The sequence below is a fragment of the Sminthopsis crassicaudata genome, chromosome 2 (genome assembly GCF_048593235.1).
Source record: "Sminthopsis crassicaudata isolate SCR6 chromosome 2, ASM4859323v1, whole genome shotgun sequence".
NCBI classification, from domain to species: domain Eukaryota; kingdom Metazoa; phylum Chordata; class Mammalia; order Dasyuromorphia; family Dasyuridae; genus Sminthopsis; species Sminthopsis crassicaudata.
This window is the reverse complement of record NC_133618.1, coordinates 189,766,991-189,839,079: the sequence shown is the minus strand read 5'-3', so window position 1 is coordinate 189,839,079 and position 72,089 is coordinate 189,766,991. Positions and strand designations below refer to the sequence as shown.

Here is a 72,089-nt window from a genome sequence, read left to right as displayed (position 1 = left end):
CTAAAGTCAAAACTCACCTGAAAGATCACATTTTGAAGGATTAAAATGGACTACAGATCATGCAGTTTAGCATATAACAACCTATTCAAAGATAATGATAAACAGGTGATCTTAATTTACTAAAGTGTCTCTGGAAAGATCAATACCTTCTTATCTGAAAAGAGGAAAAGGATCTTTGATATTTTCAGCATCCATAAAAAAGCAGACTAAAACTTTACAGAAATATTTGTGGAACAAGTAGGCATCACACCAAAAAGCAACTGTGACATCTTATAAAATTTTTATACCACTGAATCTGTCAAATGTGGCTTATCTTCAGATGGTACCTATAAAACATGGAGGCACAAGAATCAAAAGCCATCTTCCATATGATAATGTTGATCAAACAAAAAAATAAGTTGAGGTAGGCAGATTTGCTTTGTAGAATTACAGGGATTTTGTTATAATGACTTAGAATTTTGTCATTGCCAAAAGAAATTATAGAAAAGTGATATGTAAGTAATGTAGGCCTATGGAGCAATGCAGATTATAAATGAAGTAATAGAAATTGCAACACATCACTGCAGATTGCAAAAACTTATTTCAACCAGATGCCTAGAGAGGTCTGACTAGAGATTCTATTATATGCAGAAAATCATTATCTCTTTTAAACTAATAAATAGATGATAAATGTCTATACTTTGAATGTAAATCCCAAAATAAAATCGAATATTATGCTGTACTGGACATTCCATTCTACTGGAACCTGAGCATCATTAAAGACAAAACTATTGTTCACAATCACCAAATCATAACATTGATTCATAAAAATGTAAGAAAATATTTAAATAGAAATTGTCATGCCAAATACATATAATCTCCAAACTAGTTTGCTTGAAAAGATATAGTAATCCAGTTCTGGGGGGGAAAAAATCATTATTTTTGTCGAAACAGGACATCTTTTCCATTCTGTTTGCCATTAGAGTTGTCCTGAAAATATTTTCAATGAGGTATAGAAGATAAGTGCACATTCCAATTATAAAAAGCAATTGTTTTGTCTTTTTCTTTAAATTTATTTTATTTGAAAAAAACAGAATAAGAACAAAAAAAATACAAAACAAAAGAAAGCAAAACAAATGAAAACAGTGTCATATGCCCAGAAGAACATAAGGGAGTATTCAAAATATATAACAAATTATCAGATCAAGAAATATTAGTAGAAGAAATTAAATGAATGTAATTTTTTTCTTTACTTCCTTTTCTTTGGTTCTCTGCTGTGTACTTTATTTACTTTATTCCCTCTTTCCCCTTTCATCCCCTCCACTACTCCCAAGCAAATTACAGTTAAGACAATATATATTTATGTATACATGTATTCAAACTGTTATGCCTCAATTTCCTTTAATTGTTCTGCCTCAGTTTCCCTGAATTGTCCTGCCTCAGTTACCCTGAATCATTTTGCCTCAATGGCAACCCCCCCCTTCCTGACCATTAGAATTTATATAAATTAGGGTGGGGAGCCCTGACCTAACATTCCATAGAGCCATAAATTGCAGATGGGTTATTTAGAGGTAGGCAAGCATATCTCATATTTCAGACTCAGTGGCTCCTAACCTCTCCCTTTTATCAATTTATGGTCCTCACCCCCAACCTGTCAGAACCAAATTTATGGTCTATTCACCAGTGCTCTACTCCAACCCTCCTGCTTTTGTCTCTTCTGACAACTGGAGCCCTATAAAGAATCCCTAGAATTCTTCACTCATTGCTGGATACTTTGAGACTTGTTCAGTCCTGGGGGCAACATGGATCCTCTTTTGCAACCAGCACAATTTCTCCTTCTCAAATAAAATATTTAAAACTCTTTAATCTCTACCTCAGTTTCTCCAGCATTATATTTTGGAGGCCCCAGGAAGATATGAGAACAGGATTAGGGATTAGAGACCTACAGGTCTTCGCCTGGAGCCTTGGGGCAACTGAAGTCTGCACTCTTTGTTTGGAGAGTCTAGACACTCTGGATTGTTCTAGAGATACCAGTTTTTGGGACCAGTTTTTGGCCATGGCAAGGATCATTGTGGATATCTTCACTTGGCCATAGGACAGTCTATTATAAAATCCCTGCAAAGTAAGTTGTTTTGTTTGTTGTTTTTTTTTCCTGTTCTGTTCTGTTTTGCTAGCACCTTTAGGTTCCCAGATGATAGGTTGAAGAAACAACAATCTAAGAGATACTCAGTGGGACACCACTGGAGTGCCATCTGTTCTGAGTGTCTATTAAGACATGCCTGGTCTGAATATATCTTTGGACAATAAATCTGGGTGCCTCCAGGCACAAGTTTGTGTTCTGGGTATTTTTTATGTTCTATGTCGTATTTGTGTGATCATTGTCTTATGTTCTTGTGTTCTGTGTGATCAATCTGTCTGCTTTGTTGATTTAAAGAGTTCTATTAAGTTTTAAGAATAATAATTAAGAAATCTGGCAATTGGTCATTTCAGTGTTGCAAATATGTTTAGCATAAGATAAGAGAGAGAACAAAAGTTGAAGCTAATTGCTTTAGGAGGGAAAAAAAACTCAGGAAGGGGGGGAAAAAGCCTCTGAGAGCCAATTTAAAATATATGTGTGTGTGTGTGTGTGTGTGTGTGTGTGTGTGTGTGTATGCATGTATATTATCCATAACCAACTGGTAATTCAATTTGTCTGCAACATTTAATTAGAAATTTTAGGAAACTTACTTAAGTGGGGGGAAATCTATATCCTTTCAGCTTATTGGTCTATAATTTTTTAAAGTGGTATTGTGATTCTGAAATGCCTTGTGTGTGTTAGATGTATTTATTCTGAGTATAAAATCATAGAAAGTTGTGTGAATATTGAACCTTTACTACTGAAGGAAAAAAAACTTTTTTAAAAATTATATTTAATTTGATTCAGTTTAACAATAGCTTGTTAAAACAAAGTTTTGATAACTTGCCTGAAGAGGTCACATGCCTCTAATTAGATAAAGTATATTACCTTCTGAAACATATATTTGGTAATTTGTAAACATTTTAAGTTATGCTTTAAATTTGCCAGTTCTGCCGAACATGTGTATGTTTTATTGAGTTATTTAGCTATTCACTGTATTGTGAATTTTAAAAGTGAATAATAAAGTGTTTTATTTAAATATAAATATAATAAAATTACACAAGTGTTAAGTACAGTATATATTAAGTTTGAAAAATAAAATTCTTTTATATCACATGAACCTAAAAGGCTGCCTTATGAAGTAAAGGGAAAAGCAGAAGAGGACTCCAGTGCTTTGCCCATACATTATGAATGAAATAAACCATTTTGAAGAGAACTCTTGGAATACTTGAAAATGAGAGAATGTTACTAGTTGGGATGGGGTGGAAGAGGAAAGCAAGTTCAGTGAAAACTTCATAGAGGAGGTACAACATCAGATAAATCTTGAAGGAGAATACAAATCTGAAAAGCAGAGATATCATTACCCTTTACATTCTTGAAAATACTATAGAATTATGCTTTCCACCTTTGTGAACTGTTCCTTAATCAGAAATACCCTCCATTGCATTTCTGTTTCTCCAGAAGCACAGATTCTCTTATAATCTTGTTGCCTTGTACAATGATCTCCTAGTTCTGCTCATTTCATTCACCATCAGTTCATATAAGTCTCTCCAGGCCTCTCTGAAATCATACTGCTGATTATTTCTTATAAAACAATAATATTCCATAACATTCATATACCATAACTTATTCAGCCATTCTCCAACTGATGGGCATCCACTCAGTTTCCAGTTTCTTGAGGGGCTGAGTTCTTTTTTTTTTTTTTTTAATAGTTTTTATTTACCAGATATATGTATACATGTCCAAACAGTTGTTTTGCTGTACAGAAAGAATCAGACTTTGAAATAGTGTACAATTAGTCTGTGAAGGAAATCCAAAATGCAGGCGGACAAAATTAGAGAGATTGGGAATTCTATGTACTGTTTCATGGTCATTTCCTAGAGTTCTTTTGCTGGGTGTAGCTGGTTCAGTTCATTACTGCTTTATTGGAACTGATTTGATTCATCTCATTGTTGAAGAAAGCCATGTCCATCAGAACTGATCATCATATAGTATTGTTGTTGAAGTACACAACAATCTTCTGGTCCTGGTCATTTCACTCAGCATCAGTTCATGTAAGCCTCTGCAGGCCTTTCTGAAATCATCCTGTTGGTCATTTCTTACGGAACAATAATATTCCATAATATTCATATACCACAATTTATTCAGCCACTCTCCAATTGAGAGGGGCTGAGTTCTTAATGAGGAAATGGGAAGGAAAAAAAATGCTGGATCTCTCTATAGTAAGTGGTTATTAAGATAGGAGAGAAATAATCATGTTTCTTATACCACCACCCATTTTCCACTTCCCCTGTGTTATCTTCTTGCCCCATATACACTTACCATTATAAGGTAAACTACTTGAAGGTATAAAATATGTTATTTATTTGAATTCATATTCTCAGAATATTGTTCAGTATCTGGCACATGATAATTCTCTTTAGACTACAGGTTCATTGCCAGCAGAGATTGTTCTGTTCTTTGTACTTATATCCCTAGCACAGTGCCTGAGTATAAGTCTTGTCCTCTAATAGGATAATGTTAGAAATAAAAATCTAACCATATAAGTGTAAAAAGAAAACTATAATTGTCTTCAAGTGTTTGAAAAGCTGACAGTCAGAAGTGAAGTTATAGACTATTTATTCCTCTTTTAATATAGTAAACAGAACTAGGGGTAATGAGCAAAAGTCACAGAGTAGTAACTTTATTTTTTTTTAAACTTCTAACTTTTTTGTTAAAGATTTTTATTTTCAAAACACACGCATAGATAATTTTTCAATATTAATGTTTGCAAAACCTTATATTCTGATTCCCCCCCTTCCCTCACCCCCTCCCCTAAATGGCAAGTAATTCAATATACGTTAAATATGGTAAAAATATGTTGAATCCAATATACGCATACATATTTATATAATTATCTTGCTGCACAAGAAAAATCAAATCAAAAAGGAAAAAAATGAGAAAGAAAATAAAATGCAAGCAAACAACAACAAAAAGAGTGAAAATACCATGTTGTGATCCACACTCAGTTCCCACAGCCCTCTCTCTAGGTGTAGATGGCTCTCTTTATCACAAGGTCATTGGAACTGGCCTGATTCAACAGAGTAGTAAATTTAGGCTTAATGTCAGTATTATTTACAAGTGTAGCTATCTCAGCATGTACTGGGCTCTCCCAGAAGGAAATGAATTCCTTCTTACTTGAAGTTTTCAAGGAAAAGCTTGATGACTTCTTAGCAGGGATATCAAGAAGTTTCCTGTTTTGCTCTGGATTGATAAGATCACAAAATCATAGCTTAAGAATTGGAGAAGATTTTAGGGGCTATCTATTCCAAGTCCTTCATTTAACATGTGAAAAGACTGAGACTTGGAGGTTAAAGGCTGATCTTGGTAATATCTAAAGTCCCTTCTAAATCTTAATTTCAGTGAGTCTGAAATCTATTCAATTCAAGCATATTTATAAGGATTAGGCCACCCCACTGTGCTCAGGCTTTGTGATCAAAAGGGGTAATAGTTGATACCTAGATCTATAGAATGTCCAACTCTAATAGGAGTATTTTATATTTTCTAATAAGTGACAGATAGTGATTTGGGGTAACAATATGACCAAGGGCTCACATTTCAGTGCATCTTGCCTCTGCCTTTATGGCTATATTTTTTATAAGACCAACCCAATTTTTAGTGATCTTTAAAAACAAATTATTTTTATAATCAATAAATTTCTCTCCTAAGCTACTGAATAAATTATTGATTGTATTAATTAGCTATGAAATGCCACTATAATATAGCTCATCCATCATTTAACATCTTGTTTAATAACAAATTCTAAGTTACTGGTTTTGGAGGTCTCATAGTCCCTTAAGTTCAGTAAATTGAAAAAAAGGACAGATGAGAATGAAGTGTAGAAGTTTCGGGGCCAGCTAGATAGAGCACCAGCCTTGAATTCAGGAGGACCAGAGTTCAAATCTGGTCTCAGACACTTACCACTTCCTAGCTGTGTGACCATGGGCAAGTCACTTAACCCCAGCCTCAAAAAACAAACAAACAAACAAAAAAAGAAGTGTAGAGGTTTCATGTATGGCAGAGAAAAGGAAACAGAGGTTAAAGAGGGATATTGAAGACATAATAGATTACAGAAGTTTGCTTGTCAATGGATATCCTATATAAAGCCTAGGCCATTGGCTTTTCTCTCAATTATCTTGTAGATAGGTACTATACGAAACAAAATAATTATTGTTCTCTTTGGATATAAGGAGACCCATTTGTTCCTATTTGAACATCACAACAGGTTAAGGTAATGTGTAAAGTTCCAAATGAATATTTAGAGCATATTTATTGAAGATTAGCATCTGTGTAATAGCTTTAAAAGCTTTTTAAGAGAGAATTACAAACCTGTGACTATAAGTTCAACACTAATATTTTCTTTCATCTAGTTTCAATGTCACCTTCTCAAGTTTTAGACTCAAGATGAAACACACTGCAGTCTTTTTTTTTTTTTTTTTTTTAAGAAAACCTATGTGTGTCAGCTTATCATTTAGTCTGGTTCTCATAATATTTGTAAGGAGCCTTTGTCTGAGAACGAAGAATGTTGTCTATTCCAGTACCCATTTGGTAGCTGGAAAGATTGAATTTCACCTGCTTGGGATCCAGAGAACATTTCTTTTAAAAAAAAAAATCTAAAGCTACATTGTTTTTTTTTTGTTGTTGTTTTTTATAAGTCTAACATCCTTCGTGAAATAATACCTCATATCTTTTGACAACTCAATAAATTAATTTATATTACTTAAATTTCATCCAAATAATCCTTTTGATTCCTTATCCCTACCCTTATGCAATGACATGGTCTTTAAATCAATAAATGACAAAGGAGTATGAGTCAGTATTGTCATTTATGAATCAGCAAGACCTTTTTTTTTTTTTTTTCGTATTTACAAACTCAAAATTGTACAACAAGCATTTCTTTCAGAACTATTCCTGTTATCCTAGTCTCTTTTGTTAAAGTATAAGAAAAGAAAAGCAAATTTAAAAAAGGCCAAGGAAGAAAAATGAAGGAAGGAGAAAACAGAAGGTACTGAAGGATCAGAAATAGAAATTTAAATAAAATGCGCACTACTTTTTGAGATTTTTGATCGTATCATCTGTTTGGTGCTTGACTTCCTCTGTCTCAGTGGCTAGACATAATTAAATTTTATTTGTGTTTAGTCATTGATGTCAATGATAGCCACTCATATTATTCTTTATTATAAAGAAAATCTGGGTTCTGTGAAGTTCCATACTCACTCTAATAGTTTGCATATATTTCATAGGGGAAAAAAAAACAACAACAACTAATTAACCATCATGTTCTTAATGGCTCACAGAGTCAACAAATGTTTATCACAGTCCCCTTTTTGGGGCTCTGCTACCTTACTATCAGCCTGTGTGTATATTTGTGTATTTATCCAATCAGAAATTATCTTTAAACTTCCACCCATTGACATAGTTCACTTACTTCCTTGTACTTGCCCTGCTCAAATGCCCTTAATATAATAGAGTTGACCCCATATAAAATGTATATACATGGGTACTGTATCAAGTATTTTATTTATAATAAAATCTACATTTATCATGTCAGAAGATGACAACAAGGAAACAATGCAGAATATAAAATATCTGCCAGATCACTATTAGCCTTCTTTTTTCAATTTCAGAACCTTCCTAGATATCACAAGAGTTACTTCAACTCAAGACTTCCAGGAAATGCAGTTTGCATTTGTATACTTCCCAAATATCACTACTCATCTAGCAGATAAAAGCAATGTTCAACTTACTAGATAAAGAGGCAGACATTCTTAAAGGAGACTCATGACATAGGGAATGGATGTACAATCTTTGTGGGCTCAGGAGTAAATTGAAGAATAGTAATTTCCTCAGTCTTAGATATATGTCAAATCAAAGCTAGTATACCTTGGAATAGGGTAAATGAATTCCACAACTAAGCCTGGAAAGGAAATTTTTGCTCCAACCATAGCCAGTCCCAGTGTCTCTTCCTTTGACCATGGCCTTGAGCTTGGCATTGCTCAATTACAACTCATCAAAATATTTTTTCCTACTACTATCCCTTCTTTCTTTATATCCAGGTCAAAGACCACACTGCTATTTAGTTGAGGAAGGAGTAGCTATAGAGGAAATCATATTATATTATATTATATTATATTATATTATATTATATTATATTATATTATATGTTATTATATGTTATTATATGTTATTATATCCCTACTTTTTGAAAGGTACTGGAGATACAAAGATAAGTAAGATACATTCTCTGTTTTCATTAATATCTTTAATTTAGTTGGTAAGACATCATCACTACTCTATTTTGATAGATTCATGATTTCATTGATATGATTGTGCTTTTTCAAGGAAGCCATTTACATTTTCTCATCCTTCATGATTCCCATTTTTTTTCAAAACAGACCAGTGATTTCAGGATATGAGGAACTTCCATTATGGAAATTCCTTTCATTGATGCAAATCAGTGATTCATTTGTGTCTTAGAGAGTTGCTGTGAGCACTGAGAGGTTAATTGACTTTCCAACGGTCATATAGCTAGTATATGTCAGAAGGAGGACTCCATAACATGCTTCCTTTTTATTCTTGTCCTTATCTTCTTACAAATCATTCAGCAACCACTAAATATGCATTTAAAATATTAATATCTGGTAGAAGTATGAATAAAATTCTTTGAAAGTTCCCTAGAGGGAATGATGAATTCAACTAAGTCAATAAGAAAGAACTTCAGGGAGGAAATGATCCCAAAATTAGATCTGAAAATGAAATTTCTGAAATGGAGAAGTATCACTTAGAAATCCTGAGTTCCTTAAAGCTCAGTTGAGATGCTGAGTTTTAAATAAAGCATTTCCCTATAACCCTGCTCCTCTTTTCACTCTCAAACCTCCAGCTGCTAATGTTTCACAGTCAAAATTACCTTGTTCTTATTCTGTATAGATATGTGTATGTGTTTTCCCAAAATACAATCTAAGTTCTCTAAGAGCAGCAACTTGTGTCAGTTTTATTTTTATCTATCTAGCACCTAGAACAGTGTCTGGTATATAGTAGAATCTTGACTCTTGATAAATGCTCATTGACTGATTCTGTAAAATAATTCTGAAAACTGTTAAGTTCAGTAAAATGCTGGAAGTCCTTAAATGATAAGCTAAGGGATTTATGGATTCTTGAGATTCGGGAGATATGAGCAAACAAATATGAGTAAAATTCTGTTATATGGATGTTTTTCAACATAATAGATATGACCACCAACAATTATGTAGTTCCAAGAGGAAACCTTAATGATTTTTGAATGAAGAAGTGATACCATTATAGCTATACACTAACCAGAGGTACTATAAACAGACATTTACGCTCCCAATTGCTGTGATATCCACAAGTGTCTGATGAATTTAATTCGCATTAGTGATTTCCCAGTGATGTTGGAAAGTTCTTTCTTGAACCTTCAGAGTCAGCTTCACAGCTATGCATACAGTTTAACAGATTTATATCATAAGATTTTATTATCTTTGCTGTTATTCACCTTCTTTCCTTCCTACTTTACTTTCCTATCTTCTTTACTTCCCACCAGTCATCCATAAGATGGGTAAAGTTTAAATCAAATATCTGTTTATAACAATTTGATGTTGGAGTTACTTAAATATTCAACATGTCTTTACAAGTAGTGAATGACTCATAAATGACTTCTCAAATGTCAACTACCTCTGAAATCTGATCAGAGAGGAGTTTCTAATAATCTCTCTTTTTTAATGAACAGTTTAAACTTTTTGCGTGTTTCTTTGACAATATTATTGTTTTCTTGAGAGTTATAGATGTACAAGTAATCCCAAACAACTATCTGATACTTCCTTTATGAGTCATTGCATCTCAAGGGTGGAGGACGGTTTAGAGATTTAGAGAAAGCCAATACAATCCACACATTTTTCTGATAAAAGAAATTGGATCCTAGAGAGAAGAAATGATATATTTGTGAATCATTTAATCTTTACCTACCTTACTCTCCTCATTTGTAAAATAGATATAATAATAGCTCTTACCTCCCAATGTTATGAGCACAAAATATGTGTACAATACTTTTCAAACTTTAAATTACTATGTAAATACTAGTTATTATTAACAATTATAATAATAATATAAATCATATAGCCAGTTCTGTCATTTTGAATATTTTGCAATTCAGTAGACCTCTAATACCATCAGTGTATTTGTTGTTCCTCCAATGTGGATCATAACCTGTCATACCTCATTTTATGGAATTCCTGACCATGATTCCCCATAAAGATCTTCCCATCCATACACAAAAGGAATTTCCACTGCAACATACTCATGAGTGGGCCATCTAGTCTCTGCTTGAAGACTTGCAAGAAAGGAGAAACCATTATTCCTAGAAACCTACTAAACTTCTTGTTCTTGTTTTTGTATTCAAACACCTTCTCCTTCTTGTTCTTATCTTGTCCAATCTTTTTTCTTGTTCCTCCTTCTCCATCTTCTTGTTTATAACTTCTGGTACACAGATGGCAACACAATAGCCTGTCATATACCATTACATTGGTTCTTAGATTATCTTAAACTTGTATTGTTTCAAAACTATATGTTCAATTATGGTTTGGGTTATATGAACTCTAAGGTCCCATATAGCACTAAGTCTTGTGATCTTATGATTACAACCTTGAAATATGTTTCTATTTACTATAATCTTGATGTTAAGGAAAATTTGGTTCATTGAAATCTTTGTAAAATTTTCCAAATGAGATGCATCTAAAATATAAATATATTGTTTAATTGAATCTAACAACAATTTATTAAATATCTATTATATACAAAATACAGAACTAAGAATTGGAGACAGAATTTTAAAAGTGACCTAAATAAGATAATACTTTACTAGAAAGATATTGTTTGTAGAACCTACTTTGTAGTATTATATTCAATCACCATTGCTACTCAATTAGCATTTAAATAATGTTCAATTGCTATTATTATCACCTATTATCATATAAGACTATGTTTTATAAGTGCATTAAATATATGTGTATATATAGTACTTTTCTAACCATAAAGTAATATTCAAATATATATATGATTATTATTATAAAAATGCAATCATTTTAATTATAACATGATATTATAGTTATTCATTACTATAAGTGGAAAAAAACAAAATTAGTAATGTCATTTTTAATTTATAACAGAATTAAAGAAACAGTTCTATTCATTAAAATTATTATTCAAACTGAATAATTTTGCAAATTAAAAATGTTTAATTTACTTTTCATATTTAAGTTAGAGATTTCCCATTTATCTTCATGAGACAACAGATGTCAAGTTTATAAACAAAAATATGGATACTGTAATTAAATATCTGTTTATGGAGGGAAACAAAAAAACAAAGCTTACTCTAAGACAACATTTGTTATAATTAAAATGTAGTTGATACTTTTTAACTCTATTGATTCAAAGTAACAGCTACTAAAAAATGAATGCTAATAGCGAAATAAAACTAAAAATAATATTCATCCCTTAATAATAACATAACATTATTAACATAATTCTTTTTTGCTCCTGTTATTTGTAAAACCTTGTACTGGGCCCTATTCAGATACAAAGCAGGACTCTGCTTTAAGAAGTTTAAATTTTAGCTACAGGGATTATTGTACTGGATTTTGAGTAAGGAAGGCCTGAGTTCAAATTGTGTACTATATACCATCTGTATAACCTCTCTGAGTCTCAAGTTTCTCATCTGGATGATGGGATTTAACTAAGTTGATTTCCTCTGAGATTCTTTCCAGCTCAAGATCTATGATTCTATGATTGATAGATACTTGACAGAAACAGATTCTCTGTCCAACCTATTATACAGGGCAGTTTCAGCAAGGACCTAGAATAAATAACTCCTTCCAACTCATGTCATGGAATTAGAATCATTGAAAGTCAGATATGTTTGGTACTTTCAAAATGATTTGGTCAAAGACTTCATTGTATCTGAGTCTCATGCAGAGGAAAAGATCTAAGGGAAGTTGAGAATTAGAAGTTAATGGTTCCCCGGGAATACTCTTAGCACATGAATCTATTTCTCCAGGGATATATGGGATGTTCAGGGATGACTGGCACTTCTGATATGAGGCCATGCTGAGCCCTTTTCAGGCCTGCTCATCCACCTTTGGTGTCTCTAAGAACCTTAGCATGCACAGTGGCCACACACACTGGTAAAACCACCTTAGTAGATGTGCTAAACCAAGTTGAAGGTTAACTGAGGGATCTCAAACTTGTCAGGGAATCATAGGGATGTTTATGCCAAACATATGAACACTTCCCCCAATGAAATGGGTAAATGAAAATAATTTGTTCCAACTATCACAAAGCCATCAAAGAGGTTAAGGTCATCCACTGCATCCAAAGTCATTGCTAGTTGTCTTGACTTTTGTCTTGCCACTGAACTCTGATGACTCTGGAAAAGAAAATGAGGCTGACAACTTGGAGAAATTCTGTCTCATTTAAATTCAATTTATGTGTGAGTCAAAAGACATAACCCACATGATTTTACCATTTTTACATTACTCAGAGTGATATGGTAATGGACAACTAGCAAAACAGCATGTGCAGATATACTAGGAACTGTAGTCATAACCCTGAACATACATATCCCAGGATATAAGTTCATCTTCTCACTGGACCTGAAGTAGGAGCAGCTTTTACTTTTTCTAAGAATCTCGCTGTTCATCTCCTGGCATGAGGAAGAGACTAGGAAAAGTGCCTTAAAAAATATCTGCTTCACCTAACCCAACCATGCCCTGCTTACTGTGGCAGGTGGGGATTGTACCCTATAGTCAACACACACACACACATACAAGCTTTTGCAAAGATGATTCAAGTGGCTATTAGTACATGGAATATGTGCATACTTATGGACAATTACAAAATTCAGTGGACTTGAAAATGAACAACTCTTATTGTAAGAAAACTAAGCAAGTATTGCATCTGATTAGCAGTTCTGAGTAAAACAGTTGACAAATGAAGGCCAATTTACCAAAGTTGGAGCTGGATACATGTTTTTTTCCTTCTGAAGTAACCAAAATGATAGGGTGAGGCTGGTTTCACAATCAACTAATCTATTTAACAAATTTTATATGCCTCCCACAAGAAGTAAAATTAAGATTTAAGACAACGTGATTGCCACTTACCAGAAATTGCCCTGTCACCATTGTCAGTTCACATACTCCCACCATGAAAAAAACTGTGGTGAGATCAAAGAAAAAATTTAAGAGACCCTCATCATCAATGTGATGAAAGAAAACAAGCTTGTAATTCTGAATGATTTAATGCAAGAAAAAAGCAAACTGTCAGACATGGAAGGGAATGTTTGAGCGGTATGGAGTGAAAAACAGCAATAGCAATGGTTACTTACTTACAACTGGAGACTCATACATCTCATGAAACTTTTTGTCACTAACACTGTCTTCCATTTACCTAATTACAATAAAACTTCATGAATGCATCCTCACAACAAACACTGATATTTAATAGATTATGTTATTTTAAGAAAAAGACAGACAAAAGGTAAGAGGAGTAAGAGTAATGCATGAAGCAAAGTATTAGGCTAGTCAGGGACTTATATTCTCCATGCTAAACATTCACATTCCACAAAAATGGCAACACTAACAGAAGACTTTTTAGAGTGCTTCTCCAAATGTGAATAGTTTGTTGCTTATTTGGAGAGAAAGCTGAGCCAACACAATAATGGTGACAATGGAACAGAGAAAGAATGGGCAACTTTCAGATCTTTAGTATATAGCAACAGCAACACATTTATTCATCTGGATCAGAACACTAACAAAGAAGATTGATTTGATGAAAATGATAGGAAAATTCAGAAGCCTACATGTGAAAAATGAGAATTTCATGGGTTTACCAGCAGGATAACTTATCAGCCTCTAAAAAAGCAGCATTTTATGCCATCAAAAGTAAACATGCAAGTGAAGCCTAGAAAGATATGGGATTCTTGGCTCAGTAAGAACATATGTGAAATTTAGTTATACACTGGTAGTAACAATCCAATGTCCTTTTACGATGTCCTCAAGACAATATATGAGCAAAAGACCTATGGGACATTCCAACTATTCAGGGTTGATAGCACCACATTAATATCTCCTGAAGAGATGGCTGAATACTTGTATGGAATTCTCAATGTACCATCACCAACCAATGCTGAAACTGTTAACTGTCTATCTCAGGTTGAAGGCAATCCATCTCTAGTCAAACTTCCAACTGAAGAAAAGATTTTAAGTTCCAACAGGCTCCTCTTTTGTAGCAGACTGCTTGATATTGATTCCATTGTATTTGAGATTTACAAGGCAAGGAGTCCATACAAAAGCTCACTGAAATCTCTCAGGTTATATGGTGAGAAAAAGTTATCCCCAAAAGTTCAAAGATGCCTCCATTATGTATCTCTATAAAGGAAAAGGAAATAGGTTTTCCTGTGACATTCACAGAGGTGTCTCTTTTGATCATTGCAGCAATATTCTTGCCAGAATCCTCCTTCATAAGCACAATCTTCACCTGGAAGATGGTTATCTGTCTGAGAACCAGTGTGGCTTCAGAAAGAGCTGATATGGTGTCCCTGATAACTCCAGAAAAAAAAATGCCAGGAACAGAACATAAGCCTGTGTACAACATTCATTGGATTGACCAAAACTTTTGTTAATGTCAGTTGAAAGGGCTTTTGAAAGATCACAACAAAATTTAGTTGCCCAAAGAAGTTCATTAGAATTGAATACTATTCCACAACAGCATATTTGAATGGGTTCTGAATAATGGACAATGTTCTTACTCTTTCTTAGTCACTGGTGATATGAAATAGGGGTGTGTACTTGCCTCCATCTTTTTTAGCATAATGCTTCTACTGATCTCATCAAAAGCCTTCAATGAAAATAAAAAATGGCATTGAAGTAAACTACCATACTGACAGTAAATTATTTAACTTACTTAAAAATTATTTCACTTTAAGGCAATATTAAAGTAGAAGAAAAACTGGTTCATGGCTTTTTATTTTTTTATAAAGTTTTTTTTATTTTCAAAATATATGCATGGATAATTTGACAACATTGACCCTTAAATAGCTTTGTGTTTCAGATTTCCTCCTCCTCCCCACCTCCTCCCTTAGATGGCAAGTAATTCAATATATGTTAAACATATTAAAATATATGTTAAATCCAATATGTACAAACATATTTATACAATTCTCTTGCTGTACAAGAGAAATCAGATTTTTTTAAAAAAGTAAATGAATAAGAAAACAAGATGAAAGCAAACAACAACAAAAAAAGTGAGAATGTTATGTTGTGATCCATATTGAGTTCCTACAGTCCTACATCTGGGTGTAGATGGCTTTCTTCATCACATGATCATTAGAACTGGCATCAATCATCTCATTGTTGGAAAGAGTCACATTGATCAGAATTGATTGTAGTATAATATTGATGTTGTCTGGTACAATGATCTCCTGGCTCTGCTCATTTCACTTAGCATCAGTTCATGTAAGCATGACTTTTTATTCATACATGATTGTGCACTCGGTGCAGCTTCTAAGACTGATATGCAACATAGTATGGATCAATTCTCTATCGTTATGCTATTTTTGGTCTGATAATTAACATAAAGAAAACAAAAATTCTCTATCAGCAAGCATTGCACCGTTCATACATAAAACCATTAATTACAGCAAATGGAGAGATCTTGAATGCTGTAGATAAGTTCATTTATCTTGGCAGTATACTTTCTAGGGATGTACATATAGATGGTGAAATTAGCACACATATTGACAGTTAGTTCAGTGTTTGAAAGACTGTGAAGTGTGAAAGAGAAAAATTATTAGTGTACCTACTAAAGTGAAGGTTTACAGAACTGTTGTGCTGACTTCATTGCTGCATTCTTTTGAAACTTGTATAGTATATTATCACCATGCCAGGAAATCAAATCAGTTCCACTTAAAATGTGTTCAGAAGATTCTGCAGATTACCCAGAAAGTTAAGATATTGCACACTGAAGTTCTCTCTAGTGTTGAATTGCCAAGTATTCAACTGTACCACAGAAAGTGTAACTTTCATGGAATAACCACATTGTTCAAATGCCAAATACAAATTTGCCTACAAGACTATTTTAGGAAAAACTCACACAAAACAAGTGCTCAGATGGAAGTCAGAAGAAGCAACACAAAGACATTTTTGAAATCTGAGGAACTTTGGAATTGATTGTGAGACAAGGGGGACACAGGACTGCCCAGCATAGTATGCCCACATCAAAGAAGTTGCTATGCTCTATAAGCAAAGCAGAATTCCTATAGCTCAAAAGAAATGTGAGATGTGCAAATTTAGCGCCATCTCCATTCCAACAGCCATATGGACTATTTGTGCCTGATCTGTGATAGAGTCTTTCCAAGTTCATATTGGTCTTATCAGCTATAGTCAGATACCTTGACTCTGATGGAGTGATGCCATTTTTGTCCCCTTCAGGAATGAAAGACAACAACCTTGTATTCAATCTACAATCCAAACTATACTAGCCCATCCACTGTTCTGTACAAAGGATGCTTCATTCCCATTATTCATGCCTTTGTATTAGCTATAATCCATGCTTAGAATACACATCCACTCCTTTTTTGCTTCTTGAATTCCCTGTTTCCTTCAATGTTCCCTCAACTATCTGGAATTTATTTTGTAATGTAATCTGTTATGTGTTCTTAAATATGTGCATGCTTTCTCTGTTACTATATTCTTATTTAAGTGTGTGTTGTCTCTCCAACTACTACATGATCTCCTTTAGGAGAGGAATTGTTTTGGGTTTTTTTTTTCCTTTCGATTTGTAGTGACTAGCAGGATTTTTGGAATAAAATAAACATTTAATAAATGCTGGCTGATTGACTGATCTCTTTGCTCCCTGCTTCACAAGATTAGTGTGAACAAAGCACTTTATAAATCACTATATGAAAGTTCTAATATTATTTATTAAACATTAAGGTGACATTATTATTACTAATATTACATTATTATTATTATTGCATGCACCCATCCTATGTACAGCAAAGAGAATTGGGTATGCCTTAGCGACATACCCAATTGAAGAATATGTCCTTCCTATCATGAATGAGAATAAGGAAAGTTAACATGTTTATATTTTTGTAGTTTATAAATCATTTTCATAGCTACCATCTCATTCTAAACTGAGGTAAAGCAACAGGTAAAACCCTGTGCTTACTCTTTTACAAATATTATTTCACTTGATCCTCACAACAACTCAATATCCCTATTTTACAATGCATGAAGCCAAACAAACAGGTTAAGTGATTTGCCCCAAATTCCACAGCTTACTATGTGTCTAAGACTGTATTTGAACTCAGATCATTATGATTCCAAATCTAACTATCTATTTATTGAGCCACCTAGCTGTCAAATGAAAGGAGGAGAACATCATTTCCCAAACCCAGTTCTTTCTTGAGAAGAGTTGTCTATTTTAGAAGATATTACACTGGGGTTGCTTCATCTATACTTCAAGGACAACCCCACCTTCTCTCCAGTCTTGATATTGAATTATACACATTGCAGGAGGACCAAAAAAAAGGAAAATCTCCAAATTGACAGAGTGATGTCATTAATGAACCTTCTCTGACCCAGACTAATCAGAATCATCTTCTTACTCAGGGCTAATGAGAATCATTAGGTAGTAAATAAATAAACTCTCTTCTTGGGCAGACACCAATACATTGAGAATAAATACAACTTTGAATGTCCATACTGATAGAATGTACATTTCCTGAAAGCAGATATTATTTTAGTTTTGTCTATCTCTAGCACTTAGTACAGTGCCTACCACATAGATATACTTAGTAAATGTTTGATTTCCATTATAGAAAATGCAATTAAATTTTGTTGTGATATTTTGTTTGTTTTTAATCCTTTTTTTTTTAAAAGAGGACCAATACATCATGAGTGTTGTCTTGACTTGCAGGTGAATTGAATTTAAGTGATAAGGAATTGTACAAAATAGTTATACAATTAAATATCCTCAATCCAGCAGTGGGGAAGCAGTACTGAAAGCTCATTGGTATTATAACCCTATTCTTATCTCTTCTTTCAAGTCCTCACTGCATTCCAAAAAGTCAAAATTAATAAGATATAAAATAAGCCTTTACTTCAGGCTCCCCATGTTGTTTCAGAGCCTTTCTTTAAACAACTTTATTACATTTTACCTCATAATCTATATTCATATATGCCATTTAAAGGGTCATGATGCTAGAGTACCTCTTTGATGGAATCGACTTTTATCTTCTACTTCTCTGAAATAAAGGCCAAATTATCCCCCTCTCATTAACTACTTTGTGTCCCTAGAGAAAAATAAATTCTTCTCCCAAAAGCTTTATCTCCCAAAAAGAAATGAGCAGCATAATTTCCTACATTAGGATGTATTTCCTCTCCTCATTTATGAGCTCATCATCATTGCCATATACCAGCTCTTTTCTTTAGGTACTTTGATGGCTTTTGTTTCCATAGATATCAGTTTTAGCTGAAAAAAAGAAACAAAAACCTGAGTCAGTAGCCACACCAAGGAAACATACCCACCCACATACATACATGCATACTTGCACACACAAAAATATCTTGGATAAGAATACCTCCCAGAAATATGATAACTAGGTTTCACCTATAATGGAATTCCCTGGCATTTCCTCACAGCAGAAACCTGGCTGGAATGATAAGATCTGACAGCCTCTGTGTGATTTTGCACCATGTGGTGGTTGTTACTGCATAAAACCCAATGAAGCTGAAATAGTAGGACTGTAACTTACTTGCTTTCAGCAACTTTTGAATGGCTATAATTCCTGCATGGAGAAACCCTTGATTGCTAAAATGTTATTTAATCTTGATGTAGTTAAATTAAATAGAATTCTATTGGTACTTGAAAGATTAAATAGCTCCCTAATATCTGATCAGGTTCTTCTAAGAACAAGCCCCAAATGGGTAGCCTCTTTTTATCTTTTTGGTTGCTTTGTCTTGTAGCTTTATAGAAGCTATTGCCAGAACTTTTAGGAAAGGATTATATACAAATATGTTATGTGTGTGTATGTATATATGTATATATTATAAAACTTGACCCAAAGGCCACATTACTAAGAGTATACTTAGTGTGATTTCTAGGGGCTGTAGAGAAAAGGTAAATGAAGGAAAATACTCATAACAGGTTTTTTTCTAAGATAATATAAAATTAGAACCAACATGTGTGTTTAAAAATTGGGAATTAACTTAAAATTTATTATATGAATGCAATGGAATATTCTGAATATTCTTATACCATAAGAAATGGCAAATAGGAAAAACATGAAGAAATGTGGAGTAATTTATTTTTAATAATGTTACATGAAGAATACAAAAACAGACCTATATATATATATATATGTGTGTGTGTGTGTGTGTGTGTGTGTGTGTGTACATATATATATATGTATATATTAATTATGTAAAAAGAGAAGCCCATACCACAAATACCATGAAAAAGTTTACTGAAAAGAGTTTGTAAAGGGCAGATGCCAATAAAATAATTTTGTTATTTTATTAAATTTACCATGCAAATGTAGTTTTGAATTTGAGGTTTTCTGTGCGATTTCATTTTTTTCTATTTGTTTATTTCAATGTTTGTTTCTGTTGATAGTCACTAAGCTTATAATTACAATAGCTGTTCTCATAGAGAGAAGATTAATTTCAATAATTCAAGAAAAAAGTGAAATTAGACAAAAAACTGTTGCTACTACAATAATAACAACAAAATTATATTCTGTCTTTTAAGTTATTAGGAAAGATAATGTCATCAATATAGATAGTCCTTCCACTCATGTAAAACACAAATTATCCCTGCTGTTTCATCTTGTGTAATTGATGTTTTATAGGGTTATGGAGGGTAGAACAGTTGTGCTATGACAGTAAAGAAGTCAAGTCCTTCCTTTCTTCTGTATCCTCTCTATGAATAGAATCATTTTTTTTTTTCCTCAGTCACTCCAAGGACTCCTCATCTCTGATGTCACTTTCTCTATAGTTTATACCTCAGCTCCACCTCTCTTAGAGGATAGTTTTCTTTTCTGAGTAAACTGGGACAGAGAGGGGAAAGAGATCATGGAAAAATAAAATAATTTGCAAGCTACTTCTCATACCAGTCATAACTTTCCTCCCAACACAACTAAATAGTCAGCTGATATTTTATTTTTCCTTGCTACTCCAGAAAAGTTATTTTTAAAAAATGATAATTTTCATTCATTCATAGTGAGCCCCAAGAGGAGGAAAGTTCTGGTTAATATATTGTGCAGTTATGAAATTTTTTTCTCTGTCTTTCATGTTTCTCCCTTTTCTCTACTGCATTTAACTATTAAAACACATTGATCAGCAATGCAATAGTTAACTACATTAATTTTGGAAGAAAACAGTTTTAAAACAGAAACTAATTTTTAAGAAAGTATTATGGGAACTGATAAATCCCTTACCCCAGAAAGCAGAAGTAGGAGATAAAGGGATTTGAGTTATCACATGCCTTTATCTCAGAATTTCCTTCAGTTTCAGTAAATTCAGGATCTGCTCCATTCTCTGGTATATGAAGGTCTCTGTTCTCCCTTTCTCCATTCTGCTGATTATAAGTCCATCTTTCACAAGATTATTTCTGCCTCCCCTGCTTCTTTCACATTCCACTTTTGGTTCACAGCAGTGCTGCTTGTCATATGGAGGAGTTCTGATTACCTCTGTCTGTATCTGTATGTACTCTAATTCTTCCTGTCATCTGCTTTAAAAAGTACCCATTCTATTGAGCCTTATGCCTTTCTCCTCTCAAAGAGAGGAGAGTGAAGAGATTACCATCCCACAAGTAGAGCATCTTATTATACCTGTTCATTCCCTTACATTAATCTTCTATATATGGATTATAAAAGAAAAATTCCTAATCCCAAATGCATTTTCTAATAACAAGAAGTTGATTATAAGAATAATTTTCTATGTAGAAAGTTTGCAATAGGATTATCAGATCTTTTGCTCACAACTTTCTTGCATGTTTACAAATTTGGTATTAATGATATTTGTATTTTAAAATGTAAAATATAGTTATTGTTTTTTTATTAAGAATTTAAGGGTGTAAAATACCTATACTTAAACACCATGTGACTCTATACCCTATATTAAAATAGCCACTTAAAAGGTGAATTGACTTGTTTATAATTTTTGTGAAATAGTTTGACAAAAACTAATTGATGTTTTCCTTTTTAATTGATATCTTTCACTTTTGCATAACCTACATTTTCCAATATCTCTTCTTCCTTCCTTCCAACAACAACAACAACAATAACAACAAAAATTCCTTAAATTAAAAAAGAAAGAAAAAAAAACAACTCATCAACTAAATCTGACTTAATATTTAAGTGTTCCAAACTCATAGTTCTTCATTTCTGCAAAGAGAGTAAGGTATGTTAAGATCCTTTTTTTTTTTGGACATACAAGCATGTTCATTATAATTTCATAGCATTTAGTTTGCTTTTCATTGCTCTTTTGCTCTACATTGACATTGTTTCAGTCATTATGAATAATGTTTTCCTTGTTCTGCTTACATTATGGTTCATTTCCTAGAAATATTCTTTTCCATGCTTCTCTGTAATGTTTTGTGTTCATAATTTCTCACAGTGTAGTAATATTCATATACCTAACAGTTATTTAACATTTTTAATCAAAATATATCTACTTTTCATTTTTTATTTCTTTGCTACAACAAACTACTTTCATTTTCCTCCATAATTGAAGAGGAACAAAATGATCTTATAATGCAAGGATCAATGTACTACTTCTTCAGCTATTGCAAGGATCAATGTACTACTTCTCCAGCTATGACTGATCAAATGACTATAAGCCTGGAAAGCTCCATCACAACTCAGGCACAAATACTCCATATGAACGTTTGGGAAAGAGATGTCTTTGAATTTTCACATTTCTTGTTTCATTTGAGCTGCCAATCAAAATAAAATTTTGATATAAATGGGATCTTTCTATCCTTGACTTTCAAGGTTTATGTCCCTAGCACCGGGAACTTTAGGGCAAAGACTATAGGAAATTTATTTACTGTATTCTTATTCATAAACTTAGAATCTGTGCTGATTCAAAAAGGATGGCTCATAAAGGATGTCATCTAAACCTCTACATATGTGAGCATAATTCATGAACTGCTGAATATCCTAGCAACCATTATGGTAAAGGCTGGATATTGCTGAAGATGACTTCATTTTATCTTGTAAATTGCCTCCACTGCATTTTAATTTTTTAACCTAATTCTAGAAAAACAAATTCTACTATATTAAAAAGCAAAAATACAAAAAATAAATTTAATATATGCTGCCATTCACTCTTTTTAGCTTTTAAGAGCTTAAACTCCATTTGAAAAATATAACATTCTCACACACTGGTTAATATGAGGTAATGTGAGGAGAAAGATAGGACTAACAATTGAGGTAGTCAAGGTATAATAACTGAACTTATAGGAATAAAGGAAAGAATTCTAAGAGGTAGATGTGGAGTACATTCTGAAAATATAGTACTAATCTTAAGTTACTACTATTATGTTTATTGATTCTATAGTAAATTTGCAAAAAGTAAAAAGTAGAGAGATCAAGATGGAGAAGAATTGCTTAAATCATGTCATGTGAGGATCAGTTAAAGAACTAGAGAAGTTTATCCTAAAGAGAACCCAGGAGTGGAAATAATTAGATAAGTACTTGAAAATCTCCTTAAGAATGAAATTTGTTCTATTTGGTCCAAGAAAATGAGAAAAAAAAATGATGGAGGGTCTTGTTATAGACCAGAACTCTGAACTTGAAACAAAGGATTCTTACAAAGTACTAAGTCAGGGGAATTGATAGAGACAATGATTATTTAGCATGATATTTAACGGTTCTCTAGTTCAGTACATGTATTTAGTACTTACTAAAGTTCTAAAGGATTCACATCTTTAAGAGAGCATATATAAGCTAGGAGCCTCAACCAGGATTCAATTGGGGAGATTCAGAAGCCAGAGCTCAAGCTTTCAGAACCAAGACTACAGAAGGCCTCCAAGAAAGCTAACCAAGCCTCAGGAAAGAAGACAAACTTGGAAAGAGACAATAAAGAATTTAGACTTTAACTCCTGGCTGAACTTGGGGTGATTACTGAACTGAAACTAAGGATGCCTCCAGAAGCCCCCCAAGAAACCTGCTTCCAGAGAATATTACATTTTTTATTAATTTTATAATTATACATTTTTGACAGTACATATACATGAGCAATTTTTTTTTATTACATTATCCTTTGTATTCATTTTTCCAAATTTTCCCCTCCCTCCCTCCACCTCCTTCCCCAGATGACAGACAATCCCACACATATTAAATGTGCTACAGCATAACCTAGATACAATATATGTGTGTAAATCCAATTTTCTTATTACATGTTAAGAATTGGATTCTGAAGATATAAGTAACCTGGGTAGAAAGACAGTAGTGCTAACAGTTTACATTCACTTCCCAGTGTTCCTTCCCTGGGTGTAGCTGTTTCTGTCCATCATTGATCAACTGGAAGTTAGTTGGATCTTCTTTATGTTGAAGATATCCACTTCCATCAGAATACATCTTCATACAGCAATGAAGTGTACAGCGATCTCCTGGTTCTATTCATTTCACTCAGCATCAGTTCATGTAAGTCTCTCCAAGCCTCTCTGTATTCATCCTGCTGGTCATTTCTTACAGAGCAATAATATTCCATAACATTCATATACCATAATTTACCCAACCATTCTCCAATTGATGGACATCCATTCATCTTCCAGTTTCTAGCCACTACAAAAAAGAGCTGCTACAAACATTTTGGCACATACAGGTCCCTTTCTCATTGTTAGTATTTCCTTGGGATATACGCCCAGTAGTAGCACTGCTGGATCAAAGGGTATGCACAGTTTGATAACTTTTTGGGCATAGTTCCAAATTGCTCTCCAGAATGGCTGGATTCTTTCACAACTCCACCAACAATGCATCAGCGTCCCAGTTTTCCCACATCCCCTCCAACATTCATCATTATTTGTTCCTGTCATCTTAGCCAATCTGACAGGTGTGTAATGGTATCTCAGAGAGTTGTCTTAATTTGCATTTCTCTGATCAGTAGAGATGTGGAACACTCATATGAGTGGATATAGTTTCAATTTCATCATTTGAAAATTGTTTGTTTATATCATTTGACCATTTATCAATTGGAGAATGGTTTGATTTCTTATAAATTAGGGTCAGTTCTCTATAAATTTTGGAAAACCTTTATCAAAACCTTTAACTGTAAAAATATTTTCCCAATTTGTTACTTCCCTTCTAATCTTGTTTGCATTAGTTTTGTTTGTACAAAAGCTTTTTAATTTGATGTAATCAAAATCTTCTATTTTGTGATCAATAATGATCTCTAGTTCTCCTTTGGTCATAAATTCCTTCCTCCTCCACAGGTCTGAGAGGTAGACTATCCTCTGTTCCTCTAATCTATTTATGATCTCATTCTTTATGCCTAAATCATGGACCCATTTTGATCTTATCTTGGTATATGGTGTTAAGTGTGGGTCCATAACTAATTTCTGCCATACTAATTTCCAGTTCTCTCAACAGTTTTTTTCAAATAATGAATTCTTATCCCAAATGTTGGTATCTTTGGGTTTGTCAAACACTAGATTGCTATAGTTGTACCCTATTTTGTCCGTGTACCTAATCTGTTCCACTGATTGACTAGTCTGTTTCTTAGCCAATACCAAATGGTTTTGTAAACTGCTGCTTTATAATATAGATTTAAATCAGGTACAGCTAGACCACCTTCATCTGACTTTTTTTTTCATTAATTCCCTTGAAATTCTCGACCTTTTATTCTTCCATATGAATTTTGTTGTTATTTTTTTCTAGGTCATTAAAATAGTTTCTTGGGAGTCCGGTGTAGCACTAAATAAACAGATTAGTTTGGGGAGTATTGTCATCTTTATTATATTCGCTCCGCCTATCCACGAGCACTGAATGTCTTTCCAATTATTTAAATCTGACTTTATTTTTGTGGCAAGTGTTTGTAATTTTGCTCATATAATTCCTGACTTTTCTTTGGCAGATGGATTCCCAAATATTTTATACTCTTGACATTTGTTTTGAATGGAATTTCTCTTTGTAGCTCTTGCTGTTGTTGGTGATGTATAAAAATGCTGAGGATTTATGTAGATTTATTTTGTATCCAGCAACTTTGATAAAGTTGTGAATTATTTCTAATAACTTTTTATTAGAATCTCTGGGGTTCTCTAAGTATGTCATCATATCATCTGCAAAGAATGAGAATATTACATTTTAGAGAAGAATATTAAAGGGTCTGGCAAAGAGTAAGGCTTGGACTATTGGAGAACAATGCTAGCAATTAGAATTGGACCAAAATAGAACATCTTGCTTCAGGATGTAGTTGATCTCTCTCCCTGTAGAGATTTAATCAAAGACTTGATAAGTACTTACTATGTAGTACTTACTAAGTAGTGTATGTTGTAACAGAGTGATTTTGTTCAGAAATAAGTCAGACTAGATGACCATGAAGCTGTCATCTAATTCTGATATTCTCTGAGTTTGTAATAAAAATTTGGTGACTCAGTTTGTTCTACTTTTTCTTCCTTCCTCCCCACTATGTTACTCAATGACCATATCAAATTATCAAGAAAGGATATAATGACACTAGGAATACTTCTTCTTGATTTTTCTAATCAGGGCAAGGGCCAACTATTTCTATATGTTTTGAAAGCCAGGAGTTTATAAATAGAGGAGTGTATGTAAATAAAATAAATGAAACAGTGATCAAATTGAATAAGAAATGGTGCTTAATTTACTTTGTATTCTGATACTTGAGAAAAGAAATAAATTTAATGGAATGAAGATGAAGAGAGAAATAGAGTTTTGTGGAGACACAGCTAGATACTTCTGACAATCAACAAGGATTTTAGATATAATAGCATAAGTTCTTTATTATATCTAATCTAATTTCTAAAATATTTTGCTTTGTTGTAGCTGTATCATTAGTATTAATGTTTATTATCAATGGCTAGGGTAATCATTTTACTCCCAAAAGAAACAACAAGTAACAAAAGTTATAGAGACAAAGATCAGAAGAATAAAGTAATGAACAAAAATTAGAAGAATGAATAAATATGGAAAGTGTGGAGGCAGATGATAGTATCTATGTATATATATATGTATATATGTATATATATATATATATATATATATATATATATATATATATAAAGAAGGAGAAAATATTGGTTATAATTAGCTGAGTGATGAAAGATAAAAGATAGAGAGAAATGGAAAGCATACTATGTGCATGATTTCCCTCCCCTTAGTGAGAAGAAACAAAGTGGTAGAAAAGAAGCCTCAAACAGCTTGATGACCACAAGGTGGTGATGTTGACCCAGAACAGCTTAGTTTTATCTGAAGTAAAACCAAAGGATAAGGGGGAGGGAAGTAGAATAGAGAAAAGATAAAGGGCAAAGAGGAATAAGGCTAAGTAAAAGGAGTATGAAACCAGAATCATTAGGGGGAAAGACTATCCCCCACCCTTTGTATTTCCATTGCTTAGCACAGTTCCTGTGACATAGCAAGCATTTTTAATCAAAGCTTGTTGAAATGAATAAAATCCAACCAGTATTTTATATTTATCTTTATAAACATCCAAAAGTGCTGAGTTGTTTTTAATGTATTTTAATGCATTGAACTTTATACAATTTTACAAAGAATTTTGCATTATTTTCTATATTTTTATTGCTTAACTTACATTCATCACTATATATTTAAAGTATTCGAAGCAAAGGGAAACATTTCTCTTTCAGAAAAATTTAAGTATCATTTTGTTTCATTTCAAAATATTTATTGCCTTATTTGTAAAAATTTTATCTAAACCATTTTTGGAGAAATAGAAAAGAGAATTGGAGATGATGGAATTAACTTCTTAAAGATTCTCTGAGAAAATGTAGATTAGTTTTAGATTTTTTACTTAACAAAGTACTTTTATTTTCTGTGTCTTTTACTTTTATATTTCCTGTAATTTAATGATGTACAGAAAAGATTTACATTTTTTAATCAAGTGAAAGTATGATATCCATCCATAAAAATGATAGGATGATATAGCCGCAATTTAAAATAAAACTCATTAGAAAAATGTTATAGAGGAAGATACTAGAATATTAAGACTAGTATTACCTTAGAAAATACAAAGATTTGATAGTATAACATTATAAAGACTGAGAACCTGGAAGTAAGTTTAACGAAAACTCACTTTGTAAGAGACTCATCTAAGCAAAGTCATACCAAGAATATTTTAGGATGAAACTTAAACAGACAAAAATGAAAAACATCTATCAAGAAAGTATTTTCTCCAATAATTACATACATTTGAAATCCCAAATGACATTCATAAGTATGCTATATGAAGAAGTATAAATTATATTAAGTAAAACAAAGATGGGAATGGGAAAAACATATAGACTAGACCAACAAAGGAGATACTGCAGGGAACAATATATGGAGGCCAGTGAAGAACTATTCTTAGGGTATCATAAAGAGAGAACTCTTAAGGGTAAAATGGACCTTATTGTTACCAAAAAAGATGGCTAAGAAAATATTAATAATTACTGATTCATGTGCTTACTTCCATATATATATATATATACATATATATATACATATATATATATGTATATATATGTAGGTGATCTTAAACATCCTTTAAAGACATCCTTGATGAAAGCATAAGAAGGGAATAGTCAAGATTTTGTAAACAACATGCTACATCAGACTGTATCTTTGAAGTCATGCATTTGACTGAAAGAAATAAAGACTAGAAGATCTTGTTGCATTCATTTCTATTTGTTGACTACCTAAGTCCATTTGATTTGATAAAACAAAATGCTCTCTTAAAAGTTCTTTTCCAATGCATATGTCAGAATCACACAAGAATCACTGTCTTTGTTAAATATCCCTAAGATTATTAATATTGAGAGGCAAGTTTGATGAAAGTGTTAGTTATCTTAGACAAACACTGCAAAGGTGCAATGAGCTGGATGCAGAATTGAATAGATAAAAAAAAGGTAAGTTAAATTACCTTCAAAAATTGTGCCATTCTTTTAGTGACCTCAAGTTTCTCTCTGAAACAAATTTTATTTTTAAATCATGATATTATTCTCACAATGCTTTGTAGAATTCTACAGTCCCTGAAGAACTTCAACTGAAGGGCAGGATATTCAAAGAACATTGGAGAAGTTCAAAGTGTATGTCAGTAGATTACAAGCTCTATCAATTAAAAGTTATGCAAGAAAAATAGTGCAAAAAATTATTTTGGGGAAATGTAGGATCAGAAATAGATCCAGGCATGCAGCAAGCAAAAAGAATATTGATACTCTATATCGGCATATTCCAGTAGAATACACCAAGAAAGGCCTATGGAGTAAGACCCATTGGGTAAACTTCTAGGGAATATCTATGCACAAAAGCATGTATAAGAACCTCACAGAAGAAGGCACAAATAACTTGCTTGGAAAGAAGAAATTTTATATCAGTGAGATCACAATGTCATTTCAATATTAAATTATTTCTATCTTTCTCTTTTTCAACAGATTTTAAAGAATGAAAACAGTTTACCAGAATAATACATCATTGAACAAAAGTCAATAATTGTGTAAAAATTCAAAAGATGCCCTGACATATGCTTTATCTCTTCCACTTAGCAGGCTATCCACAATAAAGATATTAGAAAATGAAATCAATGAGAAATGTAAAATCTAGTCTGCAAGTCTTAGTTGTTTCATCAATTCTAAAGAACTTATTGCTTAAAATCATACAAAAACATTTCTAAATATAACTATATTCCATTGACTAAAATATAGCAATTCTATTAGTCAATCAAGTATTGTAATTTCATTTGAATTTGGATTGACAAATTTGACAAATAAGCTTTATATGTATTATCTGTGTACATGTTGTGACTGTCTGTAGTAGGGAAAAAGAATGAGTAAATTAGTGAAATGTGTTTCTGTTTACACTTGCTTTCCCAAAAATAATGAAGAAAAGAGGTTTTTGTTTTTTCTTTTTCTTTTTCTTTTTTTTTTTTTTTTTTTTTTAGCAATTATGGCTATCTTGTGATTGAATATATGTTTACATTTCTGAATGAGTTTAAATATCATCAACCTTAGGGATAAACATACAAGGAAAACAGCTTTCACAAATATTTAATTTCTTATCTAAGTGGGAAATGCAAATTATTAGCTTTGAGAAAGTTAGGTTCAAATTTGCCTCTAATAGTTTCTAGCTTTGTGATCTCAGATCATTTAATGTCTCTGACACCTCAATTTGTTTTTTTGTAAAATAAGGAAAATAATACCAGTAGTACATGCCTCACATGGTTTGATTTGGTTTAGCTTTGGGGATTTTTTTTTTTTTGGTATAAATGTAATAATGTTTTTAAGATATTCTGAAAACCTTTAAATGCTTATTGTTATTAATATCATCATTATTAAGATTATTGTAAAATGAATCAGTTTCATTGAGGAAATGGCAAAAAGTAAGGAATGTTCATGAGGTCCTCATTTTTCTTAATCTCTCTTCAGACTTTGACATTGTCAATCATCTCTTCTCTTTTATATTTTTTCCCCTAGGTTTTTGGGACATGACTAATTCCTGGTTCTCCTGCCTCCTATCTGATTGCTCTTTCATAGTCTCCTTGTCTGGATCTTTGTCTAAGTAAGAATCACAAAAACTAGGTGTTCTACAGAGTACTTCCTGGGCCTTCATCTTTTAAATTTCTATACTATTTCCATTTAATAAACTTATTAGCTCCCATAATTTCAGTTGTCATCTCTATGCTGATAACTTTCAAATATATGGCCCTTCTAGCTCTAATTTTATATCTCCTGAAAAATGACTTTTAAGGTTACATCTAGATCTTTTTCTCAATCTTCAGATTCATATAACTAAATACTCAGATATGTCAAACAGAATATCTAAGAGATATCTTAAACTTAACAGGTCCAAAATTTAATTGGTTACTTTTCCCCTAGACTTCCTTCTTAATTTTCCTATTACTGTTAAGCCACAACCATCATACCAGCTACCCAATCATGAAATCAATGTCATCCTCAACTTTTCACTGTCTCTCACCTTTTATATCCAATTTGTTGCCAAAGCTTGTTAATTTTACCTTCATGATATCACTTGCATATGCCTCTTTTTGGGATCAGACACCAGTGAATACTTCAAGTCATTGAGATCAATGTGATTACTTCCCGTCACAAGCCTTTTCCCACTCTAGTGTATCCTCCATTCAGCATTTAAAGGGATCTCCTAAAGCAGATGTCTGACCATATTTCTCCTGCTTCTTACTTCATAAACTTCAATAATTTCTTATCATTCAAGACTAAATTTAAAACTCTCTGGAATGAATTCAAAGTCTCTCATAATCTACCTTCTTCCACCTTGCCAGTCTTCTTAAACCTTGTACTTTATCCTTCATACACTATGATCCAATGACAATAATCTCTTTACTATTGTTCAAACATCTCTTAACTCTGGATATTTTCATGGACTGTGCTCCATGCCTGGAATACTCTTCCTCCTCATCTTCATTCCTTCGTTTCCCCAGCTTCCATCAAGCCCAGTTAAAATTATACTTTCTATGAAATTATTTTCTAAATCTTCTTTTGGTTCCTCTATTGATTCCTTCCAGTGCTATACACAATGCTTGGCATATAATTAGAGCTTAATTATCATTTATTGATTGAGTGGTGACTATTTCTTTCAGTGACCCTTTAGTAACTGCTGGTGCCTAACGTCCAATGAAAGTACAAAGTTTGATATCAGGTGATGTGGTACAGGGGAGAAGCAGAAAATTTGGAGTCAGATATTGGGGATTCAAAGGATGACCATTACTTATTATGTGAAGGATCTTTGACAAATTGCTTAACTACTTTTATGCTCTGTAAAGTAAGGGAATTGGACTACATTCCACACTTGACATTTGCATTTCTGAAAGTATGATTTGTTTCATAAGACTGTTGGATTTGGGAGTCAGGAAGACCAGAATTCAATTCTGCCTCAAGACCTTATTAATTATATGATTTAGGACAGTTCATTTAATGACCCTGGGCCTCAAAGAAGGGATTGGATTTATGAATTCTAAAGGCCTTTCCATCTCTAATTATATAGTCTTCTGAAAGATGACTTTGAAGGTAACATCTAAACCTAGAATCAATGATGCTGTCAAGATCCTGGGAGATTTGATAGGTTATTTCAAACCTAAGACTGAATATATTATTTCATTTCTAAGATAGAAATGGAGTAGATCAATCATTTTTTTGAAATCACTCATTTTGTAAAAGAGGAGGAAATAAACAAACAAAACCCCCCCAAAGAAGTAAATGACTTGTCCATGACTACATAGTTTGTAAGTGGAAAAAGCAGGACTTCAAATGCAATTTTGTTTTCATTGTAGAATATTGTCCTTCATGCAAAATTCAGAATTTGTGTAAATTTTATTGTTATAGTACAAGAAAGGAGAACTTGTTTTTTGCTCTTGTTGTTGCCATTTTTTTTTTTTATGTCCACAAAGACATTGATTCACAAGGAGGAGGAACTCAATTGAGCACTAAATAAAAACCACATAATAATTTGAAGTAAATTATTGTGAAGTAAGTTAATGTGAAATAAATTATTGTTCACATACTTATTCACCTATTTTTCTCTCTTTAAATTCTCCCACTGCCTTTCACACTCCTTTGATTTTTAAAGAGAAAATATAATAAGATTTTTTTTTTTCTTAACATCTTTTCCCTCTGTAGACAGTTGGAGTTGTCAAACTGACAAACTTCCTGAAGACTAGGTTAGAGTATTCATGGGCATTAAAAAAACTACTTGGGTTGAATTTCAGGTCTAATACTTTGGAAGATATCCAAATGTAAGTAGATCTTTATATATCTCTATGTTTCAGTTTTCTCATTTGTAAAATGAGGACAATAAACATAAGGTTATTATGGTTAAAACATTTTATAAAACTAAATGCTAAAGGAAGGTGAACTATTATAATTATTATTATTAGAGACTACAGAAAAATCAAGAGTGATTGTATTTAATCTCCTTTTATAACTTGCTCTGACCAGGCCTTCTGAGACTTTTCCAAGAGGCTAATTAAACATTAAGATAAAATCGTCAGAATTTGAGCCCCACCCAGGTGCAAAGGTTGTAAAAAAGGCTTAAGTGCCTAGGATCAAAGGTCATGGGACTGGGAAAAATGAAAACAAAAAACTTGGAGAGCATTTAGTACAAAGAAGTGTAATTATATACAGAAAGTGTTTTTTCTTTTCTTTTTTTTTTTTAATTTTAATCCAAAGGGTATTGATTTATTGAGTAGTAGCTGAATATATTGTGATATATAAGTATAATAGAAGTCTACCATGCTGAAAGAAATGAATAAATAGGTTATTTTGAAGAGACCTGGAAAGACTTATATGAAGTGTTTCAAAAAGGGACTGAACAGAACTAGTGGTACAATTTACATTATATGAGGATTATAAAGATAAATAATTTGGGGGACTTTTATAAACTATTAAAGAAAAAATGAGCAGAACTAAAAAAATAATAAGTGACTAATGAAAACATTGAAAGACTGAGTTTTTGGGTAATTAATAATTGGTTTAGTAATTAATTTAGCTGGCAATCAATAAATTGGTGATCAGTGATTTCTGTTGGTAACTAAAGATACTAAAATGCTTCAAATCCTTTTTGAAAGAGAATTCCTCTGACAAGTAAAAATCAACCCTTATTGGTGGACATTTAATGAGGAGTTAGGCTAAAAGTCTTTAGTTCTTCCTGATGAGAACTTGGTTTGATCTTGAGGCCCAGCAGGCTCAGGTCTTCTGAACAAGGGAAAACCATCTCCAGATATATCTCTCTAGTTACTTTTTTCCTTCATGAGATAGGTTGCCCCAAAATCTAAGGGGAAAAAAAAAACAAGGATAGAGCGTGTTCCTCCTAGCAAAGGCTCTCCCAGACTGGATTCTGTTTATGTACACTCACCAGAGTCTATCTCATTCATTATTTTTTAACAATTCTTCTGGTCAGTATGTACCCTTAAAGATTACTCTAAGAATATTCATATTTAATCTTCCCATTCTAGGTAGAATTTAATAATTCCCTTTTCTTTCAAACTTCATCTAGCAATTATTCTTTGAAGCTTTCTCTTCTTGGATCTTCTAAAATATTTTCCCAAATTAAAGCTATGTGTAAATTTACATGTACCAACAGACTTAGAAGGGGAAAAAAATCCCCACCCCACCAAAAAAAAAAAAACAACTAAAACTTGTCATGAGTACAATCAATCAGCTTGTGAACTACTATGTTTGAAGAATTTAGACAAAAGTTCATTTATTTTAGGATTGCTCTCCATGAGATAATTTTACTTTACATCAGTTTATGCAAGTCTTCTCAAGTTTTTCTGAATTCTTCATATCTGTCCTCTACTATAACATAAAAATATGTTATCATATTCCTATGTAATAGGACTCTTCAATCATTCAATCTTCAGATCATTCATCACCATCCTGATAATCAGCTTTGAGGGAGCTGTGGGATCCCAAACTTCAGAGTATAAGACCCATAAATGAGAGTTTCCTGATTGACTGTTGAGGAGGACAAACTGAAGGTTCAGAGGATCTCTTAAAGAAAAAAAATGGGGCAGCTAGATGGTGTAGTAGAGCACCCATCTAGCTTCAACCTCTTAACATTTCTTCCTAGTCGTATGACCCTGGACAAGTTACTTAACCCCAATTGCCTCACCAAAAAAAAAAAAAAAAAAAGTTACAGTTTCCATCTGGTATTCTTTTGCTTGTAACTCTTTAGGTGAACAAGTGTAATTCCAATTAGGAGTGAGGAAGGAGAGAGTCCTTTTATCTGCCCAAGATGCCTTTATCTATCCCATCACATGAAAGCTGAGGCTAGAAATCATGACTAGACAAAATTGTGCCTAGGTCCCCGGCAACCCCTTAATTTTTTGTGTTTCCTTTCCTTCAGTAGATCACCTCATGAATGTGAATGGTCTGAAGGTTAATAAGCAGCAACAATATCATCTACTTGAGAATTTTTAAGAATAGACTGGTCATAAAGGAGTATCTACTGAGAAAAAAGTCACAAGAAAGAAAGTCAGTCTTGGTTTTTGATTTCACAGGGGACGCTGCAATGAAACCCTTAATTAGCAATACTCCATAATAAAAATCATCACTGTCATTTATATAAAACTTTAAAGTTTGCAAAGCTTTTTGTGAATGTTATCTTATTTGATTCCCACAATAATCTTAGGTAGCTAAGGAAGAAGTTATTATTATTATTCCCATGAGGAGTGTGACTTGATCAGCTAGTGAGTATCTGAAGTAATATTTGAACTTAGTTTTTCCTGTCTCTAGGTTTAGTGCTCCATACCATATAGCTATTTTAATGTTGTAAGACCTATCAGTCTCTCTGTCAACTGTATCTATAATTATATATTAAATTACAGAATCCTATTATGTGCTGTTTTTCTGCTAGGTTTAACATTGCTTTCCTAGTAAGAATAAATGTTCTGTTTTATACCCACTTCATATTATGCATAAGGCATCCCCTTTTTTTTTTTTCTTTATTTCACTCTCTTCTTGGATCTTTGAGCAATAATTGTTACTATAATTAGCAACTTTCTCCAGAACCCTGGAGCAGGGATGATGGGCCAATGACAACAAGGAACCCAGTCTCCTAGGGTAAAGATCAGGCTTTCCCAAAAATAAGCCAAGGCAAACCACAAGATCTAAGTAAATAGGGGTCACCAGCATCTGTGGCTACAGCTGAATGGTACGCCTAATGTTTTATATTAAACATACATTACAATTTGTTCAAATACCCCCCAAATAATATTCATGTCCAGGTCTTTACTACAATAAAAGTGTTGCTAGTAAAATGCTGCTGGTATTTGCTGTAATAAAAGTTTTACAGATGCCTGAATATGTCTGTACATGAGTCCTTACTTTCTTTGCCCTCTTTGGAACATATACTTAATAGTAACATCAGTGAGTCAAAGGGTATATGAATAGTTAGATGACTTTGGGGGATTTGGTTACAAATTGTTTGCCAGAATGGTTGAACCAATTCACTTAATGATTTGTTGTGTATTCAGTAGAAATTTGTGCTTCAAAAAGCACAAATTGACCTAGGTAATATCTACAATCTCCTGAAATTCTCTAAGCCTCATTCAAGTTCATATAGCTAAAAAGATAAATAGACTCATAAAATTACCCATTTTCTTTCACAGAATGAAAAACAACATCATCTACTATACATGAATTGACTTATTCTACTCACACTCCCATTTTTAAATGCCATTCAATTTCATTGATTATTGGTTTCATAATATTTTTTCCCCCAGGACTTGAGATACAGAAAAGGAAAAGAATAATTGGACTGTCTTGACATGCCTTCTAATCCTGTTGTCCTACCTGCTGTTTTAGTTTCCTTAGGGAAAAAATATTCACTTGGAACCTTTGAAAGGTCAGGATCTTCCTAACATTTTCAGTAAAGTAAGAAATAACTTGGATCTTCAGATGCCTGGCATAGTTTTGTCATCATTCTTGCAATTTTAGGAAAGAATGAAATTTTGCAAATACCATTTGTGTATGTTTCATCATGTGAATGTGTTTTCATTCCTTTCTTACTTTTGTAAACACAATTTTTTTTCCCTTTCTGGGACTGAAACATAACAATATAATGATAATATTTATACAGGGTTTTATATATTTCAAAGTTGTGTTATATACATTATTTTATTTAACCCTCTTATAGATGCTACAGGCTACTTTTATTATCCCCATTTACTAAATAGGAACATTGAAATGCAGAAAAGGTAAGTGTTCTGTAGGTCTAAAAGTATTAAACTGAAAACCCTGTAATCTAAATACTTTCAGGGGCTGTACCAATAGTTATGTGACATGGGAAAAGTAACAGCCTCCCTAGATCTCATCTTATTTACCTATAAACTGAATTAAGATTAAATATATTATCTCTAAGATCCCTTCCAATATAACTTTCCCAAATCAAATTATTAGTTAGCTACAGAACCAGGACTAATAATTCAGAGCTCCTGACTCCTGATGGGAAAGCAGAATGAAAACAAATCTCTTTTAAATGCCTATGACATACAAACTACTGTACTAAATGCTTTACAAATATTATTTCACTTGATTCTCACAACAGTGCTGGGAGGCAGGTGCAACTATAACCATCCCCTTTTTACATTTGAGGAAACTGAGGTAAGCAGAAGTTAAGTGACTTAATCAGCTAGTAAATGTCTAAGGCTAGACTTGAATTTCCTGACTCCTGACAGGAAGTCAACCACCTGTAGGGTAGGTAATCCACTACAGATTATTTATTCATATCTGAAGAATCATGTAAAAGTTGTTTAAAAACTTTTAGGACAGAATTTGTTTTTGAAAAACAAAGCAAATGTCCCTAGGACTCCAGCTTAAACAAGGCCTTGGTTGGCTAATTAGCCAAATTCTTCCTGTAAGGAAGTAGGAAGCTTAGACCATGATTTTGAAAAATCGTGTCTCACTTTTCCAGTATTAGGAGACAAGAGACTAGAATTCAGGTCTCTGGACACCCTATCAATATTCTGACCAGTGCCTCTTGTCCACAGACTCATTGAGGGATTTTCAAGAACATCTAGTCCAACATTTTCATTTTAGTAAAAGGGAGATAAGGATCCAGACTACGTTACTTCTCAAAAGTTCACACTGCTAATTATTGGTCAAGGAACTACTAGAACTGTGCTCTCCTGACTATAAATCCAGCAAGTCTTTTCCTTCACAGCAACTTGTCACAGATAGCTGAAGCTTCAACATCCTCCTTCCCTCTTTACTCTCCCCTCCCCTGCCTTCTTCCTTTTCCCTTCCCCCTACAAATTTCAGTTTCTAGGATAAGGCATATTAGTTTCCGTGAGACTACTCAATTTTTAAGTTTAGTTTTCTTTTTCTTTCAAAATGTGGCAAAGGAAGAGGAGACTGAGGATAACATATGCTAAGTAAATACTTTAATTAGGGCTTGTCTTCCCTGGAGGCAGTGCAGTTGGCCTGGGCTCCCCTTCTCTCCGTCAGACAGTCCCACTCTCTCAGGATTGGCTGCTGTGAGCCAAGAGGGCTGGTTCCCTGGCAAGGTATCCGTGAAAGGCAGCAAGCTGCCGGTAAAGGTGTGGAGTTGGAGCCGAAGACAGCACAGACTGACTTATGCTTAGAGAACTGGAATTTCTGCCCCTCCTCGGGCAATGAACTAAAGACTTTGGAACTGGACTGAGCTCCCAGGACATTAATTAATGCAAGAGGCTGCCTTAGCACCAGCCTCTTGCATTTTTCTGGCCTGAGTTCCAGCCACGCCAAACTGACATGCCAACTGAGCTCGCTGCGAGCCTGGGAATGCATGCCCTCTCCGACCTGGATTCCTCCCTGACGACCCGGCTGCTCCACAAGGGTCCCGAGTACCTGCGCCGGCAGATAGAAAGAGGAGACCGGGCCAAGAAGAGTGCTGTGGAGAGACTAGCAGCCGATAAGGCCAAGTATGTCAAAAGCCAGCAGGTAATTGGCACCAAACAGGAGCCTGTCAGGCTGAGCTCAGCTTCAGAGAGCAGCAGTGAAACCTGTTCTGTGGAGAGCAGAAGGAGCAGCAAGGACTCAAGAGGGAGAAAAGAGGCAGACAGCGGGGACACTTGGTGCCCCACTCCCCAGGTATTTCCCGTGACCCGGAGAATAATTGGCAAGAGGCAACTGAGGCCGGACTCCCTCGTTATCTATCGCCAGAAGTGTGAGTTTGTCAAAGGCCAAGGCTCTGAGCACACAAGAGGGGGCTTGGTGAGGAAGATCCTCCAGGGTCCAAGCAAAGAAAAGATGTTAGTGTCCCTAGATATGCCCAGAGTGAAGGAGGAAGTCAGAGTGGAAAGTGAGGAGAGTCCACTGGAGAGCAAAGATGCCAAAATGGACCCTAAGGAGGCTGGGCTGGATGGTGAAGAGACCAGTTTGGAAAGAGCCAGAGTGGAGAATAAGGAGATGAGATTGGAGAGTGAAGAGCCCAGCGCAGAAAACAAAGCCAGAGTGGACAACAAGGACACTGTCCCTTCCAACTCCCCAGCAACCACCTGCCTTGGTGGCCCTTCTGGGCAGGACAAGATGCCCCTGAAGGCAGCTGTGGCCCTGGGTGATCTCAAGGAAGTGAAGAGAAGAAGCCTGCACCGCTCCAAATCTGACATCAGCTCTCGCTATTCCAAATCCTTCTCAGAGTTTGACACCTTTTTTAAGTACTGTGGCCTGGACCCTGAGGTGGTGGAAGATCTAGGGAGGGAAAACTTCTCAGAAGGATGGGACCATCGCTCCTTCAAGATCCGCAGCGTTAGCATGGCCACCTCCGAAGGCGGCTTCTCCCATCCCAGCGGGGATGAGGGGCTGCTGGAAGAAGAGGTGACAGAGCAGGTCCCCAGCACCACATCAGTGATAGAACGCAATGCCCGGATTATCAAATGGCTATATACCTGTAAAAAGGCCAAAGAGACTCAGAGCAAGGGCACCCAAGACTTAGCTGGTAAGAAGCTGGTTCCTGAGGCCACGGAAGCACGGTAAAACCAAGGTGTGTCTTGGGTCGAGTCCCAAATGACTCCCATGTGTGTGCATTGGAAAGGGAAAGTGGGGAGGAGGGCATTACAATGCATTTGGGATGGAAGAGTGGCTGAGTTATATAATTGGTCTTAAAAGCACAACACATTTCACGGATCATATAGCTAGAACTGGAAAAGACCCCAGATTCCCTGTAGCTCAATCTCTTCATTTTATAGGGTTTTTGTGATGAATTTCTCCTAAAATAAGTAGGTAGGCTTAATTTGATTTATTAATGCTAGAAAAAGAAATAAAAGTAATCAAAAGTTTGATGTAATGGGAACCAAGAAATAGTTTGAAGACTGATAGAAATAAAACTAGGATCCTGGGATGCCTGGGGAAGACAGGATGACATCTGGGCCAGGCGCCAGGACCCCAAATAGAGCAGAGTTCTCCAGTTATTGTCCTAAAGCAGGCCCAGTAGGGGGGGAGGGGAGGAACAAAACATTGATACATTTCCTGTTGTTTCTTTTGTCATAACTGACACACCTTTTCGTGGATCACAGGTGAAAAGAATCATAAAATAACCTAGAAATTATCCCAAGATTTCAATAGAACACTCTAAATATGCCTGTGTTCATCAAAATAGTCTGGCTTTATTGGGCAAACAAGGGGTCTTTCCATTTTTGTGAAAGTTGTGCTAAACTCCACTGTACAAAAAGTACAGGATATATAGTCTCTGAGTCAGACACCAATCACATTTCCTTCTAGGCACCAACTCAAGTTGCCTAGGATAGCTTGAGCTGGTTTTCAACACTTATCAAAGTATGGGAGCTAGAATTTACTGGGATATAACTTACTTAAATTAACTCATAGGCTTTTGTGTGAGTCTAAATGTTTTCTGATTTGGCACCTTGCAGTGACTGAAGAAAACATCAATTTTAAGTGAATTATGCTCTTTTTCATCTGGAATATAAGGGAATGGGACTAGATGGCTTCTAAAATAATTTCCACCTCTCAGTCTTGGTTGATTGGCAGTTTTCAAAGAAATCAAGACTTTAAAAGAAAGCGCTTTGTCTTCAGGTGGAAGGTTACACTGTAACTATGTAATCAGATTTATAGTAACCTCAATTTAAAATAAAACAAAATAAAAATCTCTGAGTCTGAAAACTATGATAAGTAATACTTTGAGAGAAGTACGTTTGGTCTTTGTGTTGACTGGATTTAATGTATCACAGGAGGCTTAATTCAACAATATCCTAAGAAGGGATTTGATCTTCTCTGCTATAATATCCCGGGGTGTCTGCAGGCCAACAGTGTGAGATGTTATATATCATGAAAAGAACAGAGATGTAGGAGTTAGGAGACTTGAATTTCAGTTTGGGCTTGTTACTAACTGGCTGGGTGATTTTAGGCAAGTCATTTAACTTTTTTTTTTTTTTACTTCTCTTTCCTCATTTGTAAAACGAATGGGTTTGAAGGATGTTCTCTAAGGCTTCTTCCAGCTCTATCTATGCAACTATTTTCTAATTGTTTCCAATCTGTATGATTTGGAGGAAACATAGGAGACTACATTTAACTCTGTCTTTGATGTTTTTAACTTTGTGACCTTAAGGAAGTCACTTTAAATCTCAGGGCTGGAGCGTTTCATCACCTGAAAATGGTATTCTTTAAAAAGAATAAATAATGTTTCTTCTAGTTCTAACATTCTCCAATTCTTTGTTTCTAATGCATCACGTCAATCCCCTCCTTTTGGACAACTAGGATAAATTTTATTTATTGATGTAATACCTAAGTATTACCTAAGTAATGATCCACTATATAATACCAATTCCCCCTTTGCCACCAATATACACAAAGAAAAACTCAGAATTGGGTGTCTCTAGGAAAACTGGACTTTGCATGATTCTGCTACAGACCAGAAGTTTAAGTTGAAGCCTCTGGCCCTTTCTTTTGAAACACATCTTCCCCAGAGTCCTTCAGTAGTAGTAAGGATCTCTTTGGATTAAAATTATTTCTCACATCTTTAAGGTGAGAGAGGTAGAATCTAGACTATTAGAAGCCTGGGAAAATATGTGCTTGCATGTGTTTAGGGAAAGGTAGGAGGGTAGAGAGAAAGGTGCTAGTGGTAAGAGTAGCCAAAGTGAAAAGGCCTAGTAGGCAAGGCACAACAGAGTCTTGGGATCTTTATGATCTGTGGAATGAGCCTAACTATAAATAAAGGGCAAAGTGTATTGAAAGTCCATTTTAAAAGATACTGCCTAAAGCACTATGTAAAAGTACACAGAAAAGCAAAAGCTTACAAGCCTTACGAGGCTTAAACCAGTATCCTACAAAGCTAAATTGAGTCTTGCTTTGCTTTTAAGCAGATAAGTGGGAGTCAAGTTTGAATATTAAGGAGTGGAGATCAGAAAATAACACCTGAATTCACAGAAATAAAATCTGAAAGCCTCTGAATGATAGCACTTCCTTTCCTCACTCCCCCCTTCCATACCAAAACAGTGATTTGCAAGGAATGAACTAATTCCTTTCATGAAGTAATCTTTCCAAAGCCAGCTTTACTTTTCAAACTAGAAGCAAATACAGGAAGTTTGCTTGGGCAGTGAAGGCTGTCACCTGTAAGACAGAAGCACATGGTTTCAGAGTTAACTGCTTCCCTCCCCACCCTCTGGCCAAAAGAAAACAATAATGTCACCTGATTTATAAGAAGGGATAGAAACCCAGGGTTGTGAATTTATACAAATAATCTGAGGCACTTAAATTCTCATACTAGCCTTTCTTCTTTAATCACATCTGAGAAGGATTTTGCTCATTTTAAAAATTGTTATGTTAGCATGGGGGAAGGTTGATAAGTGAGACACAATATACAAAGTTTGCTATAACAAATGTCAGTCTTAATAGCAATTCACATTTTTTTTTAGTATTTGAACATTTATAAACTGCTTTCTCTGCAATAACCTTTATAAGGTAGGTCTTTAACTTTCTTTTACAGAGATGGAAACTGAGGTTTAGAGGGGTTAAATAACTTGGCCAACCATGACCATGTAGCTAGAAAGCATAAAGATAAGAATCAAACCCAGGATTCACTCCAAATCTAACATACTTCTCCAAAAGATTCATCTGGGACATGTGGTCCATTAGGCCCAGGACAAGAATGAAATCCCTGACTACTTATTAGTTGGTTCCATGTATGAATGGGAATAGCACTGTATTTGGGACAGAGAATCTGGGTTAAAATCCCAGCTCCTCCATTGTGTATGTAACCTTTGGAAAAATCACTTATCCATGCCTCAGTTTTTACATGTGTAAAATAAGGAGTTTGGACTAAATATCTTCTGAAATCTTTGTAATCTAGAACTATGATACTATGAACCTTACTACCTGTGTAATTTGGGGGTAGGCTGCTTAACTTCTTTGGGTCTTAATTTTCTCATCTATAAAATGAATGGGTTGGACTAAATGATCTTCAAGATTCCTTAGGCAGCTAAGTGGTGTAGTAGACTAAGGTGGAGATCAGGAAGACTCATCTCCCTGAGCTCAAATTTGGCTGCAGACATTTACTAGCTGTATCAGCCTGGAGAAATGACTTAACCTTGTTTGCTTCATCTGCAAAATCAGCTAGAGAAGGAAATGGCAAACCACTCTAGTGTCTTTGCCATGGAAACACCAAATCAGGTCAAAAAGTGAAACACAACTGAACAACAGAAAATTCCTTGCAATCCTATTTATTAATTTCCAGAGCATTGACAAAGATATGAGAAGGCAGCAACATTATAGATAGAAAACTGGTTTGGGGGCAGGGGAAGAAGAAACAGGCATTTATTAAGCATCTACTTCATGGCAGGTACTGTGCTAAATAAACTCTTTACAAATATTTCATTTGATCTTCACAACAACCCTGGCAAGTAGGTGTTGCTATTGTTCCCATTTTAAGGATGAGAAAATTGAGGCAGACAGAGGTTAAGGAACTTGCCTTGGTTCACATAGTTAGAAAGTATCTGAGGCCAGATTTTATTTCAGATATTCATGACTTCAAGTACAGCTCTTTTTATACTACTGTTTCACCTCGTTGTCTTTTGATATTATCTGGATTCAAATTCCTCTAAAGATTTTTATTAGCTGTGTGGTGTTGGGCAAGCTTTATCTCTTTAAGCCTCAGTTTCTACACCTATGAGATGGAGAACATAATACCTACTCAGATAAGGTATTAGTGAAGCTTGGATGAAATGTCACATATAAAACATTCTGGCAAAAATTAAAACACTAGATAGATTTCAACTCTTATTAATATATGCTTCTCCTCCACCACATTAAGGACATAGAAAAAGCAATGTAGTAATCTTTGTTCATGACCACAAAACCACCTCCTATAATTCATTGCCTACAAACATAATGGACTCTTACGAAGAGGAGCCAGGAGAGGCCAAATAATCTCTAAACACCTAAGCCTCCAGTCCTATGGAGCAATACAGGAAGTGAAGCAACAATTGTGACAGCAGGAATTGTAACCTGGAAAGTAAACAAAGACTTTTTTTTCCACTGGAATGACTAGTTCCTGAAACCCATGCCTTCAATCCTATGAGTACATTATAAACAGGATCTCTACCCCTCCTCACAATCCCTGTTTGGTAGGAATACTTGTGTAATTCACATGGGACTCTCCTTTGATCTTACAGTAAATATTCAAAGAAACTAAGGGAGATGTGTGTGTGTGTGTGTGTGTGTGTGTGTGTGTGTGTGTGTGTGTGTGTGTGTGTGTGTTTTCAAAGGCTTCTTAAGTAGGGGAGTGGAATTATTTAATCAGATGCCTTCTAATACCTCAAAGGAGGTCAATGTATTAATATTTAAGAGTCCTAAATGATTTCTAGCTGAAGAATCAGTTAGGTTTATAAATATCTTCACTGGTTCTATTTTTGATACATTCACAAAACATCAAAACTAGAAAATCACCAAAAAGGATTATAGAAACCAGACACATTTATCTTGGTTAGCCATGAATAATGGACAAGAGATTAGGGAGTTACACTATTCTTTTAGGGTGATGGGGAGAAGAGGGAGTAGTGAGAAGCTATATTAATTTCATTTTCTTTTGTTCTTTTATTATTTTATTCTTAACTTAAACACACACACACACACACACACACACACACACACACAAAAGAGAGACATTTCCATATACTAAATAGTACAAAAAAAGAGGTTTGTATATGAAACCATAAATCTTTGTTACACACAGCTTACTTTTGTAAAAAGCATACAATCAATCCAACATGTTAAATTCTAAGATGTCCTATGTGTATTTTCTCTTTGAAATTTCCTTCCATTCTCTTTTGTGCATTTTATTTTAAATATTTCAATGGCTAATTTTAGGGAGGTAAAGGAAAAACTCAATCATTAGTGTCCCTCCTCCCCCATCAAATTCCCCTTTTGGAAAAAAAAAAAAAAAAGAGAGAGAGAAAATAATATATGAGTAAGAATAGTCAAATAAACAAATTTTAAAATCTACTGGTTGTTTAGGTACATAAATGTATGTTTCATTCTGTAGGAGAAGTTCATCATCTCTGTCCTTTGGAGAGGACCATTAATCAAAATTCTTAACTCTTTCCAAATTGGTTGTCTTTATAATATTATTAATGTATAGTTTGTACTCCTGATTCTTCTCACTTCATTCTGCATCAATTCAATTTCGTCTTCCCAAGTTTCTCCTGCCTGTCCCTTTTATCATTTATTATTTCTAATTCTTAATTTTTTTCCATTCCAATTGTTCTCCTAACAGTCAGTTTTAATTTGACAAATTGGAGAAAATCCAAAGCTTAGCCATAGGTGCTGAATTAATTTTTGTGAAATGAATGTTTTTACATAATTTCAAAGTCAATTTAGTTCAACAGTGTTCAAAAACAATTCAACAAATGGTCATTAATGCCTACTATGTACTTACGTCTTTTTTTTTAATGAACTCTGGAGTTTTCTGTTTGAAATCAGCCCAAAATACTCATGAAAAATGAAAAGAAAAAAATATATAGTCACTGCTAATATTCACAAGATAGAAAAACCACAACCATATGACCAATACACAAAAAACAGGGTTACATTTGAACACAAACAAATTCCAACATTTTCTAATATCAGTAGATTTTAAATCAATGACCAGGGAGAAGGAAAGTGTCATATTCCAAAGTTCCTACTGGTTGGGCAGTTATAGCTAATAGATATCATTCAACACCTTTCATGCGTTGATTTTATATTTTTATTTGGCATCATATATATATATAGTCAGTTGTATTTTTTAATAAATACTATGAAATATACATTTTGGTAAGTTTAGGTTTTTCATTTTTTTGCTGATCCAAAAATTAATATTTCATGGGACAAATACAAATTCTACCCATCTCATTCTTAGTAATATCCCTAGTACCAGTGCCCAAGAAAATAGAACTGAAATCCTTTTCCATTATTCCTAACTACACTATCCAGATGACTTGGGCTTCCTTTGAATGCACTAATATCTTCAAAAATCAATAGGATAGAAAAATGTTTTCATGTAGCAATCATTTAATTAATAAATGCTTTTGAAATTGAAATTCCTGGAGAAATTACACACAAACAATCATTCATTCATTTAAAATTATTAAGTACATTCTCTATATAGTCTCAAAAATTTATAGAATTGAGGTCTTTCTGACTTGAAGTCAACTCTCTATCCACTTCTTTATGCTACCCCAGTTTAGGAGAGTTTAAATAAATAAATAAATAAATAAATAATAAATAAATAAATAAATAAATAAATAAATAAATAAATAAATAAACGAATGAATGAATAAATAAATAAATAAATAAATAAATGAATGAATGAATACATAAGTGAGAAGGAGTAGGAATCAGCAGTTTTCTATACAGTTAAACTACAGGTTAGTCTCATTTTCCACTGACTTTGTGAGGCAAGAATTGCCAAGCAATCCTATCAAGCTTATTTCCAATCTAGAGTTTTGTGCTACATTTTTTGAAGCTTTTTGTCTAAGACAACACTATAGTTGTGAGCACAGGCCAGATTTTTAGGTCTCAACATATGCAGCAATTGCAGTGGAGAAACAGAATAAATGAAATAAGCAAGTAAGGAATCAAGTCGGTCTTTCTTCTCTTCCCCTTTGTCCTAGACTTGAAACTCTGTAGTAATCAAATAGACAAGCATATCATCTAATAAAGCTTATGAGTATTTCTGAAGCCTTTGAAAAAGTTGGCATCTATATGTGTTCAAATATTTTCTCGCTTTTTTGTGAATTGTAGTTTTCAAATCTTTAAAGTTTTAGCTGTATCTATTTTAATACTCAAAAGATCTTCATTCTTTATGATTCTTAAGAGTGGCTACAAGTTTAAACTCCAAGGTCCACTGAAGTGGTTAAGGATAGAAAAATGTTTTCATGTAGCAATCATTTAATTAATAAATGCTTTTGAAATTGAAATTCCTGGAGAAATTACACACAAACATTCATTCATTCATTTAAAATTATTAAGTACATTCTCTATATAGTCTCAAAAATTTATGTCAGCCATATTGTCTACCCTCATGGAGCTCACAATTTAGGTTCAGGATGAAATGCAAACACAGGTAGCTTTGTTTTTTTTTTTTTTTTTTTTTTTTTTTTTTGTTTGTTTGTTTGTTTGTTTGTTTGTTTTTAAAGAAGATGAATTTATTTGTTGCCGAGGCAATTGGGGTTAAATGACTTGCTCAGGGTCACACAGTTAGGAAGTGTTAAGTGTCTGAGGGCAGATTTGAACTCAGGTCCTCCTGACTTTAGAGGTGGTACGCTATCCAATGTGCCACCTAGCTACCCCTAGCTTTAGTATTCAGTGTAACATGGTAAGTCCATTAGATATCAGCAAAACAAATTTCTGTTAGATCTGAAGAAGCAAAGTGGTCACTAATGGAGAAGAAAAAGATCAAGGAAGGTTTCCTAAAGGAGGTGGCAATTAAATTGGTCTTTAGAAGATGCATAAGCATTCAATAGGAGAAGAAACCAGTTTAGGCATAGGGAATAGTAAATGCATAAAGAGAACAAAGTACATTCCATTCTTTCTGACTTCAAGTTCAGCTTTTTCTGTGCATTGGGTCACCTAGTTTTCTTGGATTGATAAATTGCTGAATAAGAATTTCTCTGAGGATTTTTATTAGCTGGGTGATATTGGGTAAGTCACTTAATCTCTGTAAACCTCAGTTTCTGTATATATGAAATGGGGAACATTTTTATTACTATCTAGAAAAAGATGATTATAGGAGGCCTTGAAAAAATATCTGAATTTAGAGTTTGAACTTAAGTATAAAAATGATTTTTAAACATTTAGTTACAAAGAAAGATCTTGATACAATTTCTTTTCTCATTCTTTAGAAGATCCTACCAGTTATTTTAAAAGTGGAGGGACTGTCATAAAATCAAAGAAGAAACTTGGTACCCTACTAACTTGGGATTTGAATGTTTCCAGTTTCCTGGCACTGATAACTCTTGTCTTTTCCTTCTTCCCCAGAAACTTTCCCTGAGATGGAGGATACAGAGAACAGATCATGAACTGCTTAATCTCCCTAAAGTTCCTACATGTCTGAGGGAACTTGGGAAGGATTTGTTGCTTCCCCAGAGGAAACTTTTCTCATCTCAAAAGAGTTTGGGGCTCTCCAGCAAGAGAAGTGAATCTTTGAATGACAGAGAAATTGGAGGATACACTGAGATATTTGGAGAAAACATCAAATTTAGTTGGATCTAATGGTACAACAAGCTGCTAAAATATTATTTTGAAGGTGGGTCTGTGCCATGATATCATACTGAACCAGATGAGAATTGGTTGATTATAAAAAGGATATCTACCTATCTCTCTGCCTGTAGAAAGACCTAAAGACACTTAGCTTAAACTAAATATTGTATTCTATTTTTGTACTTACTTTATTGTGGTTAAGCTCTTAAATTCCTTAAGTATTTATTTAAGCTGGTTGTAAAACCACCAAAGAGCATAGGTAGCTTATTTTGGGGAGGTGTTATTAAATAATAGTCAAATATTTTTGTATGATAAAGTTCTATATAAATATGACTGCTTGTTCTATATAGAGGACTGACTACTCTAATGAATATGTTTGTAACAAAGTATGAAATTATTTCCCTCAGCATCTCTGTGGATCATGGGAGGGGAAAAAATACATCACAACATTGATAGAGATTCTTTTCTTTGCCAACTGATATTCCATTATGAGAATTTTTCTTTAGTCATTACTCTAAAAATGCTGCTATTTATCTAAACATTGGGTAATGCCCTTGGTTAAAATAGATAATGTAAAGATGGGGGAAACTAATCCTTTCATTTGAAAGTATGCAGTTAATTCTTCACATAAATGGACATGTATTACTTCAAACAAAATAATTTAGTGCTTTTCTACTGTTAAATACAGTAATGGTCAGCATTCTGAGCCAAATGTCCCTGAAACCAAAGTGGTCACTGACATCTATTTATAGAATGAAGGAAAATAATTTGATTTCACTTTTAAATTATTAGGAGACAACTGAGTATTCATTAAATGTATAGGGGCTGAACCTAGGTATGTATTAGAAAGTGAACATTTAGATAAAGGTAAAAGGAGTACTCAGAAGAGAGGAGCAGATCTTCTGCTTCAGTAACCTATGCCCATCTGTGACCTAGAAATTATAAAGTAGCCATCAGAATAAGTTAGTATTGCCAATTCATACCTGTACTCTTTGCTCACCATCTGGTAATAAAGTTCTGGGTATTTATTAATTCTAGATCCAAAAATAAAAAGTTGCAACTTCTGCTTTAATAAAAGATTGGGAGTAAGAACACCTTTTTCCTAAATCTGATTTACAAATCACTTAATCCCTCTCTGTCTTAAGCTTACCAGAAGGACTATTCACTAACCATTAGAATAAGGAATAATCGATCTTCAAACAATGTCATTATTAACAGAATGTTCTTATTAGAAATAACACATTTAGAGATTATAGAAGGCTGAACTATCATTAAATATGGGAAATAGCAGTGGTCTTTTTACTCACATATAGAAACAGCCTCATATCAAACTATATATATATATATATATATATATATATATATATATATATATATATATATATATATATATATATATATATATATATATATATATATATATATATGTATATATATGTATATATATGTATATATATATGTATATATATGTATATATATATACATATATATATACACAACTGTAAAGTTAATTATGATCATATTTGTCTATACCATATAGAGAATTGACTATTCTAATGAATATGTTTATTCTCTTGTTTAAAAGATGTTCTTTGTACATTGCCCCTTTTATGGGTTTACAATCCATGATTACAGAACAGTTGTGTGATAAATATATCAGCTCCATACTATAGCTACTTCTATTTAGATTCATATTAAAATCTGCTTTTGCCATAGAACTGTTTATGCTGTTTATGATGTATGACAAAAATAAAGTTGTATGTTTCATTTACACATATGAAAATTTCACTTTGTGCTTATTCCGTCCTTTTATAGAAAATAGAATGAATATAGAAATGTGAATATGGAATCTAGAAATAGGATGATTTCCCATTGAATGAAAATAGAAAAAAGAATAAATTTCAAAATTAGGATAATTAATTTTTAAAATTTCTTCTGTTTTCTCTTTGATTCTCACATTTCTTTACTACTAATGATAAGTAGTATCACTGTAAAGATAATACAAATGTTATTATATATCATAACCTCTCTCTGGAAAGAAATCAGTAGACATCATTGACTTATAAAGCAATACTTTCTGAGTTTATGTAGAATTGGTTTCTTTATAGAAGGAATTTTTTTAATAACTTCATTGTCTTATCTTCTAATTTATGTTAGCAAAGTTAAAAGTCCATCACCATAGAGGGAACTATTTCTTTTTTCAGATTTAAAGTTGTTTGAATTAATGTCTGGTTTTGTCATATCCTCCTGGAAAAATGACTATAGCATGTTAGAATTTCAATGAAGATCAATCCCATCACCTGTTCAGAGTATAACCTTTGAGCTCACTCTGGTCAGAGATACAGTTGTAAAACAGGATTTAATTCTCTTAATTAATAAATGCTCTATACAAGAATTCCTTCATAATCAAGCCAAAATCCATTCTTGGGCCACTATCATCCCCTGGATCCCATGTAAGGGCACTCCTATAACTGAAAAATGTTCTTGTACTTGACTGGAGAAATATTCAAGATAGGACAGAATAGGCATCAAATAAGTAAAATAAATTTGCATAGATTACTTTTTTATGTAGGTATATGTATGTATGTATGTATATATATTATACATATATGTATATACATATTATATATATATATACACACACACAAATCTTGTTGTAAAGGATTCTACATATCTGTATATATACATATGCACACATATAAATAAAATGATACCCAATATGATATAGTATATAGAGAGACAAATAAGAAAACCCTGGGCAAGTGATTTAAACTAATAGTTCTCTAGGTGACTCAACTTTAAGTTGCAGAGAAATAACTGATCTATGAATGAAATCACAGGTACAGTCTCTCTCTCTCTCTCTCTCTCTCTCTCTCTCTCTCTCTCTCTCTCTCTCTCTCTCTTTCTCTCTCTCTCTCATTATACACTTGTATAATAGGATTATAGATTTAGAATGGTAAGGATTTAGACCAACCCTTTCATTTTACAGAGAAGGAAATTGTTAACTGACTTAACCAGGATTACATAGCTAATAATTATCAGAAACAGTATCTAAACCCAGGTCTTCCTGACCCAAATTTGGCACTTAATCTACTATACCATAAAGCTTGTCTGTAATGTCCAGACTAGCTTTCTTGAGGATTTCTATTTCTGTCTCCATCTTCTGTGTCTCCTCTGTGTTTGTGTCTGAGTTCAAGCTCGAGCACACACTCATTTGATTCTCTCTATAGTCTGCTTATTTCAGGTTCTCTCAGCCTTTATATACCTTAGTATAATTACACTATTACAGCACACTGATCATGTGGCAACTATAGAACCATTATATCCCCATATTAAGTATATGTGAACTAGAAAACCATTATCTCATCAATTCCACTGAGTTAACACCTTGTTGTAAGTATCCTTGTTCCAAGTATATTTCTCCAGAGTTCTAGCCCTGTACATCTCCCCTTTTCTTTAGTTTTAGAACACAGGTGGTCATGTCCTCCCTGACTTCTCAGAAAGAGAGGGGAAAACACCAAAAAAAGAGATGATCAAGCTTTCCCTGACTTCTCAGAGAGGCCTCTGGACTGAAGGATCTTACTTAAAATAGTATACATAAATACATCAACATGGAAGGTATTACACAAGCACATAACAATATAACATAGGCTAGTAATGATGTAATAAACAATATGAATCAACATGAGGAATTATACATGTCCATAAATCCTAGAAGAATAAAATCACACATCTACCTCCTTCAACAGCCACGAGATAGACCAAAACCAATCTATTGTCCATTTCTTCATATGTCAGGGAATTCAATGATTCCTTCAAGTTTTGAAGTCCTACAACAGTCTCATCAACAGTTTTGATGTTCAGTCAATTGCCATAATTGCCATGCTCTTTCAGTGGTGGGCACAGTCAGCAAAATAACCACGGAATGTTTCTTGGGTCTTCTTATTTGTTTCATGTGGTCTTCTCCATCTTTCTCCAATGGACAAGGCAAATGTGGCTTGTTGGCATCCATCTGATTGCTTCTCCATCTGTAGAGATACTAGCAAACCCTCTTCCCCAAGCAATTAACCTATTTGATCCCTTCTATTCACCACTTTCTGGATCTCTCCAAATTACTCGGCAATTCTCTAAAGATAGTGGAGTTGCTCACACTGGACATTGCCCTTCCAGCAGGTTATAAAATCTGTCTGCTAAAGCCAGTGCATCTTTATCAGAATTCAAAACATTAATAGTATAAAGAGCTAAATTTAGAAGTTCTCTAGGGTTACCTGTGACTCCCCCTTTCTTTTGTTTTTGGAATAGCATCTTAATGTCTCTGTTTCTACTCTCTACTATTGCCTGTCCTTGAGGATTAAAAGGTATGCCAGTGGTGTGTAAAATCTGATACTGTGCACAACAGTGTGCATAATATTTAGAAGTATATGTAGATCCATTATCTGTTTTTATTGCTTGTGGTACACCCATAATTGCAAAAACTTGTATAAGGAATTCAGTAACTACTTGGGCTGTCTTTTTTGCTTCTGGTATTGCATTTTGTATTGCATATTGTAAATATGCTGATATTGCATATTGTAAATTCTGAAAAAATGTTTACTGCAATGTGAATAAAAGACAACCAAAAGATTTATAATGGATCACATCCATTTGCCAAATTTCATTGGGTTTTAAACCGTGGAAGCAGTGTAGGAACATGGAAAGGAAAACAAGCTGTATAGGTTTTTTATTAGGTTCCTAGCTTCTTTTGTTATCCCATATTTGTTATCCCATATTGCAAATGTAAAATTTGAGTAGCCTGATGATATTTAGAATGAGATTACTGGGTTGCCGGAAATAAAGCAGTATTGACTTAACATGTTTAGAAGGTGATCTGCTTTTGAATTCCCATAATAAATAGGGCTTGGAAGCCCACTACGAGAATGGACATGCAAGATATAAATCTTACCTGGATGCTTTCTCACTTGCTCTTGAAGTTCCTTAAAGAGTTGATATATATATTAGAAGCTAAAAATTTTATTTGGGCTGTGGCAATTTTTTGTACCACACCTACTGAATAAGCTGAATCAGATATTATTACATCTCCTGGATAATAAGTAAGAGCTAGAATGATTGCAACAAGTCATTCTGCTAAGTGGACTGAAAAGGAGTTCTTACCACTCTATAGTTAAGTCATGAGAGCATACAGCACAAATGTTATGTTTGGATACATCTGTAAAGATATTGGTTCCTAAGAGGAAGCTTAGAAACTTTTTCTTCAAAAATCCATTGCCGATTATGTAATAGCCAAGTTATCTTTAATGGAGACCCATGTGTAAAATTTGGAGCTGTGGCCAATAAAATTTGCCATTCTGGGATGATTTCACAGCATACATTAATTTGTGCATTGGTATAAAAGGTTTATATCTTGTCAGGTCTTATCCCAGATAATTGTATTACTTGCTTAATGGTCTTTAATAAAATTCTAGTCATAAGCACTGAGTAAGGAGTAAGGCTTTAGCCTGGTTTGCTGGGAGGTTCACCCACTTGACCACACTGTGTCCTTAATGAAGAACTGTTGTGGATGCCTCTTTTGTAGCAAAAACTGATATTTTCAAGGGTTTTTCAGTGACTCTTTCAACCACATTGGATAAAGTCATTTTAACTTCTCTCAAAGCCTCTTGAGCTTCTTTTCTAAGCTTGCATGGTGAGTTTAAAGCATTATCTCCCCTTAAAATGTCATATAATGGTTATAATTAATAGGTAATTAAGCCTAACACTGGATGCATCCATTGGATTTCCCTTATCAATTTCTGAAAGTCATTTAAAGTGTTCAACTTTTCTGTTGTTTTGTTTTTGTTTTTGCTCAGACAATTAGGATTAAGTGACTTGCCCAGGGTCACACAGCTAGGAAGTGTTAAATGTCAGACCAGATTTGAACTTAGGTCCTTCTGACTTCAGGACTGGTGCTGTATCTACTATACCACCTAGCTGCCCCCAACTTTCCTGTTCTTAAAGAAAGTTTTTGTACTTCAAGCACCTTAGGATATACTTCATATCCTAAATATTAAAAAGGAGCATGCCTTTGAATTTTTCTGAAGCTATATGCAATTTGTAGTTCCTTAGTGTTTCTATGGTCTTTTGTAGACTTGGTTCTAACATTTACTCCTCAGATGCACACCCCAAGATATCATTCATGTAATGTAACAATATAACTTTTGGAAATGCTTTTCTTACTGAAGTAAGAGCAGCAGCCACATACATTTGACATATAGTAGGGCTATTTTTCATTCCCTGTGGCAAAACTGTCTATTCATATCTTTTATAAGACTCAGCTAAATTAACACTGGGCACTGAAAAAGCAAATCTTTTCATATCTTCCTATCTAGAGAGATAGAATATAAGTAACCCTTAATCTATAATCTATAATCCAGAGAGGCTATTCTCTAGGCAAATGACTGGGAGATGGAAGTCCAGACTGAAGAGTTCCCATAGTTTCCATCTGTTCATTTACTTTTCTTAAATCAGTCAACATCCTCCATTTTCCAGATTTCTTTCTTACAACAAATACAGGGAAAGTCCAAGGACTTAGAGAAGGTTGTAAGTGTCCTTGATCAAGTTGCTCCTATGCTATATCTAATAAGGTCTGAATTCTATCATTTGCTAAGGGCTACTGTTCTATCCATGCTGGTGTATCAGTTTTCCATTGAATAGGAAAAGGTGAGAGTGCAGGTAGCTCTTCGATAGCAGCCCTGCCTAAAAACCAAAGTACTCAATTGTATTCCTACCTGTTGTAAGATGTCTCTTCCCCAAGGATAGATAGGGATTTTTTTTTCTATTACAAAAGGAGTAAAACCTCCTGTTTCACCTTCAAATATCCATCTCAAAGGGGCAGCACTAACTTCAACTGCTATTGATCCCCCTATGCTAGACATATAGGTGTCTGCCTTAATCTTTGGCCAATGACTGGTCCAATTGGTACCCCTAATGACTACAATCTGCACCCATGTCTACCAACCTTTCCAATGGTATGCCATTTACATAGATAGTGAGCATAGGATGGTCAGCTATAATAACTGCAGTCCAGAATATTCCTGAATTCTGTTGTTGGGAGTCAAAATCTGGATAAATATCACCAAATTGCCTATTAGGAATATGTATCAGGAAACCTGATGCTACTACTTCTCCTGGTTGATAAGTCACTCGTTGTCTACCTGTATTAGTGACTGGGATATTAGCTACACATTCCCCAGTTTCTCAAATCAGTGTATAGATGGACACTGTTTTGTAAGCGCTCTCAGAGGGTAAAATGATCAATTGGATAGGGACAGATTTCACCTCTCTAAGGGATATCTCAATAGTCCCAGCTTCATACAACTCTATTCTCCCTTTCACCCATCAGGTTGCTTCTTGGCTGATTGATCATGTCAGAGTACTGAATTTTTAAAGATTCTCTGGGTGTAACCTTGGCTGCCATCATACCCCAAGTGTTTTTTGCCTGGGGCCCTGGAGCTGGGCTCTTTTTCCTGTTTCCCTGAGTCAATCTATTTTCTGATGCCCAATGGAAGCTTTAGTTGCATTTTGGACATAAGGTTTTAGGTCTTGTTCTTCCACCCTTGTCTTCTCTGCCAACATTGAGCTTTCAGGTGCCCTACTTTACCACATTGAAAGTATTGACAAGACTTCCAGAGAGATTCTCTCTGGAAGTCCCTTGCTATGTTCATCATAACCTGTGATATAAAAGGTCTTTATGCCCACTATGGCAGAGCATCTTATGATCTCTTCTAAAGGAGCATCCTTGTATAATCCTTGTGTAGTATAATCCTTCTACAAACCTCATTAGCATTTTCTCTAGCAAGTTGTCTTATCATAATTTCTGTTGCTGCATTTTCACTAATAGTTCATATGATAGCTGTCTGCAGACATCCCACAAAATCAGCAAAGGTTTCATTTGGACCTTGCATTATTTTTGTGAAGGTTTCCCCTCTATCTTGTCTTCCTGGGAGCCCTGTGCTTTGAAGCAATTTGCTCATAGGGTAATTAATCTGCTCTAAAATTTCTCCATAAGGACCTAAAGCTGCTAATTGATCAAAGGTGACTGGTATTAACATACTCCAGGTTGCCTATTCTACTAGTCTTGTATTCTACAGAGTTCACTATACTCAGAAAGCCACAACAAGTTTTGTCCAGGTTCTAAACATGTCTTTGCTATAGATTTCTAATTAGTAGGGGTTAAAATTTCGTAAGCTAAATTCTTTAATACCATCTTAACATAAGATAATGTAGCCTTAGGCATTTTCTCTGGCTGTCCCTTAATTACTCTTCTTTGTCATCTCTGTTTATTGACTTCCATGGCTTCTTTTTGTTGTTGTTTAGTCAATTAATCATGTTTAACTTTTTGTGACTCCATTGGGGTTTTCTTGACAAAAACACTGGGTACTTTATCATTTCTTTCTCCAGCTCATTTTACAGATGAGGAACTGAGGCAGACCAGGTTAAAGTGAGTTGCCTAGAATTAAACAGTTTGATTCTGTCTGAGGTCAGATCTAAACTCAGGTACTATTATAACATCTCCTTTAAATCCCATCTAAAACCCTTTCACAGGAACTTAAATTTTTACAGGAAACATTTCTCAATCCATCTTAATTCTAGTGCCTTCTTTTTCTTATTTCTGATTCATACTATATACTTGGTGTGTGTGTGTGTGTGTGTGTGTGTGTGGGTGTGTGTGGGTGTGTGTGTGTTAGATTGTAAGCTTTTTGAAGGCAGGGATTGTCTATTATCTCTTTATGTATCCCCAGGCACTTCATAAATATCTATTTACTATCACCTTTCTACATAAAACATATAAATAAAATAGGAGTCAACATTAGCATAGTAATGCTATGCTGAAACATAATAATCACTTAATAAATAAATATTGATTGGCTAAATGACTGACTGCTAATGGTAACTATTACTGATATAATTCCCCCTACTAATTCACATTAGAACTGATTTTACAACTTCTGTAGTTGAAGAAGAAATTCAGCATCTAATGGACACATACACACACACACACACACACACACACACACTTCTGTAGGAAAGTCTCCTTTGGGGACACTAGACTATATTCAAAATTTTTACAGGTTGGACGAAGTTCCTTGAGGTTGCACTTCATGGAGTCTACAGGACTTGTTGAGAATCCCAGTAAACATAATAATAGAAACTTTAGAATATGACTTTGGTGGACATGCATATATGGTGGGGAGTGATGTATTTGTATTTTTATATATATAATTAAAATGAGATCAAATAAGTCTATCTTTGACATAGGACAAAAACAAGATAAATTCATGCTTTTAATTTCTTCCACTTAATCATTTAAGTTAAGTATTTAATATACTATACTGTTAATTACTATTTAATGACTATCTAAAATCATATAAAAAATTCTCTAAGTCACTATTGATTAGAGATATGCAAATTAAAACAAGTAACCTCATACCTATTAGAAAATCCAAATGCATAAGGGTCTGGGGGGAAAATGGGTATACTAATGCACTAAAGGTACAGTTGTAAACTGTTCTAACCATTTTAGAGAATAATTTAGAATCATTCCTAAAAAGCTATAAAATTGTGAGTATCTTTTCATCCAGCAACACCATTACTAAGTCCATACCAAAATGATCAAAGAAAAGACCTATATGTACAAAAATATTTATAATGGATTTTTTTGAAATGGTAAAGAATTTGAAATTTAGGGCATATCCCTCTATTGAAAAATGGCCAAACAGCTTGCAGCAAATGATTATGATGAAGTACTGTTGTTCATAAGAAATGACCAGGGTGGGTGATTTCAGAAAAGCAAAGCAAGATCTTTATAAACTGACACAAAGTAAGAAGAACTGGGAGATCATTGTGTCCAGTAATAGCAATGTTGTCATGATGGTCTTCTCTAAAAGACATGACTACTCTGATCAGTACAATGATGCAAGCCCATTCCAAAGGACTCATGATGAGAATATTATCTACCTCCAGAGAGAGAAATGAGTAATTCTCGATGCTAATTGAAATATAATTTTCTCATTTTATTTTTCTTGAGGGTTTTTTTTTTTGGCAGTATGGTTTATGTGGAAATATGTATTGTTTGATTTTATATGTAAAATCAACATCACAGTACTTGCCTTCTAGTAGATTGGGGAGAGAGAAAATTTAGAACTCAATATTGATAAAGAAAAGAATGATTAAAATAAGTTATTTATAAACTAAGTGACTACAGGGTCAATCTCAGAATTAGAAAATCTGGATTTGAGTCCTGTCTGTAACATATTGACAAGTTACTTAACCTCTCAGTGCCCTAGGGAACTCTCTAAGTTGCCAAGATATTCTGATCTACATTGGTGGAGGTGTCTACATTAGGACATCCTTGTTAAAATGAAATCACAATTCCATGCCCAAAATAACATCAACTAAAAGACAATTCTTACTCTCTTTTTTTCAGGCAATTAAGTGACTTGCCCAGGGTCACATGGGTAGTATTAAGAATCTGAGGCTGGATTTGAACTCAGATCCTCCTACCAGGGCCCTACTCACTTTGCCATCTATCTACCCCTAATTCTCCTCTTGATTTGGAGGACCATTGCCATCAGATAATCTTTAAAGAGGCTGGGAAAAAATGATGGTCCCTGGATGCTTCTTCTTTCAACCTTCTCTTTTTACTGATGGGAGATTAATCTTTCTAAGGCTTAGACTTGATCATGTAGAAAAGTGCCTCTATTCCAATTTTTTCAGTGATTTTTTATTGCTGACCAAGAAAAGTTAGACCTTTGTTGAACATACAAGGCTATCCCACAATCTGACATTGCCAGGTCTTTTCAACTTTATATAATCCCCTCAAATATTTCTTTATTCTAATCAAACTAAACAGCTCCATCTTTCCCAACACAGACAGGTAAGCAGTCATATAGACAGATAGACAGCCAAAAAACACACACACACACACACACACACACACACACACACATGCACACACAAGTTCTTCTCCTAGGTGCCTTTGTTCACACAATTCTCTTTGTCTGGAATATCTCTCTACCCTCCTTTTATCTGTCAAATATCTATCTATCCCTTAAAGCCCAACTTAAATATCACCTTCTCAGGAAGTCTACTCTTAATCTCTTTCTATAAGAAAAATTCTCTCATAGAAACTAACAGAATTTTGTTTGCAAGTCTCTAATTTACTTAACATGCAGAAGTTATGTGCTATATGTATTTATGTTGATTTCTTATCCTTCTGCTCTACACTCTATGAATTCAGGTTGTTAGGTGGAAATGGTTGTTTCCTGAACTTTGAATTTTCTAAGGACTCAGTTAATTTAACCAACATTTGGAAGTAGATTTTTCTCAATGCCATGGGCAAATTTGTAATTTTAGGAGCCGGTGATAAGGTCTACTTAGTGACTTTTCAAATGCTTGGAAATTTTGCCATAGAATCCCTATAGGGTGCTAAGCAAGGGCCTAAAATAAAAGTCATGCTTGAGGTTCCATTCAATAGTATCTTTCTCAATAATTTTCTCAAAAGCTCTAGCACTATCTGGAGAAGGAATATGTCACAGTGTTTGGGCCTTAAGCAGGTTATCTATGGACCTCTTAGAATAACATCTTTATATTCATAAAATAAAATGTCTAGAATTACTAAGGAAATTTATTATCCTAAAATACAGGTATTAAGGTGGTCTGCCTTGTTTAGATTTGTAGAGTTAGTGGTTGTCAAAAGCTAATTGATTTAAGAGAGAGTAACAGTATTCCTGTCAACAATTATTTTCCTTAATCTTATTATGCTGTAGTGAAAAGTGCACTGGACTTGAAGTCAGGAGACAGATTTCATTCATTCATTCATTCATTCATTCAACAAATTTTTTTTATTAAATACCAGCTCCACATAGAACATTGAGCAAAACTAAAAAAAAAAAAAAAAAAAAAAAAAAAAAAAAAAAAAAAGAATTTAAGGCAAAGTTTGGGAGAGACCTATATATGAATATCATCACTGACACTTACTAGATGTTTGACCATGCAGAAGTAATTTGATCTCTTTGAGGATTAGTTTGCTAACTGTAGCACCTACCACACAAAATTTTATAAAAATCATATTTTTATTAAAGTATAAAGTGATTAATAAACCTCAAATCTCTATGTGCTTCCAGGTATATCTCCTCTTACATGAAGTTCCTTAAACAGTTACTTTAGGTTTATATGTGTAGTTTGCAAGCCTCTATTGTGTGTTTACTTTCCTATTGGTCACTCAGAAGACAAAGTCAGTTCATAGCAAGAGAACTCCATGAAATAGCATGCAAGAAAATTCCCTTGCTTGATTCCATGGTGAAATAAATTCAATTCTACATTATCATCTACACTCAGATCCTTTGCTTCCCCATCTTATTACCAATCAAACCTAGTCAAGCAACAATCTTACATAATTTCTACCGTCTGCCTCCTTAGCTACTATTAAAGAATGCTAAATAGAACTGGAGTCCCTGGAGACTGAGAACTGAAGAACTGAATCCTCAAACCATGCAGAGTGGGGACTACAAATGAATGTTGCATATTCTTAACTGAACTTTTCCTATCAACTCTTTCTCTCTTACTTTCCATCTCTTTCTCTCCCTTTCCCTCTCTCTCTCTCTCTCTGTCTCTGTTTTTGTCTCTATCTCTGTCTCTCTTTATATATTCTACAATTCCAGTTTCTTTGCTCTGGATTTTCCTTGTACCTGGAATGTTTTCCCTTTAATCTTCTCCCATATTCCTTAGTTTCCTTTAATATAACTTAAATTCCACCTTCTGCAGAAGGTACTTCTCAGTAATCTATCCCCATGTCTTCCATTCTAAATTACATTCCAATTACTTTTTATATATTTTATATGTATATAGTTAAATTATCTCTCTTTTTCTCTCCTTTCTTTCTTCTCAGTCTATACATATATACTATATTTGCCATATAATTTACATAACTATGCATGTATATATCTTTGTACCACTTCAAGAATTAAAAGTTGCTTCAACAAGCCTGGGAGGTAGGTGCTATTATCCCATTTTTAGGAATGAGGAAACTGAAACGGATAAAGGTTGTGACTAGGCTAGTGTCAGTTAGTTCATAATGGCCTCACATTGAATTTGACCTCAGATCCTCCTTTCTCTAAGTCCAGTTCCATATTCCCTGTGCCAGCTAGCTGCCTCAATTTTCATCCTTTTTAGTCTTTCTGAAGCTTTTAACTCTGTGGATCATTCTCTTCTCCCTACATACTCTCTCTTTTTTAAGTTTTGGGTTTTTTTTTTTTTTTTGACACTCTCCTGGCTTAATTCTACCTGTCTGACCACTCCTCCCAAGCCTTTTGCTAGATCTTTATTTAAGACATGCTCACTAATTTTTAGTGTTCCCCAGATATCTGTTTTGAGCCTTATTCTTGGCTCCTTTTATACTGACTCACTAGGTGAACTCATCAGTTCTAATGGATTCAATTATTCTCTTTATGCAGATAATTCTCACATCCACTTATATAGTCCTAACCTTTCTGCTGAGTTCCAATCTCACATCTCCAACTGCCTATTGGACCTCTTGAACTGGATGTTCCATAGACATCTAAAACTGAATATTCCAAAATAGAGGTTATCATCTTTCTCTAAAAACTTTCCTGTTCCCATTGTGGAAATAACCAAGCTTCCAGTTATTCAAGCACAACATTGATAACATCTATTCCTGACTTACACTCACCTCACATTTGCTATCTGTTATCAAATCTTGTTTCTACCTTCAAATATCTCATACATATATTGCAACTCACATGGCAACAACCCTACTATAGTCATCATTAACTTATGTCTGGACCTTTTGTAGTAGCTTTCTATTTGATCTTCCTTAATCAAGTACCTTTCTACTCCTTACTCAAAGTAACCCTTCACTGAATGGCCAAAATGATTTTACTAAGTCACAGGGCTGACCATATCACCTTACCCAGTCCCAACTCAGTAAATTCCAGAGACTTCCAATTATTTCGAAGCTCAAATATTAAATCCCCAGTTAGACATTAAAGCCAGCCCTCATAACCTCATTCCTTCCTATTTTTCCAATCTTATACATTACTCCACCAAAAATACTCTACAATCCAGTTTCTACAATTCCAGTTTCTTTGCTCTGGATTTTCCTTGTACCTGGAATGCTTTCCCTTTTAATCTTCTCTTATATTTCTTAGTTTTCTATCCCCATGTCTTCCCTTCTAAACTAGGTTCCAATTACTTTTTATATATTTTATATGTATCTAGTTAAATTATCAAACCATCCCCCACAAGAATTATGCTCACACACACTTCCACTCTTTGTGGACTTCTCCATGCTTTATTAACATAATAAGCTGTTTCTTTTTTATTAAAGCTTTTTATTTTCAAAACATATGCATAGATAATTTTTCAACATTGACCCTTGCAAAACCTCGTGCTCCAAATTTTCCCCTTTCCCCCCACCCCCTCCCCTAGATGGCAAATAATCCAATATGTGTTAAAAATATTTTTAAAAATATATGTTAAATCCAATATATGTATGCATATTTATACAATTATCTTGCTGCACAAAAAAAATCAGATCAAAAAGGAAAAAATGGTAAAAAAAACAAAATGAAAGGAAACACAACAAAAAGAGTGAAAATTCTATGCTGTGATCCATACTCAGTTCCCACAGTCCTCTCTCTGGGTGTAGAGGGCTCTCTTCATCATAAGATCATTGAAACTAGCCTGAATCATCTGATTATTGGAGTCACCTCCATCAGAATGGATCATTGTATAATCTTGCTGTGGCCATGTATAATGATCTGCTGGTTCTGCTCATTTCACTTAGCATCAGTTCATGTAAGTCTCTTCAGGCCTCCCTAAAATAATCCTGCTGATTATTTCTTATAGAACAATAATATTCCATAACATTCATATACTATAATTTATTCAGCCATTCTCCAACTAATGGGCATCTACTCAGTTTCTAGTTTCTTGCCACATTGTAAGCTCTTAATAAATGTTTATTAATTGATCAACACAGTGCTGTGCATTCTGCTTCACTGATCTTATGATAACTATTGCTCACATAATCTAAGGTAAGTATTTTCTTTGTTGCTGATTGTACCCAGAGTCTCTGCTGGGTGCTTCTACCTGTTGTTCACCTCTTCATGGATACTCAAGCCATCTGGATTTCAGTTTATTGGGATATTGTGACTAGAACTCCTCCCTAATAAGAACTTTTTACGTACAGCCAGACAGAGCACCCCCAAAATAAGATAAATCTTTTGGGATCCTACATCTATATCTTAAGTCAAAGTCCTCTATTATAGATAATTACTTAACTTAAAGTTAGATATTCCCCATGTCCTTTCTGACTGGCATGAAACTGATATTGAACTCAAAAAAGAAAATGTCAATTGAATGGATAAAATCATTGTTCTCTCTATCTCTCAAGCCATATTTTATTAGGCATATCTTTCTACAGCAATGCCAATTGTTCTGGTGCTATATTTTGATCAACAAAAATCCTACATACCTACAGCTAAATATTAGCCTTTTTTACTTTAAGTATGGTCTCTGCCCTTATATAATTCATGTAATATAGGAAATTGAGACACAAGAATTAGCTACACACTGTACTTTTGCAAAATTTATTAGAGAGTAACAGTTACATATTAACTGAGATTTTTGTATTTCAAACTGCATTTAATTTGAGCTTGAATTCACACCTAGATAATTCACATTGGGACTATTTTTACCCTTAGCAACTATGGTTCCTTCTAGTGCTCACCTTTGCCCTTTAGCCTAAATTAACTTGATTTTTTTCAAAAGTATTGGTTGTATTGGAGATCAAGAACTTTATTACTTCAGATGAGATGGCCTCTACATATGTCCTACCACTGTTTCCTAAGGTGCTTCAAGCTTTACCATTTCCTTGACTATATGCCCTAAAATCCCCTAACGCTGTTAACTGGCCTAATTACATTAACCTAAAGACCCCTGGACCTTGCTGTCTGCTTCACTGTTGAACATTAACAATTTTTAGGCCTTTACATCTGACACCAAATGGAGCATTCTTTAAAATGTTGTCTTCTCTTTTTTGGGTAGGTCAATTATTTATGTCTGATGCTATGACTACATGAAGTTTTCTTGGCAAGCATAGAGGAGGGACTTAGAATTTCCTTTTCCAGCTCATTTACAAATAAAAAAAACTGAGGCAAACAGGTTAAATGAGTTGCTTAGGGTCACACAGCTATTTGAATTCATGTCTTCCTGGATCCAGGATTAGCACTCAATTTACTGTGCCATCTAACTGCCCCTCCTTTAATTGGGATTTAAGTTTACTCAGATCAATAATTTTTCTTTCTATTTGTATCCTTAGAACTTAGAATAATGCTTAGCACAGAGTAAGTGCTTAATAAATGGTCATTTATCCATTCATTCATTCATTATGTTGCAAAAGTCTTGCAAAAAACACAGGGTAATTTATAGAGAGACTTCAGAAGTCATCTAATTCCTTCCCTTCATTTTATAAAGAAGGAAATTGAGGTTCAGAAAAATGAAATTTATGAGGTTAGTGGTAGTTGTGATGAAGTGCAAGAATTAGGGTAGGAGATCCCCTCTGCAGGGCCTATGTGAAAGAATTCCCAAACCCGAAATCTGAGTGGCAAAAGGGATTTATTGGCACTGGGAAGCCAGCCTGCTAGGAAGGCAGACTTCTAAGTGGGTAAAAAGGTCCTGTTAAAAAGATAGCAAAGGTTAACACTGAAAAGACAATATCTTCACCAGTGGGCAAAAAGTCCTAGCAGGGCAGCTTGCTAAGAAGGCAGCTTTCTTGGAAAGCATAATTCTATTTAAGACTTTTGTGAAGATTTGGGATTCAGAATCTTCTCTTATTAGCTGTCCAATGCTTCAATTCAATTCAAAATTGAATAAGATTAATTAACTGGGAGTTTGAGTCAATGTTGACAATGCCCCCGGCCTAGATCTCCAATTAAAAAGAGATTACTTATCTTTAGAGTTTGAGCTACTGACCGGGGTTCCAGACTAATCTTCAACTCAATAGAGAGTTTGACCAAGTCCCTGGCCATGATCTCCAACAGAATGAGACCACTTAACTGCCCTGAAGAGTGAGCCTTTTTCAGAGGAGCTTGAACTCTGAACTTTGATGGGGTTCACCCCATCAACATGACTTACTCAAAGCCAAAAGTAGTAATGACAAAGGAAAGTTTTTAACCTAGGTTTTCTAACCAAACCCAGTGCCTCTGTGAAATGCAAATCTTCTCTAGAAAAACTAATATTGACACCATTATAAAACTTTAGATGTATAAAATAGTGGCATTGAAACAATGGGACACAGGACCCATATTATGAATTTAGGGAAAGGAAAAAAAAAAGAGTTTAAGTGAAGAATGGACCCTCTACAAGTCCTGCAGTGGGATTGTGGATGTCATAGATGGCCTGATACCTAAGAGATAAGCATTAGGGTTTCCAAGTTGGGAAAGGAGCAGTTGAAGGGCTGTAAGAACATCAAGCACAAACTATCTTGACCTCACATTTTTGCTTTGGAACAACTCTGGACTACCACAATAGGGTTTTATTTCAAGATATGATTTTTTAAATTTAAAATAAGTTTTAATATATTTAGTTTAATAAGGAATTAAAAATAACACACCCCAAAAGTGGTCATTCCAGTAATTGAAGCCATCCAATAAAATAAAATCTCCTATGCAGTATACTTTGATATCTCAACTGGTGAGAGACTCCTAAGATTATAGAGCTCAAAAGTAGCATAGTCAGAATTCAAACTCAAGCAACCATAACACTAAGTTCCATACTTCTCCACTGTTCTACTTTCAAATACAGAACTATTAAGCATCACAGCCAATTAATGGACTAGATTCAATCATATGTAAGATTCTTTCATTCTCTAAAATTCTTTAATTCTGTACAATATTGCCTGCATCTCACCCTACTTTTCAGTATCTGCCACATCAAAAAAAAAAAAAAAATTCTTAGGAGAGCACAGTTTTGATCTGATAAATTTGAAAAAGAACTTTATACTAAGCTGTTCCTTACCAAACTTTGACTTTTTGTATTTCAAAAATGTCATTCTATTACCAAAAAGAAAACTTTATATTCCCTTCATTGTCTAGGTATGTTGTTAGCACATCCCAGTTTTACACAGGTAGACACTGAAGTCTTTTTTCTCAGATATGGATTATAAAGAAGAACATGGTAGTAAGGTGATGAAGTAGAACTGTGTCCCCTGATTTTTGTGAAGGGTGGGCCACCTGGCTTGAGGAAATTCCTAAAAATGATCCCCTATCTGGTTCCCATGGGAATCTCCCACCTCCAGTTCATCTGGGAATCACTTTGGTCTGGGAAACAATCATTTGAATTGAAAATTAGCCCCTAAATCATTTCTTAGCCCTAAACCATAGAAGGCTGGATAAAATTCAAGATTCAGTACCCAAACTTTTGCTAATTCCTATCAAGAAACTGGCCCACTCAGTAATTTCTCAGTGATAATAAAGCTATCTTTTGCCAAAAACCTTGCTTGCAGATTGGGAACTGTGAATTCTTTTGCAAAAACCTGCAACACCTGCCTGGGACCCCATTGCTATTAGAGTATCTCTCACTCCTCATTTCTCACCCCTCAACAGAGGTACTGATAAGATCAGTCTGATTCATCCTAGCCTGAGGACTCTTGTTTACCCACATGGGAGTGTTCCTCAGAGTCAGCTCCCAGAGTTTAACCAGATGCAAACCTTTTCTTCCTTGTCCCTTCCATGTACTAGCCTGTTCTGGCTTGTAAGAGTTCCTTTTTACTTCATTTGCTTTTTTCTTCTCCAAAGGTTAAGTAGCAAATCTATACCAAAAGCCACATGAAGGGACTGGGCTTTTTGCCATGTCTTTACCAAGCCTCCAAATCTGAAAAAAGCCAAATCTTAGGGTCTCATTTATAAAATTTTCTTATTTTGACCATTTGTCTTTCCTTAGTTTAGAATTAAAAGTTCACAATGTACAGGGGAATATCATTAACGTCATACTGAGAAAGGATAGAACCTAGACCTATGATTTTATTTGTCCAAAAAACTCAACATGAGGAAAGTCCTTAAATCAAGGAAGAACAATACTTTCTCTGAAACTAATGGTCTTAGAGAAATGTCCAGAACACAAAGAATATAAGTGACTTGCCTAGAGCTACAGAATCTCTATGTGTCAGAGGAAGAACTTAAACCCAGGTCTTCTGAGTACTGGGACAGGCTCTCCATTCATGAAACACATGCTGACTCACATGCTGAAAAATCCTTGAAAGATTAACATCTTTCCATTTTTATTTATTTTCCTTCCATCTTATTTACTTGGGTATCTGTTTAATTTGGCTTACATGAACCAGTTATAGATTAATAACATCATTCAATTAAGATGAAAATAAAAACATTAAGAAAAATTAATATGCAAAGAATATTGTTAACTAATACTAATTAGCATTTATACTTCTTTTATTTAGATCAGCCATGTCTTTGTTCTAAGTAGATCTTGCCTTGATTATCATTCTTCATACCCACAAAAATGTTTTTTTGATTGTCACAAATTTACATTTTTATAACTGATGAGGTTTGGCACAGGGCAGAGAGTTGTGGGAACCCCTTCTGGTCACCACAGATCCTTCATAAAAGAATTTATGAACCTGAAAAGTTACTGACAAAAAGAAGTTTATTGTTGGAACTGAGAAGTCAGTCTTTGCCAGGAAGACTGAATTCTCAGTGCCAAGATAAAGTTCCTAACAGAGAAATCTCCTAGTAGAGAAATTCTGACAGAGAGGTAAAGAGGGGTGTAGTCCTGTTAGGGAAATAGGTGAGAAAGATAAAGAGGGGCTGACACTGAGAAAATAATGCCTTCTCAGTGGGCAGAGGATTCTCCCAGACAGCTATGCCAAGGGAGGTCCCTTGGCTTGGCATGATTCCTGCATTGGGCCTCTGCAAAAAAAGTGCTCCAAGTTGACCCTTTTTATAATTTGAAACTTTTACTAGGGGTTGGGAGTAGTTTGAGTTGAAATCAGACCAAAATCTTTGAATTGTGTAGAAGTTTCAATTGAATGAGATTACTGCCCCCAGGCCTAGATTTCCAGTAGAATGGAACGGCTTACTAGGAGTAGTAGAGCCAATTTGCAGCTCAATAGAAATCTAGATCTCCAGCTTAGGCTAAGTAGCAGTGGTCCTAGACTCAACTAGTCCCACCAAGATAACAAGATGAAACCACTTTATCTTGATTCTCTGGGGCAGGTCATTCACAGAGGCGGGGTTCAAGTTGTTTCTCCCCTTTAAGGAGTTCTCAAGCATTTCCCCCAAAGTCAGGACAATTTCAGAGTTCCCCACAGCATAACTATCATACTTTACTTCAGGGATCTAGACTCAATCAACACATTACTCTATTTATATCTGCAATCAAGATCTTTACTAAAGCCAATAAAAGAAATATAAAATATGCACAATTTGCACGTCTACTAATTTTGAATCACAAGACTTCTTAACTATTATATATATATATATGCACATATGTATATATGTAGATACATGTATGCACATATGTATATATATTTAATTTTGTTCAAAGGCTTAATTGTAATGAGGCTCACCACATAAAGACAAAGATATCACGATCTTGTGACTTTTCTTAAAGTGTGGGAATACCACCTTTCTGATGTTTTAATCATAATTTTTTTTTTTTTTTGCTTAAAAAGCAATTTTACTAAATCACCAATTTCATTTTTAAGGATACTATTTTCTAGGTAAAACAATTGAGAACTACTGATTAATGTTTATAAAATATTTTAAATTTCCTAGATAATAATTCTGATGTCATATATCATAGCAGAAAAGAGATGTTATATTGAATTCATAAGTCTAAGTTTGAATTACAAATCCATTATCTATGTTACCTTGAGTTTGTCACTTCTTTCTGAGTCTCAGTTTCTTCATTTGTAAATTGAGAAATGATTCACTAGATGATTTCTCGGGTCCCTCCCTTGTAGTTCAAAAATTAATAAAACTCTGATTTCTACAGAGTTTTAAGGTTTGCAATGCATTTTCCTATAGAAACAGCTCAAAAGTAGAATAGAGTACTATGTCTTGAGTCAGGAGAATATTTCAAATATTAAGATGTTCCTTCAATGTATAGATGAATTTGAGGACACTATTTCTAATAATCTAGGTCACCTAATCTGAAAATTTTTGCTCCCACCCCCTTGAGTCAGGGAGTCAGAGTCAGGGCAAGGTGTCTCCTCCTTAGATAAAGATATAATTTTGGCATGACTATAAAAGTTGAGGGTGAGACATTTCCAAAGATTAAGGAAAAGCACATGTTTCACCTCCCTGATCTCTCTGATAGTCAATGGAGCTGACTCATTTTCTCATCCTCCCAAATAGAAGGAAGTTTAGGAATGTTTAGACTGGTGGTGGAAAAAACCCTGAATTAATTTAATTGCTAGATGTCACCTATAGGACCTGACTCAAGAAGAGTTTATAGGTCTATTTATTGTCAGCATCAGAGAAGAGGAGTGAGGAAAAAAGAATGGAAATAATTACACATTTTCAAAAGCATAATTGAGTAGACAGAGATAAAAAAAAAAAATAGAAACAGGAACTTGATATTGAAGTAAGACACTGAGATTTAAATCTTGCCCCTCCATAAGCTAGGTAAGTCATTGATTAATCATCAAAGCAGAAGTGTTACCTTACCAAAGACACATCAGGAAGGAAATAAACTCACCAGCTTCAAACAAACAGATTTTCACACACACAAAAAAAAGCAATTTTATGTAGATCAATGTTTTACTGATGTTCTACATTTTCTTTTTTTAAAAGGATAATGTCACTGTGTAATTTAAATTAATTCAATTGATTGAGCAAATAGGACAGGCAGTATGGTACAGTACACAGAGCATGGGATTTGATATTAGAAGATATGAATGTAAATTGTGATTCTGTTGCTTACTGTGGGACTCAAAGAAAGATACTTCCCCACTTTGGGTCTCAGTTTCTTCAACTATAGAAGATTGGACCAAATTATCTTTTAAGTATTTTCTGGTGCTAAATCTGTGATGTTATTTGTTGAACACTTACTATATGCAAGTAGAACAGTCGACAATCACTAATGATACAAAAACAAGAAAGAAGCAATCCCTTCTAGAGAATCTGGGGATAATTTTGCTTCTGATACCTACAACCAATGTTTCTTTGGGTATCATATAACCTGCCTTGAACTCAGTTTCCTTATCTATAAAATGTGGAAGTTTGGACTAGAGAGCTTTTGAAGTTTCCCAGTTCTTGTTCTATGATAACTATCATTTTGTGATCCTTAGAGGAAACTACATATATACATCTTAAGTACACAATGATATGTAATAAGTAAATGCAAAATAATTTCAGGAATTGAGGTAAAGAACACTAATTATCAGGGGCTCAAGAAATGCCTCTTATAGTTGTAAAACATGAAATACTTTGTGGGACTATTAAATAGGCATTCTACTTTCTCCTCAGAACTGAATTGAGAAATAAGTCATTCAAGGTCTCTTATCTTCTGGTAAATCAGAACTTGGCTTCAGTTTTATTAGGCCTTTCATTCATTCTATCCCACTAGAAGTGGTCCTCTTCTCATTCAAGAAGTTATTGCAGGCATCATCTCCTGCTGAGGAGCCAGAACTGGAACCGGAGAGCATTACCATGCTTAAACTCATAAAGTTGCCATAAAGCCCTAAGAGCAACCATTTCAGAGTATGTGGGAGAGAAGGACAAGGAAAGAATATTAATGAAGTACTGATGTGCCAAGCACTATGCTAAGTGGTGGGAATATAATAAGATAGTCCCTGCCCTCAATAGCTTACATTCAAATGGGAAAAAAAAAAAAAAAAAAAAAAATCTAAAGGGCACTTAGAAAGGGGAAAAGCTCTACTCAGAAAAGGAGGATTTAATCCTGGTGATCAGAAAGTGAGATACAAGTCTAGTTCCTGGCCAAGCCCAAGATGGTACAGAAGGAAGGTTTCTGGGGCAGTGTAATAATTGTTAGAATGGAGTCAGTTTGATTTGGAGTTGGCATTAGGGAGTAGGTGGATGCCTTCCCTCAACTTCTTGAATATAACTCGTGCTCAAGGAAAGAAACACAAAGCAAGAAATCTATGGTCTTAATATGTACTTCTGGACTTATGTAAGCAACAGACACACTTTCTGCAATGTTCTAGCAGTCACCATAGCTTTCAAGATAGACAGGGTAGTAAGTAATATACCTTCTCCTTAACTGACTCAGACTCTCCTTTGAGGAAGAACTGGAAGAGCTTGACAAATGGGAAGAGAGGCTGACAGCATAAAATCTGCATAGACCACAGGTTTTCCTGACTAATGGACAATCATCTTTATTATTGTACTTCCATCTGTGAAACCAGGATTCTGATATTTACATAGCAAAGAGACTAGGGTACATAGTTATCATAAGTGCATACTCAAAAGACCACCAGAAAAGGCCAAGGTACACATTTAATTTCTTGGAAAATACACCCAGACAGAAGATAAATGTAACCAAGAAGGGTCAGCATGTTTTTATTTCCATGGGAAATGCCTAAACTAAGTAGTTGGTGGTGAGAGGGAAATGGTAGCAGAAATCTTGATTCTTGTTGTTCATTTGTTTTAGTGATGTCCAACTCTGTGACCCCATTTGGGGTTTTCTTGGCAAAGATATTGGAATGTTTTTTTTTTTGCCATTTCCTTCTCCAGGTTATTTTACAGATAAGGAAGCTGAGGCAAATAGTTAAGAGCCCAGGTTTAGAGGCTAGCTTTGAACTCAGGTTTTCGTGATTCTAGGTATGATATTTTTTGCTACCTAGTTGCCTAAAAATCTTGATTACCTCTTTATACTAGAAATTAGGAAATTATTCCTATGTTTAAGTTTGCATCTCTATTTTCAATAGTAGTAAGAAGGAAAGCTGCAGGAAATCCTCATTCAGGAAGTCTTCTCTAACCTTTTGAATATAATTATGCACTTCACAGCTGCCTAATATTTCGCTCACTGCTCTCTACAGTGCCAGGAAGATAACATTGCTCACATTTGCCTGTTGGTTTTATTTCTAGTGAATAATTACTTTGTTTCCCTCTAGGACAGAACAGGAAGTAACTGCCCCCATCAGTCCTAGGATGTTTCAGCATTACTCATACATTTTAATTGCTTAACTGGAGCTAGACAATGGTCTCAGGGTATATTTATGTAGGGTGCAAACCTGGCCACAGTGGTTACACAATATCAGAAATTAGAGTTAAGGAATTTCTTATAATGTCAATCATTATTACAGACTATTCTTAATTAAATAAACTTTGAACTCCCAGGATAAAAGAAAGAGAATCATCTAGACCATATTCACTTCATACAGTAGGTGTTTACTAAGGAAGCTAAACTTCAAGCATGCTTTAAGGATCTGTGATTTCCCTTCATGAGTGCAGATTACAACTCCAGT

The 72,089-nt window shown here is 34.3% G+C and overlaps 1 protein-coding gene across 1 annotated transcript; it reads left to right on the top strand.

Moving 5' to 3' along the window:
- Positions 1 to 37,451: 37,451 nt before the first annotated feature.
- Positions 37,452 to 48,066, top strand: FAM110C (family with sequence similarity 110 member C). Its single transcript, XM_074287995.1, has 2 exons — positions 37,452 to 38,879; positions 47,366 to 48,066. The coding sequence occupies exon 1, from the start codon at positions 37,649 to 37,651 to the stop codon at positions 38,870 to 38,872; it is 1,224 nt and encodes a 407-aa protein (XP_074144096.1). The 5' UTR covers positions 37,452 to 37,648; the 3' UTR covers positions 38,873 to 38,879; positions 47,366 to 48,066.
- Positions 48,067 to 72,089: the final 24,023 nt, after the last annotated feature.

What these genes read in the sequence shown, in the direction of transcription:
- FAM110C (XM_074287995.1), top strand. Translation starts at nt 37,649, where the DNA reads ATGCCAACTGAGCTCGCTGCGAGCCTGGGAATGCATGCCCTCTCCGAC.